Consider the following 72,089-nt stretch of genomic DNA (forward strand, 5'->3'; position numbering starts at 1 on the left):
TCTCTTCCAAACAAATAAATAGCAAAAAAAAAAAAAAAAAAATTAACCATCATTTGGTGAAAACTTTTTATAACACCTTGGACAAGTACTATGATGAAAACTTAAGTTTCATGTATAATCCATGCTAGTCTATTAGTTAAAAAATATTTTAAAATTATCAATTTGATTCAAATACAACTTCTTTTATGTAAATAAACAATTATATTTATTAAATTAATTCATTAACCTTTTCTTTCTTATAATTAATAAATATTTTTTACTTATTTGATTATCACATCTTTTTCATCTATTAATTAAATAAATATTTTAGATATATTTAGTTATTTCATTGGCCTCCTCTATTATTTAAATAAACAATTTATTTATTTTGTATTTTCTTACTCTCCCTTTCCTACTATTGATTGAATAAATACTTTTATTTAAAATAAATGAACCCTAATTTTCTAATTCAATCATTTTCTATCCACTCAACTAACCCTCATCCACTCACATGGATCAAATCTAAATCTGCAACCAAAAAAAAGGGCTAATATCACTTTTCTTCAATTTCTAAATTTAATTCTGATAAACTAGAAAAAATTCATATTTTCTCACTTTATCCTATCCCTTCATTTCCTTTAACCTCTAAATCTTCCTTATCTTCAATATTTCCTATCTATTCACTTCTCACCTACCACCTATTTTCAATATTTCCTGTCTATTCACTCCTTACCCACCCTATAATCGTAGCCACTCATTCTATTACCTCTAAATCCTAACCCTTTATTTTCATGAGGGTGTATTAAAACATCTCTCATTTGGAGAGAGATGCTTTTATTGAGAATTTATGCCACCCTATACAACCTATACAATCTTATGAGCCTATGCTAATGTCTTTGTAATTATACTTGGACTTTTTAAGAACTTATTCCCTTACATACTTATGTCTTTAAAAGCCCATAGCTATCATCTTGCCATTATCACTTCATATCATCAATATCACCACCCAATATTTTATAGTCTCTTGTACATGGACTAACAAATCTGAGAGCTTTAACATTTCCATTACAAGATCTTAATAGAAATGATGGCCTCGGGCATTTTATAAAGTCGGAGGTAATCTCTATGTTTTTATTATGTTTTTTTATGTTTTGCTACCAGTTAGGTAGAAGAAAAGCCTATTATGTCAAAGAATTTAATCCCACGTGTGAACATGCAACAAAGAATATTTAGGAGCCGAGATCAAAGCAAAGGCAAAAATCCTAATCGCTCAATCAAGATTTGGTTCCCATCATTTGAGATGTGAATCTAGTAGATGGAAGGTCCCTAAGGAAGAGTGGAGGACAAAATTTGTGGATTTTTTAATGAGGGTGTGGTGGAAATAGAGTGGCACTATCTAAAGGATTGTACAACATATTATTGTGAGGTTCTCACATCATCACCCCAAAAAAAATTGGGGACCCCCTTTTTCTTGATCGCCTTAGCAATTAAATTTTTTGGAGTTGTCCAAAAAAATTTAGATTTAGAAAAATTTATGCCTTGGACACCTTCAGGCCAAGAGGGAGGTGGCGAGATTTTTTTTTCACCCAATCTTAGCTTGATTTTCTAGAACTTGTAATTTTGTCCTTAGGTCAAACAAATTTCAAAGACAACATTTTTGATGGTTAGAACAATACTCGACAAGATAAATTTACAAATTTTTGGGACTTAGACGAATTTTGAAAATTGCATGTAATTATATAATCTCTACCATTTTCAAAATTAAAAAAAAAAATAGATTTAATTGTTTTTGAAAATTTTGAATTTTAGGGTGAAAAGAGAAAAAAAAATTGTGATAGTGAAGTCAAATTGAAAAAATCAATTTTGAACGCTAGAAAAAAAAGCTTATTTTTTGTTACAAAAATTAGAATTGCATTGCAAAATCGAAAATGGATTAAATTGCAAGAATTGGCATTAAATAGGTTAAATCTGCCTTGAAGATTTTAAAAATATTAAAAATAATAGGTCAATTAAAATTGAAAATTTGATTTTGGCTTGCCAAATCCAATTTTAAATGATATTTTAATTACCTAAAACGTTATTAGTGTTTAACATCTCTAAGGCTTTTTTAATTTTATTTTGCAATTTTGGCCTTAACTAGCAATTGAAAAATGCAAATTTCAATAAGGAAAAATTAATTTTTAGCTTGGAATTTAAATTTGGACCATAAATGGTGGCCTAATTTTTTTTTTTGTCTCTCCCAGGGCTAGTTGGCCAGCTTGGAGGAGTGTGTGAAGTTTGGTATAAGAGGGCTTCCCCCCTCTTCCGTTTCTCATTCCACCACAAGCATCTTCTCTACTCGGTGATTTTCTTAGCAAAGGGCAAATTTCACATCTGTTTGGCGATTTTTCCCATGGAAGAGCTCTCTCACTTGGCAATTTTTTCTCTTGAAAAGCAATTTCAAACTTGGTGATTTCTTCTACTTGGAGTAGATTTGTCATTATTTTGGCATCAATTTTCTTGCATATGGAGCTACGATTTTTGCCCTAGGCAATTCAAGGAAAATTTGAATCTTCTTCTTACTTAGCAATTTTTAAAGGTCTGATTTTCTTGCAATGGACTATGATTTTATACTAGATCTAGGCAATATTATTTGGTAGACAAAACACATGATCAAAAGTTTTATTTTTGGCAAGGTGTGGACAATATCAAGGGGATTAAAATTCTGATTTTGCAAGGAAGCTTGAAATTTTTTTAGAATCGAATCCGAACTTCAAAGAAGACACGGCTATTGGTAAAGGTAAATTCAATTCATTTTTAGAGATGAAGGTGGTTCTTAAGCAGATTCCACTCCTTGTTTGCTTTTGTTTCCTTTATGTTCTTCTTGTATCCATCATCCACCACTTCATCATCTCATCTATAGGATGAAGTTTGGAGAGATAAGTGTAGATTCTGTGATAGGACATTTGGTGAGGTAGAAATAAGTAGACCACCCTAGGAATGAAGTTGGGCGATATAAGTGTAGTCCATCCTAAGGTAACGAAGAGCTAGAAATAAGTGGTAGTCGCACCCCTAGGTTGAAGATTGGAGATTGATAAGTGTAGTGATAGGACTTGGCGAGGTAGAAATAAGTTAGAATCCATCGATAGAAAGAAGGTTGGAGATCCATAAGGGTAGTCCATATCACTTAGAATGAAGGGGTAGAAATAAGTGTTTAGGATGGTAGATGTTAGTGCAAGCAAGAACCCTAAGGGAACGAATACTAAGAAAGACAAAGAGAACATGATGCCTAAGACCACCTTCTTCTCAAAAGTGAAGCGAATAGGTGATACTCGGTATAGTGAACATAATCTAGTTATAGGACAAATTAAAAGAAGGGCAATCCCCCATGGCAAAGAAAATCTACAAAAGCAAAATTGTACACCCGATGGCCTTCCCTCCTACCTTGCCTTGTCCAGAATTGGTCATGGAGTGTGCATCCCAGTTTGATTTGGTTAATAAGTCCATTTATTATGAAGGGAAGAGAGTGTTAGCCAACATCGGTGGACAAGTGGTTGAAGAAGCATTTAATATCTCCCTGTACAAAGGCATGACAGTGGTAATGATGGATCAAGTGGCCATGTCATTTCAGGATAATCGGGAGGCTTTCTTCATTCACCTAAAGAAAAATTATTTACAAAAAGGAAAAAAGGGAGTTACCCGATCATTAAGGCTCACTGTGTCATATTTCACATCAGAGTACGGTGATCCCATTGTACTTCTCAGTCGGATCATGGGTTTACCTCAAGGTATGCAATTCAAGAACTGGATGTATTATTTTATTGATGGAATTGAAAATGGAAAAAGAAGATTTGATTGGGGTAGGATTATAAGCGAGAATTTATAATTGCAACTTAGGACTGTACAAAATCAAAAGTAATTCTGTATGGGGTCCTACCTCTTTTATTTGATTTAGAGGTGGTGAAAATTGAAGAGTGAATCTCAAGGGAGAGTGAATTTCAAGGAAGAGAAAATTTAGAGGAAGTTAATTGAAAATATTAGAGGCTAGAGACCAAAGGGATAATTCAAGTGGACAAGAGGAGAATGTCAATGAGACATAATTTGGATCGAGATTGGATGAGTTGGGGAAGGTTGCCATCAAGAAGAGACATTTGGGAACCCTTGCCTCCTTAATTCCTTTATTGGATACACAAAAGAATATGAGAAGGATCATGAGAAAACACTGCAAGCAGCGAGCACCATGATGAATTCAACTAAGCTCAAGATGAAACATACACTTTGCCCTCCCATGAAGGAAGTCAATGACAAGCTAGCCAAGCTCATTGCTTTGGCTAAAAAGATGAAAGGAAGGGGTAGAACTATATTAGAAGGTCATTTGATGTAAGCCCAATTGGAAAACCCTCCTTCTTCTTGGGTGGGATAGGTGTCTGATTCTAATTGGCTACCATTTTGGTGCCTTCTCATTGGTTGCCACTTTTTCTTTTTTTTTCATTGGTCCATTGATGAGGTGGCATCTTCTCATTGGTCGATGGGGTGGCAACCCTAATTAGGGTTTCTAGGATCCAATCTAGATCATTGGTTTTGCCTCTTAATCTCTACCATGGTTGTAATTTTGGCCTTTATATAAGGCCATTTTCTCTCATTTGTAAACGGTCGGAGAAAATTGTTGCTAAGCTAGTACCAAAATTGCCTCTCTTTATTATTGTTGTGACCTGCATGGTGATTAAGAACATTTGGTGTTATTGCATGGTCTCTACTTCCAAATAGTTAAAGTTAGATTTCCTTTGAAGTTGTTAAAGTAAATTTTATTTTGAGAAAGTTGCTAAGAGTAAGAGTAGATGAATAATTGCATAGTGATATTAGTGGATGTTTGATAGGGATCTATAAACTAGGCCACTAGCATCCTAGCGGTTGGTTAGGTAGCCTTGTGTGGTAATCTAGTCACTTTCCCTTGAATCATTGCATCTATGGAGGTAGAGATGTTGGTCAACTTTCATTAGATTTTATCCCTATCCATTTGCTAGTCTTTCCATTCATAGGATTAGAAGTAGAGTAGTGAGTAGCTTAGTATTTGAAGTTTTGAGGAAAGAAGTTAGGAGAAGCATCATTGGTAAACACACCCCCACCATCACCACCATCTACATTGTTTGACATTCATATATTTTACAAACCCATTATCATCACCACCATCCCATAACCCAAATTATCCTTGAATGAACAACGTAAGGCCGTCTACGTGATTACCAAAAAATCACATCGATAACTGAGTTAGTATCCATAAGCATAAGGAACATTGGAGTTTTTCTCATTTCAAGAGAGGAATTGAGTGTTTGATATCCCATATCAAGTGTTCAATTGCTATATGTTATGTAGTGGTACAAAACTGACATCAACATTATCTGGTGCTAGAAGGAGGGCCTGAAAGTTCCTTTTTAAGGACTTGTTCACATTTAACTATGAAGAAAAATGGTGCTTCTTAGATCAAATCAACTTAGAGAAACTTGGAGAACACTTTAGGACCATATTGTAGCCAGTTTGTGCTTAACTGCTTGGGAGGAAAGTGAGAACACTAGGTAGCATCTGGACACCATTAACATATTGAACCAAGAAGAAAGGAAAGTGTGAGCTATTGAAAGGAGAATTTAGAAGAGGTTGGAACGTCAAAGAGAACTAGAAAGGAAGGTTGAAAGAGAAAGGAAAGCACAAAGACAAGCTCAAGTTGTTCTTGAAGAAAATACAAATTAGGTTTGAATTGTAGTCAAGCTGGAAAGAAAAATTGGGTCTTTTCCCCCAAAAAGTTTGAGAAATTGCAATTAGATAGGAGGCAAAGGATACTGAGGTCTACACCACACTAAGAAGAGGATTTACTTGTGTTAGAATTTCATAAGAAATCAAGGAATCGTTGGGTACCTGATACTTCAAATTTGGCTAGCTCCTCAAGTAATCAACCAGGTCAAGCTCAAGTCAATCAAGCAACGATGGCTCAACCACCATGGATTCATAACAATTCCTCGCCCATTTCATTCCAACAATATCATAATCTACCAAAGAATCTGGTGGAATTCTACTCCAAGTTCTTTGTTAATGACCTCAATCGTATAGCAAAGGAGCTTATCAAAGTATTTGAAGATGCATTGTGCAATAGAAGGATTCAACATGAGGATGTAGTGTGTAAAATTTTCCCTTATTCATTGGGGGAAGACCCTTACTACTAGTTCATCAATCTACTAGTGTCATCTATAACAGGATGGGTTCAGCTCAAAGAAGCTTTTATTGCAAAATTTTGCATGCCCACCACACCATTGGAGTTGCATAGGATGTTTGTGGACATTAGGATACATGATAAAGAGTCAATAAGTTCCTTCAAAAATCATTTCCATAAGGCCTACACGAGATTGCAAGCCCCTTATACAATGAAGGAGGCAGGTGCTTTGGAGGCATATTACAGTGCCTTAGATAGTCAGATAGTTATGTTTACGAGGATGGAAAATCTTGCTCCCACAACATTGAATGAAGCTTACACTAAAGCAATTGAAATAGGGAAACAATTGGGCCAACAAGGAATAGAACCTCCAAGTGCTAGGCATCCAAATAATCCGGTTCCACAGCTTACATACCAGGCACCTAAAAATTAGTTGGTGGCACATCTGGGACTTCTATTGTCTCGGGCACTGTCGTCAATGCCAATTTATCTGCAAAGTGCAAGTTCATCCACAAGAAGAAAAGGATGAAATGAAGGAATTGATTAACCAAGTCAAGAAGCTATCTACAGAAGTTACTTATCTAAGAAATCAAAACAATCAACTCCAATCTTTCCAGAGGAACAATCAAGGAGGCAATCAAGGAAATAATTATCAAAATCAAGGTGGAAGTTATCAAGGACGGTATCAGAGAAATCATCAAGAAGGTGGATACCAAAGGAACTATCAGGACAAAGACTACCAAAGAAACAATCAAGGTGGTGGTTATTAAAGGAACTATCAAAATATTAATCATCAAGGTAACAGCTAGCCACAAGATCAAGGATATAACAATCAGTCTAACCAAAAGAGGACATGGAACATAGGCCCAAACAATGGAAATATGGTATTGCCACTGGATAATCAGGCCTCAACAAATGGTAGGACGGTGGATAGAATATTTCTAACTGAGTCTGCTATGTCTAAATATTGCAGATTTCATGAGACTGATCAACATTCAGAGTTAGGATATGTCGAGTTCAAGAGGACATCTAACTTGTTTCAAAACATAATAGATGAGCCAAACAACCAAGAAGATATTAAGGTCACAGGGTATGAGATTGTCCCATCCTTGGGATATGATCAATGCTTGACTTTTGAGGAGATTTCATTTCCACCAGAATTTGAAGCATATGAAGAACACTAGGCAAGGTAATAGATCAAAATGGGTATAACAATGGGTCGGATTCTTTCCCACCTTTGAGCAACGTTGTACTAGTTTAAAGAACAAGTGGGAACCAAACGTTTCAACAGTTGGCTAGCAATGCAAGGTTTTATCAGAGGAACAATAAGAAGAATGATGGACCCTTCACATCCTCCATACCTCCAAACAATTTCAATACACATCCAAATCCCAACCCAAGTGACGTACCAAATTCTTCAAGGGATGCACCCGAATACAGACATGGTAACAATAACAATGGAGGTGGAATATAGAGTCCTCAACAAAGTACACAATAGAACAATCAAGATGTCTAAGGATCACATAGTGTCCAATTAACACAAGAAGCAAATAGAGGAAGAATAGGAAACAATGTCATGAATAATGATGAGTTAAAAAGATTAGGGCAGAGTGTAATAGAGGAGATGAAGAAGATCGAAATCAATCTCCGTTTGTTTGAATTGTTGAAGATAGCGAAGATTAGAGATATGTTCCTTGATAGTTTGAAGGATAATAAATCACAAGGGTCGCACACTCAAAGTGCAATAACGCATACTCAAAGAAGGCCTCCTCCTAACTCAATGCATGTAATCCAAGACATTCGAGGAGGGAACATGACGAATTCATCTCAAGAGATTTCATATGGAGGGATAGAGAACTCTCCACAAGAGATTACATATGGCAACATGAACGGTTTCAATAGACAACTAGGACCTCAACTAGTTTATGTGGCTCACGAATCAACGCCAGCAGAACAACAGACTCAAAGGAGTCAAGACTCGATAAATAATAAGGAAATGGTGAAGAAAGAAGAAGCAGTTCAACCAATAGATTTTGGAGTGAAGCTAAAGCAAGTACATAAGACACCAGTGGTATATTATCAAGGGAAAGATGAGCCAGCACCAATCCTGCTCTTAGTGAGGATATTTGGGAAGCTTCTCCATAATTTTTTGATCGATTCAGGAGCATCGAGTGATGTCATGGCTTTAAATATTTGTAGAAGTTTGGGAATCACGCCTTTGGGATCAAACAAAAAGGTTACCCAATTGGATAAGACAGAAGTACTAGTGGTAGGTGAGCTACACAACATACACATGCAATTGGCATCTGATCTGAGGATGGAACACATGGTGGATATTTTAGTGGTAGATGTAGCTGATACCTATGGATTGATCCTAGGCAGAGATTAGGCCAGAAGTTTGAATGGATACATGGCAACTGACTTTTCTCATATGTGGCTCCCATGGAGAGGACTGACCAACCAAATTAGAATCGATAGCACCCCAAGGTTGAGATTGACAGTTACTGAATATGGGGAATCAAATGAAATATTGTTTGTAGAAACAGATATGAACACCTATAGACCAAAGAAGATAGAAGTGTTGACAATGAATATCATAAGTGAAGGAAAGGATTCCACTGAGATCCTAATAGAGTCAGATCCAGATACTTCATCTAAAGATGGTGAAGGCATGTTCAAGAATATTAAGAACTTTCTGATTAGAACCGTATAGTGAGGAGTAGAGTTGGGTAACCGAACATCAATAAGAGACTTATTATTGCCCTAGTGGTGCAGAATTCACAATGCTTTCTATTCAGAATTACCTTGCACCTTGTGTATAGCTACCTTAGAACAAGTAGAGAAGAGAATCACAGGGGCACTAAAACAAGATGATCAACATGGCAAACAGAGGGTTGAGACTTTACAAGTTGATGAAGAAGAAAATAGCATGATGGGTGAAACAAAGAACCAAACTACACCGCCTAAACTGGAAATGAAGAATAGTGATGAAACAAACAAGTCCAAGGGTTCCCAAAAGGATCGTCAAGAAAGTGATGGAGTATGAACTCTAAGGTTAGATGGTTCCAAGACTTAGCAAGGAGCTAGAGCCAAATTTGAGTTAGTCAGCTCAAAGGGGGCAACATATTTGGAGGCACATAGATTGCAATTCCCATGTGGCAACAATATGGCAGAATATGAGGCTTTGATTTTGGGCTTGTTGTGTGCTATCAAGAAAGGTGCCAAGATACTTTATGTACTTGGAGATTCATATTTAGTAATTGAGCAGATAAAGCAGAAGTTCGCTTGCCATGACAAGAGATTGAAGAGATATAGAAACAAAGTTTGGGATTTGATAGAGGACTTTGATGCCTTCAATATCAAGTTTAGCTATAGAGAAAATAATCAGGTGTCTAATGCCCTCACACAAACTGCAAGGTCACTAGAACCAATTAAGTTGGATGGCTTGAAGAAATTCAGAGTTGAGTTAGCATCGGTCCCATCAGTACCAGACAATGTCAAGAACTTCTAGGTGTTTGAAGATGATAGACATATCCTCAAATTCTTGACCAATTCAGATGTCTTCACAGCACAAATCATTGATGGTGAAGTGTATGAAGAAGCAGAGATCGACTTAGGAGTTATGAGCTTGAAGACAAATACTATTCCAAAGGGAATGATTGAGCTACAAAGAATATTCGACATGGACCAATTCAACAAGGTGCAATATCAACCCATTGGGGGTGATGAATGCGAAAAGGTAAATTTGGGAACAGAGGATTGTCCCAAAATAGTTGATATTGGGAAAGTTTGCACACCCAAGGAGAAGGCAGATATACTGAGTTTGATGAAGAAATTCCCAGATGTAATTTCTTGGGGATATGAAGATTTGAAAACATATGATCCTTCCATCATCACACATACAATTCCACTAAAGGAAGGGAGTAAGTTATTCAAGCAGCGACAAACGCTAGTCAATCCTTTGTTAGAACCATTGATATTCCAAGAAGTATAGAAACTGCTAAATGTGTGGATCATCTTCCCAGTGAGGCATTCAACGTGGGTTGCCAATCTTGTTCTAGTTAGGAAGAAAAACGAAGAAATAAGGTTATGTGTTGATTTCAGGAATTTGAACAGAGCATCAGAAAAGCATAATTATCCATTGCCATCACTAGATGAGGTCTTGCAAATTGTAAATGAAGCGCAGATGATGTCATTTATGGATGGATATTCGGGGTACAATCAAGTGATTGTTGAAGAAGATAGATTGAAGACAGCTTTCACGATGAAGTGGGGAACTTTTGCATATAGCAGGGTGCCTTTTGGCCTAATCAACATAGGTGCAACATTTCAAAGAGCCATGGATTATGCTTTCAAGGACTTAAAAGACAAGTGCATTATCATTTACATGGATGACATAACAGTATTTTCAAAGAATAGAGAAGATCACATTTAGGATTTGAGGAAAGTTTTCACGATATGTAAAAGGTTAGGAGTTTCTTTGAATCCGAAGAAATGTACATTTGGAGTTACCAAGGGAAAACTTTTGGGACATGTAATTTCAAAAAAGGGTATCATGATAGATCCAGAAAGAGTGGAGGCAATTTCCAAACTTGGCGTACTAGCTAGCAAGAAAGAACTTAAATCATTCTTTGGAAAGATCAACTTCATGAGAAAGTTCATATCCGCATTTGCTAAAATTGTAAAGCCGATGAATGACATGTTAAAGAAAGATGCAAAGATGGATTGGACTCCAACACCAAAGAAGGCATTTGAAGAAATAAAGCAAGCTATCATCAATGCACCCATTCTAGTGAGTCCGGATTATGAGAGGTCATTCAATATATATTCTTTTGCCTCTGATCACGCATGTACAGCCATTTTAACACAGAAGAATGAGGCAGGTGAAGAGCATTCGATAGCATTCATGAATGCACCTTTCAAGGAGGCTAAATTGAATTATCCAAATGTGGTCAAACAGGCTTATGCGTTGGTGAAGGCGGTGAAAAAATGCAGGCATTACATCTGAGAAGCAAAGTACATGCAATTGTGTTAGACATAGCAGTGAAGACTCTTTTAATGCAAAACGAACTTGGAGAAAGAAGGGGCAAGTGGGTCGCCACCATCCAGGAATATGACATAGAGATTCAACCAATGAAATTGGTCAAAGGACAACAGTTGGCACAGACCATGGCATCAGAGGGGCCTGGACTTGTGCAACAAGTTTAGGAATTGGAGGATGTGCACCCCAATGAATGGTATCAAGACATAATCAATTATTTGTTAAATCACAGGTGTCCTTCACATTTGAATCCAATACTAAAGCGAGCATTGAGATTCAAGAGAAAAAGGTACATGTTGCAAGGAGCAGTATTATACAAGCAAAATCATGAGGGGATATATTTGAGATGTGTTGGAAAAGAAGAAGCTAGAGACATTTTGGAACATTTTGGAACATTTTCATGATAAATGGTGAATAGGACATGGATCAGATGTGGCTACAGCACATTGGATACTAAGGGCTAGGTACTATTGGCCAACCTTGTTCAAAGACACTCATGAGCATGTAAAGACTTGTCATGTTTGCCAAACTTTGGCAAAGAGAGAAAGGAATCCAACAATGCCTTTGCGATCGATTATTGAGGTGAGACCTTTCACGATGTGGGGACTTGACTTCATTGGTCCTATCAATCCACCTTCCTTGGCACAACACAAGTATATTCTAATCGCAATTGACTACTATACTCGGTGGCCAGAAGCTCAAGCTTTCAAGAATTGCACTGCTGAATTGTCATCAAATTTTTAGAGGAAAGAATCACTACCAGGTTTGGGTGTCCTGCTTTTGTATGTGATAATGGTTCTACTTTCATTTCTTTGAAAATTCATACATGGGCATTCAACCACGGGATCATTTTAAAATTTTCATCAGGATACTATCCCCAGAGGAATGGCCTGGTAGAATCCACAAATAAGAACCTTTTGACTGTGATCAGAAAACTTTTAGATAGGAACCCAAGAGATTGGCACACACAGCTAAGATATGCTTTGTGGGCCTATAGAACAAGAGTTAAAGAGTCAATAGGAATCACTCCTTATCATTTGGTTTATGGACAATACCCTGTATTCTCGATTCAATTGAAAATCCCAACTTTAAGGTTCATGCAGGATTACTATGATGGGAACGAAGATAGAGTCCAAGTTAGGTTGGCTCAATTAATGCAGTTAGATGAAAAAAAAGACGAAGCCCTAAAAAAATTTGCAAAACATCAAGGGGTAGTAAAACGTTGGTTTGACAGAAAAGCATAAAACAAGGCCTTCAAGATCTTTGACTTGGTCTTATATTGGGACAAAGCCGATGAAAGGAAGGGACAACATGATAAATTTGACAAACTATGGAAGAGTCCTTTCCAGATTTCAGAAATCATCGGGGATAATGCATTTAGACTTAAGACACTCACTAGTCAAGATGTCTCATTGCCTATCAATGGGCAATTCCTCAAGCATTATTTCCAAGCCTAGGACTGCGTCCGGAGCTCTTTTTGTACATAGTTAGTTTAGGTTTGCTTTCGGTTAGTAGTTAGTTTGCTTTCCATTCTTAAGAGTGGAGTGTGTTTTGGACCAGTTGACCCAAGGGTTAGAGTAGTTTTCTTTCAGTTGTTTAGTTTAGGTGTTGCGAGGGAGCTTGAGTTTAATTTACATCAAGTCATTTGACTTGGGATCTTTTAGCTTCCCTCAGTTAGAGAGTAGTTTTGGTTTTGGGCCTTTGCAAGGGCAAAGGGGGTCCATGTTATCACTCGTGGGCGAAGTATGTAGATTTTACATTTTTGGTGACAAAATGAAGTTTGTCTTGTTCATTTCTTGAATATAATTGACAAGGTTCAGAGGTTAAACAATGTGTTTAGTCATTGGTCTATGATAGGACTTGTACTAAATTTCGGTCAACCTCGATGGAGGTTCTTAAGTTATCACTGACATGGTTACAACATTCTACTCACACTTAATTGCTCTGAGTTCTTGGTGTTTTGAAGTGAAATTGGGCTTAGTAAAAATCATACACCTGCTTCAGTGCCACTGTGGTTTTCCAAACCCTTTGCAAGCTTCATTGCCTGCAAACCAAACAAAAGATTGGAAAGGAAAATAAATATCATAAGAAAAGAAGCAAGAGAATTTATGCGAAAGGAAAAAGTGGTATCAAAGTGAAAGAAAGATAAAATTCGGTTCAAGGTTGTGCAATCATCTCTATTGGTACTATAAAAATAATCACTAAACATAGAATCGTGATTGTGGTGCCACAGCGATAACTCTGCCAGGGCTATAGACGCCTGACTGGTAGCGGGGCTCTATCCAAGTTGCTTCTGAAGTAAGGATATTTATAATAACTAAGTTTAACAGATCTGAGAGATTATCAAGTTCTTATCAAGCAGGGAATAAATCATTTGCACACACGTGAGTAACTTATGGTTAGAATGCTTAGGATCAACTTGAGAGTTCTTTCCCTTATTAAGTGTTTGTTCTTAAGTAAATTTGCAAATAGGCCATCCTAAGATTTTCTGTTCCAAGTTATTTTATTCTTGAAACATTGAGGAACATTTCACCCGTGGAGTTGCCAGATGTTGTGAGGTTCTCACATCATCGCTCCAAAAAAAAAATTAGGTACCCCCTTTTTCTTGATTGCCTTAGCAATTAAATTTTTCGAAGTTGTCCAAGTTTTTTTTTAGATTTAAAAAATTTTACGCATTGGACAACTTCGGGCCAAGAGGGAAGTGGTGAGATTTATTTTTTCACCCGGTCTTAGCTCAATTTTTTGGAACTAGTAATTTTGTCCTTAGGCCAAACAAATTTCAAAGACAACATTTTTTATGGTTAGAACAATACTCGACAAGATAAATTTACAAATTTTTGGGACTTAGACAAATTTTAAAAATTAGATGTAATTATATAATCTTTACCATTTTCAAAATAATAAAAAATTGAGAAAATTTTGAATTTTTGGGTGAAAAGAGGAAAAAAATTGTGATAGTGAAGTTAAATTGAAAAAAACAATTTTGAATGCTAGAAAAATGGTTTTTTTTGTAAGCAAATTAAAATTGCATTACAAAATCGAAAATGGGTTAAATTGCAAGAATTGGCATTAAATAGGTTAAATTTACCTTGAAGATTTTAAAATTATTAAAAATAATTGGTAAATTAAAATTGAAAAATTGAATTTGGTTTGCCAAATCCGATTTTAAATGATATTTCAATTACCTAAAACGTTATTAAATGAAGTGTTTAACATCTCTGAGGCTTTCTTAATTTTATTTTGCAATTTTGGTCTTAACTGGCAATTTAAAAAATGCAAATTTCACTAAGGCAAAATTATTTTTTAGCTTGGCATTTAAATTTGGACCATGAATGATGGCCTAATTTATTTTTTTGTCTCTCCCGGTGCTAGTCGGCCAGCTTGAAGGAGTGTATGAAGTTTGGTATAAGAGGGCTTCCCCCCTCTTCCATTTCTCATTCCACCACAAGCCTCTTCTCTACTTGGCGATTTTCTTAGCAAGGGGCAGATTTCACGTGTTTGTGGCGATTTTTCCCTTGGAAGAGCTCTCTCACTTGCCGATTTTTTCTCTTGAAAAGCAATTTCAGACTTGGCAATTTCTTCTCCTTGAAGTAGATTTGTCATTATTTTGGCATTGATTTTCTTGCATATGGAGCTACGATTTTTGCCCTAGGCAATTCAAGGTAGCTCTGAATCCTCTTCTTACTTGGTGATTTTAAAGGTCTAATTTTCTTGCAGTGGATTGCGATTTTATACTAGATCCGGGCATTATTATTTGATAGACGAAACACATGATCGGAAGTCTAATTTTTGGCAAGGTGTGGACAATATCAAGGGGATTAAAATTCTGATTTTGCAAGGAAGCTTGAATTTTTTTTAGAATCTAATCCAAACTTCAAAGAAGACCCGGCTATTGGTAAAGGTAAATTCAATTCATTTTCAAAGCGGAAGGTGGTTCTTAACTGGATTCCACTCCTTGTTTGGTTTTGTTTCCTTATGTTTTTCTTGCATTCATCATCCACCACTTCATCATCCCATCTATAGGATGAAGTTTGGAGAGATAAGTGTAGATTCCATGATATGACATTTGGCGAGGTAGAAATAAGCTAGACGACCCTAGAAATGAAGTTGGGAGATATAAGTGTAGTTCATCCTAATGTAACGAAGAGCCAGAAATAAGTGGTAGTCCCACCCCTAGGTTGAAGATTGGAGATTGATAAGTGTAGTGATAGGACTTGGCGAGGTAGAAATAAGTTAGAATCCATTGATAGAAAGGTGGTTGGAGATCGATAAGGGTAGTCCATATCACTTAGAACAAAAGGGCAAAAATAAGTGTTTAAGATGGTAGATGTTAGTGCAAACAAGAACCCTAAGGGAACGAATACTAAGAAAAACAAAGAGGACATGATGCCCAAGACCACCTTCTTCTCAAAAGTGAAGCAAATAGTGATACCAATATCGGTACAGTGAACATCATCCAGTTAAAGGAAAGCTTGAAAGAAGGTCAATCCCCCATGGCAGAGAAAATCTACAAAAGTGGAATTGTACACGCGACGGTCTTCCCTCCTACCTTGCCTTGTCCAGAATTGGTCATGGAGTATGCATCTCGATTTGATTTGGTTAGTAAGTTCATCATTTTTTATGAAGGGAAAAGAGTGTTAGCCAACATCGACAGACAAGTGGTCAAAAAAGCATTTAATATCCCCCAGTAGAAGACATGATAGTGGTAATGATGGATCAAGTGGCCAAGTCATTTCAGGATAATTAGGAGGCTTTCTTCATTCACCTAAAGCAAAACTGGGTACACGAAGGCAAAAAAGGAGTTACCAGATCATCAAGGCTCACCGTGTCAGATTTCAAATCAGAGTATGATGATCCCATTGTACTTCTGAGCCAGATCATAGGCTTAGCTCAAGGTATGCAATTCAAGAGTTGGATGTATTATTTTATTGGTGGAATTGAAAATGGAAAAAAAAAAAAAAAAAGATTTGATTGGGCTAGGATTATAAGCGAGAATTTAGAGTTGCAACTTATGACCGTGCAAAATCAAAAGCAATTATATATGGATTTCTACCTCTTTTATTTGATTTAGAGGCAGTGAAAATTGAAAAATGAATCTCAAGGGAGAGTGAGTTTCAAGAGCAAGCAAATTTGGAGGAAGTTAATTGAAAATATTTGAGGCTAGAGACCAAAGGGATAATTCAAGTGGACAAGAGGAGAACATCAATGAGACGGAATTTGGATCAAGATTGAATGAGTTGGGGAAGGTTGCCATCAAGAATAAACATTTGGGCACCCTTGCCTCCCTCGATGCCTTTATTGAATACGCAAAAGAATATGAGAAGGATCATGAGAAAACACTGCAAGCAGCGAGCAAACATGAAGACACTGCAAGCAGTGAGCAAACATGAAAACACTGCAAGCAGCCAACAACATGATAAATTCAGCTAAGCTCGAGATGAAACATACACTTTGCCCTCCCATGAAAGAAGTCAACGACAAGCTAGCCAAGCTCATTGCTTTGGCTAAAAAGATGAAAGAAAAAGGTAGAACCATATTATAAGATCATTTGACATAAGCCCTAGTGGCAAACTCTCCTTCTTAGGTAGGATAGGTGTCTGATTCTAATTAGCTACCATTGCAGTGCCTTCTCATTGGTTGCCACTTTCCCTTCTTTTTCTCATTGGTCCATTGATGAGGTGGCATCTTCTCATTAGCCGATGGGGTGGCAACCCTAATTAGGGTTTCTAAGATCCACTCTAAATCGTTAATTTCGCCTATGAATCTCTACCATTGGTTGTAATTCTAGCCTCTATATAAGGCCATTTGCTCTCATTTGTAAAAGGTCAAAGAAAATTGTTGCTAAGATAATACCAAAATTGCCTCTCTTTATCATTGTTGTGACTTGCATGGTGATTAAAAACATTTGGTGTTATTGCATGGTTTCTACTTCCAAATAGTTAAAGCTAGATTTCCTTTGACGTTGTTAAAATAGATTTTATTTTGAGAGAGTTGCTAAGTAAGAGTAAGGGTAGATGGATAATTGCATGGTGATATTAGTGAATGTTTGATAGAGATCTATAAACTAAGCCAGCATCCTAATGGCTGGTTAGGAAGCTTTATGTGGTAATCTAGTCACTTTCACTTGAATCATTGCATCTATGGAGGTAAAGCCGCTGGTCAACTTTCATTAGATTCGATCCTCATCAATTTGTTAATCTTTTCATTCATAGGAGTAGGAGTAGAGTAGTGAGTAGCTTAGTATTTGGAGTTTTGAGAAAAGAAGTCAAGAGAAGCATCATTAGTAAACACACCCCCACCATCACCACCATCTACATTATCTGGAATTCAAATATTTTACAAACCCATTATCATCACCATCATCCCAAAACCCAAGTTATCCTTGAATGAACAACATAAGGCCGCCTACGTGATTACTAGCAACTCACATCGATAACTGGGTTAGTATCCACAAGCCAAAGGAACACTGGAGTTTTTCTCATTTCAAGAGAGGAATTAAGTGTTTGATATTCCATATCAAGTGTTCAATTGTTATATGTTATATAGTGGTACAAAACTGACCTCAACACATACGAATACCTTCGTAGCCAATACGAAGAAACGTTAAAAGTGAACAACATAAAAGACCTTTTTGAAGGACCAAGACTCCTCAAGGGGGCCATTTTACTTATGCAGATTCACAACAAAAGAGACAGGATGGAAAAATCACATCAAACTGACTAGTAGTTTTTGTGGGTCCCTAAGGCTTATGTCCTCGTTGATGTCATTAAAAATCTTTCTTTCACATCAAAAGAGACGAGCTAGAAAAATCACATCAGACTGACTACGAGTTTTTGTGGGTCCCTTAGGCTTATGGCCTCGTGGACGTCATTAAAAATCTTTCTTTCATTCATTAATTGATAGTGTTTGTTGGTTTTGGTAATCTAGGACTTCTGATTGGACATAATCAGATTCTCAAATAGGCTGTTGTATAATTTCCATCATCCTCGCATACAACAAAACAAGATGGCAAAAATTATATTTAACTAAATTTGTTAGTCTTTCTTTTAAGTTCGATCATTATTTCAATTCCATCACTTAAATTTTGTTGAAGAACCCAAATAACAAACTAATATCAAAAACAACCAAAAACTGTGATTCGACATGAACGTCATACAATAATCAGTGACAGTACATTGAACAGCAACAAAAGTATAGCATTTTGAAGATGAGGATTTTTTAGTGCGACGTTGGTTGGTATTCTAATCGCAACATACAAACCGACATTGCGCGCAAGCCAGATTTGAATTTAAGATGGAAAAAGCATACCAAGCTTTCCATTTTGTGAGACTTGGGAGGGCTTTTAATCGAGACGATTCTTTTGACTAGGCCAGATATGCGTAAGTGCTTAACATGCTATATCACAGACTCGGGCTTTTCGTTGGCAAAGAAAACAGAATCAATTCGGAAACACACTAAACCGGGCACCATGAACAAGCGGACATCATTGGAAGGCATCCAAAAATCGAGCACTTCAGAATAATGTCACTATAAACCAGGTTAATTGCTAGGAAATATTTTCACTTAGATGAGACTATACTGCAGTATCCAACAGAATACAAGGCATAGATAAACCAAACAAGCATAATATATTAGACACACCAAACCAAAACATCCTATTGTTACTTAAAACATAAGGATCAGGTATCAGAATTTTATAGATGCCTCCAAACCTATGAATATACAAGATTCCATATTTCCATATAAACATTTGAACGGATGAACAATAATAAAATTTAAACGGGTGAACAATATTCTACACCCTACGCCACAAATTTGTCAGACATGCAATAATTGATAACAGGTACCTGCTGCTTTCTACCCATGATCAGAGGTCCATTACTAAGATGGTCACTTCCTAAATTTCCTTCACAATTCTAAATTTGCAATTACAAACAGCTCTTGCACTTTCAGACCAAATAAAACAAATTGGTTTTACCTCTATAGCTATCATTATGCAAATCTCATGTAGAAAATATCTTCAACCATCTATTGCAACTAAAGGAGGCGCCCATCCATGAACCAATGAACCCAATCGAGACAGTTCAAAGTCCATCATATTTATGAATATTTTTGCACAAAATAAGAATGACCCAAATCGGAGTCAACCGCTGTACATATATTCTCTTCAAAAGCTAGTAAGACATTTCCCTGCTTCATATGATCCACTCACAATGCTGCTTGTTCTTTCCATCTTAAACAACAGTTTAGGTGTACTCAGATGAGAGAATCGAGATAAGAGTATTCATGCCGTCTTCTATATTCAAGTAAGCTGCCATATGTCCGATCAGCCACACCAATAAATAGAGATTCGGCATCTGGACTAAATGACACTCCTGCAATTTCGCCAAAGAAATCTATTTCCTGACTCTTATCATAGTTCTGCTTTGTGTCGTATACATGAACAAAGTCAGCTGGCTCAGCCATTGCCATAAATTGACCATCTGAGGAAAATCTTATAGACCGTATGGCACCTAGATGGCCCTTAAGAACTGCAAATGAGGTTGAAAGATTTCTAACATCCCAAAGCCTGCATGTCATGTCTTGATTCCCTGTAGCAAATATTCGCCCATCTGGATGCCACGCAGAAGCAAAGGAGAAATCCAAATGACCTCTAAGAGAAGCAACAGTCTGCAAACAGTAACCTGAATATTATCATATCTATTTGGAGTCTGGACCCTAGTTACAAAGCAGATATGCAATTCTTTGTCAATTGCACTTGGATCATGATGCTTATGATAGCATCTTACATACCTTCCCTGTTTGACAGTCTGAAAGAAGGCCCACAGCATCATCCCCTACAACAACAAGTAGCTTTTTATCTGGACTGACAGATGTGTGCTGCAAGGCATATAGAACATGTCTTAGAAAACAAAGTAAACTTCAGGAGAATAATTTTGAATAACAAGCAATGATCTTTGAACTTCAAGTGCCATTACATAGCACTTACATTTACAGCCCAAGGCAATGAGAAGTGTTTCATCAATGCAAATCTTTCAACATCAAATGTCCGTACACCACAGTCATTACTTGAAGTCATAAACTGAGTTGCTCCACTGTAGATTAAGGAAAAAACCCAAAAAAAAAGATTGGGAGTTGGTCAGAAAGAGCACATGCAATTGCTATAAAAATACCTTACAATAGCATGATGATTATGTTATCTGTGATAATGACATTGAAGATTAGAATGCACTAAACCACAAGAATGAAAAGATTGGAATGCACTGCTCTAACTGCTGACCAGACCACATACCTAGCACTCTGGTAGATTTCTACTGCATTTGTGATTGCGTTCTCATCGTAGGTTATCCTTCCACAGTAACTGACACCTGGTCGATCCAAATACTACATCACAACGCCACAACAAACACAATATGTGATTAGCAAAGATAATAGAACCAATTATATAATGTAAACACTTGAAGTCCATTCCTCAGCAGCAGTACCTTACAAATTAGTTCTCCCTGAAACCCACCCGCAACTAGTAAATTCTCCTTCACAGCCATTGTACTAATCTGCACTTGGGACAGACCTTGTCTTAAAGCTCCTTGATGTCCCTGTTTTACAAGTCAGACATAAAGCATCTCCAGAGTTAATTTTGAACCAGCAGAATTTAACTCTACCATCACAAACTTGAAATATAACTGAAGTTATAAAAGATATGCCAACACCAAATTTTACATTGCTTATGCATTAAGCAAACCATAAAGATATGTTGAAGGTTAGAAAAGTACCTCTGATGGTACAATGGAACCAGCAACATTCAGAAACTCTGTTTCTTTGCGAGTTAAAGGAGACCAGTGTACAATTGAATAATTTGATAGGACATATACATCATGCTTCGATGTTGCCCACACTAAATTCCTCAGCTGAAATGTACCAATGTATATCATAATCAGTTGACGAATTCAATCGTGTAACCCTATATCTTGAAAATCAAGAACAAGACACCTGGCATCTCTACATGTAAAACCAATCTATAATTATTTTAATTCCCTTTTTCGAAATCAACAACAAAATACTTTGTTTGTCTAAATATAAAACTGATCAATATTTATTACAAACCCCCATTCTGTTACAGGTATTAGTTATTAGTTAATATTATTATTGGGTGCTACTTTGTAACCACCCATATGGTAAATTTCTAATTCACTAAATTAGAAGTATCTATCTCACATGCATGAGCTAGTAATAGTTTTCTCTGGCAAGACACTTTATATTGTAATAACTTACAAAGAGAGAGGTATCTGGAATAATTGAACTGTAATGTACACTATATTGGGGCTGCAAAAATAATATAAATCACCTTGTTGCAATCTTTTCTGCATGTCCATGTGCATTATCTTTATTTCTTTTGCAAATTTCCTTATTGATGGTATCAGAGCTCTTTTCAAGGCCATTTTCTTCAACATTATAAGTTTAAGGCATTTTTGCAACTGTCCACTTCATACTCTCAAGTTCTCAACTTACCCTCTTAAGATCTTGGTGATCAAAAAGTAGCTACAGAAGTAGTAGCACTAAATCTCAACTGCAACTTTACTATTTTTTTCCCTCCTTGCAAGTAGTTTTCTTTCTTTTCATTTCTTTTCTTTTTTAATAGGAAACCTAATAGGTGCAGTCTATCCTCCATCATTGGTGCACTAAAATATTGGAATAACCCTATTTACAAATTAGTTTATAAATTTACAAGCTCACGGACCAGACACACTCAACAGTATATGCAAGTCTTCTCTCTTCCACCTTATCCTCTGCAATTAGATTGGGCTTTGGCACTCAGAATTTGAGACAATTGGGAAATTTTATGATATTAAATCAATGTAACAGCATGCCAAAATGCTACAAAACTGGTGGCCCTGAGGGAGAAGCTATAGCAAGTTCAAGTCATATAAAGTCAAGTTTTTGAAGCTCTGAAGCCAAGTTCTCTCAACCCAATAACTATTACAATAATAGATAAGACGTCTATTATTAGTTAATGGTTATCTTGTAAATATCTTTAGCTTTAGTTTGCTTTCGTTTTTTGCTTTCTCTGGAATAGAATGTTTCTATTCTTTACGATCGTTTCATAAGGAAACATCATCTCTTCCTTTTGTATAAATTGACCTTTCGGTCTCTGTTATTAATAAGCAAGTATTTACCAATTACCTTGTAATATGGTATCAGAGCTAAATACTTATAGATTTTTTCGGAAAAATTTATAATTTCTTGAAATTATTTGTTTAAATTTTTCCAAAATTATTTCAGCTAATTTCTCCAAAACCCACCTAGGGTTTTTCTGCTTGGAGAAATTCCCGAATTACGGGTCTGCAAATCGCGTGGAAATCGTGGCCATTTTTTGAAGACTCGCGTTTTTGGGGTGAAAATCTGCATGTTTCTGTATCAAATCTTCATGCTCTTAGCCGTCTCAGTCTGTCATCGTGCTCTGGGAAGCAGATTCGACCATTTTTCATCAAGAAATCTGAAGTTTTTTCAAGCTTTTTTCAGCTAGGGCCGTTTTTTTTCGAAACCCTAATTTTTGGGGTCGAAAATTTTTTTTGTTTGCAGATTCTTGGTGGGTTTTTCGAGAGCTCAACTGGGTTGTCGTCCGTTTTTTTTTGGTGCCTCGATTTTTGTGCCTCGATTTCCGAGCCAGCGGATTCAAAAAACGACAGCAGATTCCTTCTGGGTTTTTCGAGCTCTCTTTTGGGTCATTCTCTGATTTTTCTGGGTCTTCCATATTTTTGCCTCGAAGAACGTGCCTTCACAGATTTTCACAGTTTTTCATTGAAAAACGTGCCATGGCATCTCTGACAAATATTCTGCTCGAGCATAATTCCAAATTCAATGGTCGCAATTATGGAACCTGGAAGCAGCGCATCATCGCAATCTTCGAATATCGAAACACCGATCAACTTGTTCTGGGTGTTAAGCAGCGTCCGACTTCTCCAGGTCCTGATCAAGATACATGGGATCTGAACAATCGAGAGGCAGTAATGCTTCTCAAACTCTCCGTAGCAGATGACCAGCTTTCTCAGATTCCATCCGGCAAGACAGCGGCCGAAATCTGGACACATCTAAAAGGTCTTCATGAGACTTCCGACAAGAGCAGAGCCTTCTTTCTGAAAAACACTCTGTTTTCTATTGTCATGGATGAGCGCACCTCGCTCCAGGCACACCTGAATCGAATTCAGGAAATCCGTGATCAGTTACTTGCCATTGGTCGCAAGATGGAGGAAGAGGATATTGTGGTAATCACTCTTCGGAGTTTACCAAATTCCTATGAGCATTTTATCGAGACTCTCAACATCACATCTACTGGTGTTGATCTAAAGTTCACTGATCTCTGCACCCTGCTACTTCAGCAAGATCGGTGGAAACAACAGTTCGGTAGCAGCTCCAGTTCCACCTCCACTGAGCAAGCCTTTGCTGCGAAATCCTTTCAGAAGGATAAGGGCAAGTTTCAGCAACCATCTCAGCAGAAGTCTTCTGCTCCAGCATCCGATGGTACCAAAAAGAAGAACATTCAATGCAACTATTGCCACAAGTATGGTCACATGAAGGTTGCATGTCGGAAACGCTTAGCTGCCCAGTCTAAGCAATCAGGTTCGCAACCCAAAGCGAACAATGCAAAGCACACTGAGCAGGTGGAATCTGCCTTTTATGCCTTCATGGCTAAAAGACCTGCAGATCATGTACAGTCATCTGCCTGGTACATTGATTCAGGTGCCTCTCGACATTTCACTCACCGCAGAGACTGGTTTACTGACTACCAGCCTTATTTAGATTTTGTTATCTTTGGTGGTGGAGAAGAGTACACGGTTGTTGGTAAAGGCAACATTCAAATTCAGTCTGTTGGGAGGAAGCTCATATTCCTTGATGTGTACTACGTTCCAGGGACGGAACTAAATCTACTCTCGGTCAGTCAGTTGCTGCGACATTCTCCACACTTGGCAGTCACCTTCAGTTCACATCAGTGCACCATCACTGATCGGGCGACTAAGTCTACTATTGCAGTTGGTCTTGAGGATCATGGTCTTTTCAGACTTACTGATTCTGGTGATTCTCAGGACTTAGCTATGGCTGCTCGGCGATCTTCCATCAGCTCACTTTGGCATCAGCGATATGGGCACTTAAATGTGCATTATCTCTCACAACTTGCTCGGGATGAGCTTGTTCTTGGTTTGCTAGAGATTCAAACCCAACACCTTGGAGTTTGTGACGCATGTCAGGCTGGGAAGCAACATCGCACACCTTTCCCCAGTGGCGATTCTTGGCGAGCTTCTCAAGTACTTCAGCTTGTTCATGCTGATATTTGCGGCCCTATGGCCACTTCTTCTATTCTTGGGTACAAGTATTTTTTGTTGTTTGTAGATGATTTCAGTAGAAAAATGTGGGTGTATTTCCTTAAAAAGAAATCTGATGCATTTATTGTATTTCAGAAATTTAAACCCTTAGTTGAAAAAGAGTCTGGGAAATCTATTATTACTCTTAGATCAGACAATGGGGGGGAATTTTGTTCTAATGTTTTCTCCAGCTTCTTGGATACACATGGCATCCAACGCCAGTTCACCACACCCCACACGCCACAACAGAACAGTGTAGTTGAACGTCGGAACAGGACAATCACCGAGATGGCTCGTTCCATGCTCGAACACAGACATGTTCTGAAGCGTTTTTGGGCAGAAGCAGTTAACACTGCAGTTTATCTGTTGAACCGGTCACCCACAGTGGCGGTCAAAGGTAAAACTCCGGAAGAGGCCTGGTCAGGTCGCAAGCCCAGAATTAGTCACCTGAAGGTTTTTGGCTCTCTTGCTTTTGTTTGGATCCCTGATGCTTCACGCACCAAGTTGGATGCCAAGAGTCAGAAACTGATGCTTGCTGGATATAGCAGTCTTCACAAAGCCTACCGCCTTATTGATGTTGAGACATCTCGTCTCATATACAGCCGCGATGTAGTCTTTGATGAGCAGCGAGAACCATTCATGCCTGTTTCTCCTGTTCCTGATCCAGCAGACCAGCCTATGCAGGTTCATGATTTGGGAGTTTGGCTTCCATTAGGTCCACCTGATGGGAGGGCTCCAGTAGCTCCTACAGCTCCAGTCCTGCCAGTGATACCTGTACAGCCACCTCCGGCTTCTCCTGCAGGATCACCTCGTTTTGAAGATGCTTCACCTGAGTTTGATCCAAATTCTTCTGATCAGGATCCTGCTGATCAAGCATCTCCTAGTACTACTGTTGGTCATTCTCCTCTCCGGCCTAAGTGGTGGGCTAAGACACTTGCTGATCTTCATGATGATGAGCTCATTGATGGGAGAACTACTCGAAAAAAGAGCAAAACTATAGATTCTGTTAACTTTGCTCTTATGGCGAACATTCACAGTGTGTTTGAACCTCAAACATATTCCGAGGCTAAAGGAATTCCAGAGTGGGAACAGGCCATGCAATCTGAACACCAGAGCCTGCTGAAGAACAACACTTGGGTCCTTTCTGATCTTCCCCCAGGGAAGAAACCCATTAGCTGCAAATGGGTCTACAAAATCAAATACAAATCAGATGGTACTTTGGATAAGTACAAAGCTCGTTTAGTGGCAAAGGGCTTTTCTCAGCGTCAGGGCATTGATTATGAGGAGACCTTTGCTCCTACTGCAAAGATGAGCACCATCAGATTAGTCCTAGCCATGGCAGCACAGTTTGGCTGGAAGGTCCATCAGATGGACGTAAAGAGTGCTTTCCTGAATGGTGATCTCCATGAAGAGGTCTACATGACGCAGCCTCCTGGTTTCAAGGTTGCTGGTAAAGACCATCAGGTTCTCAGATTGGTAAAAGCTCTCTATGGTTTGAAGCAGGCCCCTCGGGCATGGTACATCAAGATTGATACGTACCTCAGTGATCAAGGCTTCAAGAGGAGTTCTTCAGACTCAAATCTGTACATCAAGACTACTGACAGTGACATCATCCTTCTGATTATCTATGTGGATGATCTGATCATCACTGGCAGTTCGGCATCTTTGATTCAGGGAATCAAACAACACTTATGCCAGTCTTTTGATATGACTGACCTTGGGCTCATGCATTATTGCTTAAGTGTTGAAGTTTGGCAACAGTGTTCTGGTATATTCATCTCTCAGTCCAAATATGCTAGAGCCTTGTTAGACAAATTCCGAATGCAGGATTGCAAACCTGCATCTACACCTATGGAGAAAGGTCTCAAGTTATCAGCCAAGTCTGATTCTCCTTCCGTTGATGATACTACGTATAGGCAACTAGTAGGCAGCCTCATCTACCTATCTGCTACTAGGCCTGATATCAGCTTCGCAGTCAGCTATATTTCACGCTTTATGACAGCTCCTAAGGCTGATCATTGGATGGCAGCAAAGCGTGTGCTTCGTTATGTGAAAGGCACTTCTGATTATGGACTTCTGTATTCTCGGAGTTCTAATCCTAAACTCAGTGGGTTCACAGATTCAGATTGGGCAGGCTCTATTGACGATAAAAAGTCAACATCTGGATATGTGTTCAGTTTGGGATCCGGTGCAGTCACATGGACCAGCAAGAAGCAGCAGGTAGTTTCTCTCTCTTCTACAGAGGCTGAATATAGAGGGAGTGTTAAGGCAGGATGTGAAGCTGTCTGGCTTCGTCGGATGCTTGGGGATATGCAGATGTCACCAGCAGGACCGACTACTCTGTTTGTTGATAACGAAGGCGTTATCAAGTTAGCACGGAATCCAGTCTTCCATGAACGAACCAAGCATGTGGATGTTCATTGTCATTACATACGACAGCTGGTTGAAGACGGGACTATAGATCTGCAGTATGTTCCTACCTCAGATCAGACTGCAGACATTCTCACCAAGCCTCTTGGTCCTGATAAGTTTGTCAAATTCAGAGGACAGCTTGGTGTGTTAGATAGATTAACCATTAAGGGAGGGTATTACAATAATAGATAAGACGTCTATTATTAGTTAATGGTTATCTTGTAAATATCTTTAGCTTTAGTTTGCTTTCGTTTTTTGCTTTCTCTGGAATAGAATGTTTCTATTCTTTACGATCGTTTCCTAAGGAAACATCATCTCTTCCTTTTGTATAAATTGACCTTTCGGTCTCTGTTATTAATAAGCAAGTATTTACCAATTACCTTGTAATAATAACAATTCAAGCAATCTAGCTGCAAATTCCACCTACATGGTAGTAAAATTCAGACACCATTAAGTATCAAATCAAAAACCAAATAAGAACAATTTTTGGGCCATACTGTCTCATCCAAGCAATTTTCCCATTGTGATCCTTTCTCTGACCTTATTGCTTTGGAATATAACTCGGGTACCCTTTCTTGCACCAGCCCACCATTTACCTTTCAAGCACCTTACCCATTGTGATTGTCTCATTGTTCCCCATCATTTTGCCATATAGCTCTGACTGTGACAACCCTTCTATTAACTCTAGATACCCACTAGAGCTGGTGGGAATCCCTCAATCATAGGAGTCCACCAACCGCAATTTGATTAGGATACCTACCTCTCCAAAAGGTGGGACATCTTAACATTTTAGTTGATCTGAGAGTAGGTTGAAAGCTTCCAATTGCATGTATATGTCCGTCACCAACATACTTCAAGTTGGTGGGGTTGAATACTTGCATACTAACAGGGATCAATACTATAACACTAAGGGTTTTTCCAATTCTAGAACTACAGTAGGCTCCCGCCTATTCTAGATTTCCAAATGATGTAAAAGAACCTACCAAGTGACAAAGAAGAGCAATACTTTACAATCCATCAAATTCCAACTAATCAAAAGCTCTCTATAATATCTTTACAGAATGAGGCTAATCAATCGTTTCAATGGTTTGAAATATCTCAATTGTTTCTCAAATGATAAGACTTTCATAAGGCGATCATCAACCATTTTTCGTCGCACTGCATATGAAAACTTGACAGGAGTGTCCTCACTAAATTGTGCCAAACACATTCAATTCAGGAAGAGCAAATTTGAAAAATTACCAAATCAAACAAGTGACCTTGATTAACAATTTTTTTAAACTATTTTACCAATGATTTAAAGAAGATATCTCAAATAAAGTTTAAATATATAAACTGCCCATATTTTGGAATACTCGTAGTTTTAGCCATCTTAAAGGATAAATATGCAACAAATAAATAAGATATAGGACCCTCTTCTCCATCCTTCAGGTTAATAAAAAATTTGACAGACCAAGACAATAAAGCCGTCATGATTCACAAGTCATCAAAAAAAACAGTTCACTCCTCCAAATGTTAGGCCCTATAGATTGTTAGAATGATTAGAATAACTGAGAGGGGGCGTGAATAACTTATCCTCAGGTCCAGATGTACCAATTCAACTTTTAACAAATTCAAACAACTTAATCAAACTTATAAACTTAATTGGCCAATATTCATCATCGATTGAACTTATTCATCCAACACTTAGTTCTCTATCTAGTATATGTTGAATAACAGAAATAAACAACAATAAATAGCATGCCCCGTGAAAACAGCATTCAACAATTATAACACTTGGATTTAATGTCAAAACCTATTTTGGGAAAAACCACCAAGTAACATGCTACCGCTTTTTACAATTTTGAAGTGAGCTCAGTTAAGAGTCAACCTTTGCAAATTCAGATCTCCATTCAGCTCATTTATGGTTCACTCACTGGACTTCATCATATTCTCTATCTCTCATTCACTTGGCAACCCTTCAATCAATCACTCTTCACCAACTTCTCACTTTTCCTCAGCTACTCTGTTCTTGATAAGTAGGAGATGATTTCCACAGCTAGTCAAATTGTGATGTGAATATCAGGATTTAACTGTGTGATTTTTGAGTCAAACTCGATGACCCATGTTTCATGAGTAGTGATTCAACATGAATCCATCTCTCATGAGAATAAATGGAACACTTAGCACTCATTGGATCTAGGTGATGCTCACAGGGGTGAAGCACCGGGACTTCCCGGGAGGTCACCCATCCCAGTACTACTCCAGCCTGAGCGCGCTTAACTACGGAGTTTCCTCCACAGTTAAACCCAAAGCTTGCAACCCCATTTGCAAAACCTTCACCAAGTGTTGTGCCTTATGAACCATTCATTAGAAAGCCCCTTAAGCTCATCAATTGATAAGTAGGAGATGATTTCCACAGCTAGTCAAATTGTGATGTGAATATCAAGATTTAACTGTGTGATTTTTGAGTCAAACTCGATGACCCATGTTTCATGAGTAGTGATTCAACATGAATCCATCTCTCATGAGAATAAATGGAACACTTAGCACTCATTGGATCTAGGTGATGCTCACAGGGGTGAAGCACCGGGACTTCCCGGGAGGTCACCCATCCCAGTACTACTCCAGCCTAAGCGCGCTTAACTACGGAGTTTCCTCCACAGTTAAACCCAAAGCTTGCAACCCCATTTGCAAAACCTTCACCAAGTGTTGTGCCTTATGAACCATTCATTAGAAAGCCCCTTAAGCTCATCAATTGATAAAACATCAAAGCATAAAACCCAGTTAAACCCAAAGCTCACCAAGTGTTCTTCACAAATTCTTCACAAATTCACCAATCAACAACCATAAAACATCTCTTGTGCCCCCTCAAATAGGTAGCTTTGATTTTTTGCCACTTAAACATCACCGTAGATCTTAGGGTTTGATATGATTCAATGAATTTGTCCATCATTTTGTCCTTTTTCTCCTTCTTGAAACTTATGGAAAGCTCTCATTAAATCCTTGCCTTAGATCGCTCAACAAACTCAATTCATGCATTAAATACGCCAACTCGTCAATCCTTATTATTTACGCATTTTGACTCATCTGTAAATTCAACTGTGTCGGCCTCAAATCTTGATTCTTTCACAAACTGTTAAAATGCTGACACTCAATCATCATTGTGTTCTTCAGCTCGGTCATCAATGTGTAACTCAATCTCTATTGTATGTCTCACTCGGCTTACACTAGCTCGCTTGGCCTTCACTACACTCAGCGCTACTACAGCTTTCTCTTTCATCTCGCTCGACCATTACCTCCACTCGGTTAACATTTTTATGCTCGGCTATAACTTAAGTTCATTAATCTTCTACTCCAACTTCTTCATTCACCTAGTGGGCTGTCACTCGGTCAAGCTCTGTGTTTTACTCAACTTCTTGTCATTCATCAAGCATCTCTTCTACACTTCAACTTAATTGTCTTCTTCACATAATATAATGATCAAACAACTCATTATCTTGTCAAATAGTAATTGATCAAGTGCCCATTTAATTCCATCATACATACTCCTCTTTAGTCAACAACTCTACTAGTTCACCTTGTTATCTCCTCTTTTCAAAATGCTCTTCATCAATCAACTGATATGGCACTCTACACTGTTAGCAAATGTCTTACCAATAAGGTTTGACATTAATGACAACTTAACAATTGTTCCAATTGTAGTTGCCAACAATCTCCCTCTTTGGCATTGATGGCAACACCTTTAGTTACCATGCAAATGCAAAAGTGTTCACTTGATTTGTCACTAACTATAATGTCTACCCCTAGTTTACTTTTCATGTTATATTGCCAAATTCTTTTAGGCCAACTTTATGGTTATGTTTTATGATTTAGTGGTGTACTCGGTTACCTGATTTGATTGGATATTATTCATGTTGAGTTATATATTTGATGAGTTACTTGATATTCGATTGTTTCAGGTGTTTATTTTATTCTTTCAATGATGAGGTTTCGTATGTTCATATAGTGATTTCAGTTATTTCATGATGATAGTTAGATGGATGATTTATATACAGCTTCTATGGATACTTACCCCATACTTGCGCGTGTATGGTGTACATATATGTTTTACTTTATGTTTGACGTTTCTAATGTGCTTGAGGGAGGGAGTTGTAGTCACCTGCTAGTCAGGATCAACATGATGCACCACTCCCCACCATTGCATGTTTAGTGTAGAATTATATGTATCTATACATACTCGGATTTTACGCAGATTGCAAGTACTGGGCATCAGCTTCCTTAAATTGCCAAGATGAGGATGCCCTATCGCAATATCTCAATGGTAAAGCAGGGAGATAGTTCTTGAGTCCAAATCCTAACCCGAATCAATTGTCCTAGAAAATAGGACAAGTCTCTAAGTTATTTACCCTTCCGAATTCGTCAAGTGACGTGAATTCGAGATTTTGAACCTTGAGTTTGATTTAGTACTATCTTTATGATGGGTTTTCTTATTTGGATTTGTGGGTCTGTTGTGATTTTCAGTTATAATTAAATTTAAATGATTTAATTTAACAAAAATTTAATAAAGAGAGATCAATTTTTTATTGTATTTAATTAATTGAGAAATTAATTAAATAAAAAAATTAAATTTAAAAGATTTAATTATAATTATAATTTTGGCGTAATCATATTTATTTAATTTAATTATTATTATTTATTTAGGAGTTTTATTTTAATAATAAACTCTAAATATTATTATTAGTTAAATTAATAAATATACTACTAAAGACATCTTGTGATTTAATAAAAAAAAGAGAATAAACTTAATTAAGTTTATTTTAATAAAAAACGCAAAAAGTTGCATGAAATTAAAATAATAAATCAAAGGGGTTTGCGTTTTGCAAAATTGAAACCCTAAAGGAGAAAGCTCTTTATTAAAAAGTTAGAGCTCATTTCTCCATACAGAAATTTGGAGGAGCAAATTTCAAGAAAAAGAGTTTTCAAGAAGACCGGAATTTTCTTGCGAGCTTTGAGCATTCATCTCCCTTTCTTCTCTGTGTTTGTTATGGATCTGTTTCAAAATTTTAATTCGGGTTGAAACCCTTGTTTGAGAAAAGTTGTTTTTCGTTATTGGATTGTCTGTAAGAAAAATCAATCAAAAATTCTTATTGGAAATCGAATTTTTTAGAAAATTAAAATCGGGATGGGGATTTGGGAAAAAATACCAGAAATTTAAATTAACAAATTTGATAGTTCTTAATTGTTTCCCTATTAGTTTTATACTAGATTTTGTTTTCAAAAAATATCTCATATAAAATTACCACAATAAATAAATTACTATGGTAATATTTATAATGAAACAGCAAATTTACTATACCTGGAAAAAAAAGTGTTTTTTTAATCCGTTTGGAGGGAGGCTGCATTTATTTCCGTCTCACGTTTTATATTTAAAAAAAAATCTGAAAATATAAATTTGAAAAGGGGAATCGGGGGCCATTACCTCCCCCGTCCCCGAGCTACGTATTCGAACCAAATGATTTATGAAACTTGAACCTTGTTTGTAAACCGCACATGTATGTTTTAGAACCAAATGATTTATGAAACTACTTTTAGTGTAATGCATGGTTTATTTTACTAGAGTTTGGGTTTGACTTAGTACGTTGACCAGTTAGGATGTTTACCAAAGGCTTGGAGGATTTTGTTCTATGATGATGTTATATGAAATGTCATGGTTTATGATTTGATCTTTGAGATATGAATCAGTTTTTATTATTTGGTCATGATCTTTTATACCTGACCATTGTAATGTATTATGGTATTTCTATGATGAGTTTTAATCAGTTGCTTGTTAGTGCTTTCTAGTCACTTGTATAGAACTGAGGTGAATGGTGTGATTTTCCTGGTATAACCTCTTTCGATCAGGTACCTTTTCGTGCTTTACAGTTGCTTGTATAGGATTAAGGTGAATATTGTGATTTATCTTTAGGTACTTTCTAGTAACTTGTATAGGACTGAAGTGAAAATTGTGATTTTCTGAGTCATTTTTCATGAGCTAAAGAGTAGGTAATCTATGTGTATGTTGGGAAGTGGGCCTGCAATGGAGGCCAGAACCCTAAAGAGGTTGCCTGGGTAACTCATTGTAAGTTGTTTTAATAGGTGATAACATTTCATTAAATGGGTTTGAAATGAATTAATAAGAGTCAATGTTTTTCCTCACCCATGCCTTGAGTGCTAGTTCAGGCTAGGATGGGAGTAGAGGGGATGCTTGGTTGCGACCTTGCCTCATTAATATGCCTTGTCTGTACAAGAGGATATGGATGCCACATAGAGTCACTAGGGGGCCTAAGTCCAAAGAGGCTACCAGGGTAACCTTAGAGTTGACTCATGCGATGACACTTGCCCACTTACATAGTAGATTTCCTACATGTCTTTGTTGCCTCTGGATTTAGATGTTATTTGTGTCTTGGTACCTTTTGAGATAGATTGCTATCAGGATTTCCTTGACCTGGACGATAGTTATGACTATTGGAGTTGTTATCCATTTGGGACTTGAGATTATCTCCTTTGCACGGTAGGAGTGGGCCATTTAGGTTCCACGAAGTTGGGTGGTAGTGTTTCTTATACCATTAAGATCCGACAGTTGGATGTCGTTGCTGAATGTACTTGTGCAATTGTTCCTTTCCTTCTGATCTTGTGTTTCTCATGTATGATAATATTTTGTTATATTGTCCTTGATTATCTGGAGATCTTATGAGATGATTGTAATTTATTTATGATGTATATTCTTTGAGCTTTCCATACCCTGTGACTTGTATAGCGAATGATTATGCATTCTAGTTATGCCAAGTGGCATCTTATGTAATTGTGTAGTATTTAATTGGATTCGTACTTGTGGTTATTGTATGATGTGGATTTGTTATGTATCAAACTTAGTATTAATAAAACTTATGTATGTGATTCAACGTCATGGAACCCTTAAGAGATGTAACTGTTAATGTATTGCTTTGTATGAATGTGAGTTATTGCTTCCGCTATGTTATCTCTTGTTGTTTTAATCTTTCAAAAAAAAAATGTTTGGCAAACTTAGTGAAACGTTACACAACAAATCATGTCCTCCAAATATGATATCAATCAACAAAAATTTCGGCTAGCAATATCTTATTTTCAGATTCACTTTTCAAGTACAAATTGTCATTGTCATTAGTTCTTGCAAAACCAATTGTCACCAAATATGTATGCAACCTTTTATACCATGTTTTAGGGGTTTGTTTCAAACTATACAATGCTTTGTGCAACTTACATACCATGCTCTTCTTGCTAAGATCAACAAATCCTTCAGGTTGTTCAATGTAGACTTCTTATTCCAAGATTTCATTCAAAAATGCAAATTTGACATCCATTTTAAAATACCTTGAATCCTTTGTAAGCAGCATATGCAAATAATGCTCTTACTCGTTCCAACCTTGCAACTACGGCAAATGTCTCTCCATAATCAATTCCTTCTTCTTGTGCATATCCCTCACAAACCAATCTTGCTCTGTTCCTTGTGACTTCACCTTTCTCATTCAACTTGTTTCTGAATACCCACTTGGTTCCAATTACATTCTTATCCTTTGGCCTTGGTACCAATGTCCATGTCTTGTTCTTCTCTATTTAATCAATCTCCTTATTCATTGTTTTGACCCAATCTTCATTCTCCAATACATCTTAACTGTTCTTGGTTGATACTCGCATAGTAAACATGTATCATTCTTCAATTTGTTTCTTGTCATGACTCTTGAATCTTTATCTCTAATGATTTGATCTAATGTGTGGTGTCCTCTCACATATTTAGCTAAGACAGGTTCAGATCTTCTTTCTCCTTGTGGTAATTCACTTGATTCAGCTTGCTCATTTTGTCCAAGTATCTTCTGTTGTAACTCGACTTCCTCTGTCTGGTGTTCGATCACCTCTCTTTCTAACTCGGCTCCTATAGCTTGATGCTCGACAGAGCTTGTATGTTGATGGTCGTCAGTGCCAATTTGCTCATGCCTTGCTCTTACTGGAATATCCTATGAATATACCTTCATCACTCTTTGCAACAAGTTTTCTTTTTCTCCCATCTTTCAATATATAACAATTGCTTCCAAAAAATTTGAAATATTTGACATTAGGTGCATGATCATACCATAGTTCAAAAGGGGTTTTATTCGTACCTTCCTTGACTTGAACTCGGTTCGGTGAATAGACAACAATACTTACAGCTTCTCTCCAATAATTTTGTGAAACATTCTTCTCCGTCATCAGTGTTCTTGCACAGTCCATGATTGATCTATTCCTTCTTTCAACAATCCCATTTTGTGGTGGAGTCCTTGGTGCTGACATTTGTCTTTTGATTCCTCTCTCATTGCAAAAAGTATTGAACTCCTCAAATATGAATTCTCCTCCTCTATCTGATCTCAAGCACTTCAAACTCTTTCTTGTTTCCTTTTCAACTCTAGCCAATACCACTTAAACATTTAAAAAGCATCAAATTTTTCTTTAAGAAACATCACAGTCATCATTCTAGAGAAGTCGTCAACAAATAGGATATAGTATTTGTCACTTTAATAACTTTGCACTCCAATAGGACCACATAAATCAGTATGAACCAACTCCAAAATATCATCAGAAGAATAGGTCTTGCTCTTGAAACTAGACTTCGTCATTTTTCCCATTTGACATTGTTTGCACATCACTTCATCAAGTTTTCTCAATCTTGATAATCCTCTTTCTCTTTCTATCCTACTAATGCTTACCAAATTATCAAAATTCACATAACATATGTTACATCCCAAATTTTGACCTAATTTAAAATATTGCCGTTGAGGTTCACATGAAGTCAGTTGACAATTAAATTTGTTATAATTCTGCGAAATGGTAAATTGGTTAGTCGTTATAATTATTTATCACGAATTCATGAAATTGAATAAGCGGTTAGCCATTATGATTATTTATAACTTTTTATGATAATATGATTTAATTACAGAGAATTTCCTTGCAGGAAACACGTCGAAGGGGTGGAAGCATTGTCAAAATAGAATTAGGCACAAGAGCATCACCATCATTGAACAGACGGGTTGAGGACCTAGCAACTTGAAACAGGATACATCTGTGGAACCCACATGAACTATTTAAATAATTGGTTTAAAATATATGATCTTTCACCTTATTATTATAATAGATATATCAATATACGTACATATGGATATAAAAATGAGATGGCACCATTATATTATAATAATTTAATAAAATGATGTCACCCCATTAATGTTTACATGTACGTATATAAATATAAGATTATAATAATACTCCAAATATAATAACATTCGAATTATTATAATATTTGAATTATAATCTTCCAACTCTATTCTTTTCTTTTTAATATTCTTGCTTTTAACCGATTAACATTTGGCATGATAAATTGGTAATTATCAAATTATTATCTTTCCAACTTTATCTTCCAACCATTTAAGTTTTCTTTTCCTCTTCTTTGTTTTAATCAATTTATTACTTGGAATTGTGAATCGGCTATAATTTTTTTAAACTGACGGAAGCCAAGGAGTCATGATCGCTCTCCATATATGGAAGCCGCGAGGGAGAGACGGTAGGACCCTTTTCCTCAGTGCTGGTCTTCTTCCTAGCTTGCTATGTTTTTCAAATTTCCTCGTCTCAATAACCAAATCAACCCTGCATTATTACATTAGCATCTTGCATTTGACACACCAGCAATCTGCAATTAAAACGTCTGCAAATTGCCATTGATACACCCGCAATCTGCCATTGAAACATGTTCAATCTGCCATTGATTCATCTGTAACTTACCTTTGATAAAAACCTTGTTTGGTTTGTATGATTCCAACATAGACGTGTGAGTAATTCTGGCTAAGAATTAGAGGCTGTGAGCACTGAAAGTGACATCTCAAGCAACTGAAGAGAATTGAACAGAGTTCAAGATCATCCAAGCATTACCAAATTCTTATCAGGTCATAAGTTACCATTCCAATATGTTTATTTTTCTATAGCAGCCGGCTAGACATGGAAATCTCTTATCTTTTGCTTGTGATCATGCTATTTCCTTTACTGGATGAGTAATCCCTGTAAATTATGACAAACTTTCTTCTTAACTCTCATGGTTTCCAGAATCATAATAAAAAGTGTTGAATAGTATCTCTTAAAGAAGGGTTTCTTAAGTGTAATAAAACCTGAATGAAATATTATGTTTGGAAATCAGAATTCGTTAATATTTTCAACTGGTTTCAAAAACATAATCTTCTGGTCACAATTGTGATAAGCATACTAAGCAGCGATTCTATGCATAGAGCGGATTTCAGCAAGTTTCAATATTTATCATGATGATATCTTGTTTGAATTTACAGCTTGAACTTCTTTAATTAGCCTTGTTCATGTAGGTGATAACCAAGTAACCATAGTATTGATCCTTATGCCAATGGATATTAAAATTAAACAAACAATTATGAAATCTTTAAAGAATATAATCTCACAAATCATAGATTGTGATAAGCTCGAATATATGTTAATTATGAAACAGTTGAGAATCAACAGGAAGAACCGATTGTTCTGAGAATTCCAAACACCTGGGACTCACCCGGCTGTGTAGCCAAGGAAATGGGTGATCAGGTGAGAGAAAGGAATCTACAATAACATGAAACAATATCAGTTATGACATAACAATGTTTATCATTTTTAAAAAGGAAACATTTAATAGCTCATGCATGACCCTGTTATTGTAACTCCTGCTGTCGAGTCGAGTGGTATGGTTAAATACCAGGATGCTCAGTAGATGACAGATGTTCCAAGTCCAATTCTGGGTAGGGAGGGCCTTTCTCGTTGGAGATTGTGTGGGGAATAAGTTATGGTCCGAGGTTGGATGGTTAAGCCCCTGACAATGTTTCACCTCTCTCCAAGATGTCGGACATGCGTCAAACAGAGATAAGCTATGCATTCAATTCATTGTCGAAAACAAGTATTTTTACTTTTATGAATTATAGGCAAGAAGAAGGTAAGATTAATTGAGTTTTATCATCATTACAGTTTTTTTACATTTAGTTGCGCGAGAAAGATTTCTCTGATGGATTGTTATATCAATCTTCCATTTATATAAATAATAAATATGAGCATATCTTTTAATCTTAGTTTACTGCCACAGTTAAGAAATCAGAAGGAAAGGAATGATACAGTGGTATCTAAAGCCCTGATTGATTCAGTAATATCTGGAGCCCTAAATGACACAATGGTATCTGAAGCCCTAAATGATCCAATGGTAATCGATGCCCTAATTGATACAGTGGTATGTGATGCCCTAATTTTATATAATGGTATTTAATGGTAATCGTCATTTGATTTCGATACAGTGGTATTGGATGGTAGTTGTTATTTCATATTGTTATAAAAGTATTTGTGGACTAATCTGGGTGATTACAAAAGCATCCCTACAAAGATTTCCTGGTTCAAATTCCATGGTATGTGGATTTTAATTTCTATAGTAAATTCATTGATGGTGTTTTAAGTTCTTAGTTAAGAAATTTTGTTTAACTGATTTTAACCGTCAATCTCATTCACATAAACATGACTGACATAACTATCTTCCTATGAAAATGAAGTAATATCTGTAATTCTTGGATGTGTTAATTGTTAATTTAAGACCCAGGAAAACTGGTTGTTACAACATAGCCTCTTATTCCATAACCAAACATCTTCAATTTGTGCAAATAGACATGTATCTTCAGATGGACCTAGATAGAACAAGTTTCATCTTGTTTGCTCCCCACTTCCAATTAGTTCACTAATAGCATCATAGATTTTTGCCTTCTTGTTTTCGAACTCAACTCGGTAACCTGAACTATTCAACTGTGCTACACTCAACAGATTATATTTGAACCTATCAACCCAATATGCATTGTCACATCTGATCTTGTTATTCAATATAATTAATCCTTTACCTTTCACATAACATGGTGCATCATTACCAAACTTAACACAACTACCATTATAATGTTCTAGTTTTTCAAACTTAGATGTATCACCAGTCATATGATGTGAGCAACCACTATCAATTATCCATTTCTCATTCTTACTCACATGTGAGATTAGAGCAGTTTTCTCAGGTTTTTCATCTTCATCAGATTCATCTTTCATTGCAACATAAACAAATTCATCATGTTCAACATAATCACTATCAAAACCATCTTCTTTAGCAATGTAACAAGATTTCTTACATTTTCCTTTGTAGTCTTTGTTACCTTGGCTGTCTCTGTTGTCTGTCCTTCCTCGGTATTTGTTGTCTTTCCTTTCCTCCTCATCTTTGTCAGGACATCTTGTAACAATATGACCAGCTTTGTTACATATAAAACAAATAATACGAAGTTTACCTTTGTATTTGTCTTTTCCTCTTGGTAGCCTTCTTGCAGAGAATACTTCTAGACCATCAAGGTCATCATCTGATTCATGTTTGCAAGCTTGTTCTTTGAGCTTTTCTTTCTTTTACATTTATCAAGGGTTAGTTGAGACTTAAAAGCACATTCAACACTAGAAGGTCTATAATTATCAAAATTTGACAATTCAAATATAGTGAGTCTACCAATTAGACTATCCAAGGTTAGATCATTACTAGGTGTACATCTTAGTTCTTGTATTGTAGATACTCTAATTGCATAGATGGGAAGTAAAGTCCTCAATACCTTGCTTATCACAATCTCATCAGATATGTCTGCTCCAGCTCCTCTAATTGCATTCACAACCTCTTTGATCCGGCCACAATACTATGCAATAGTTTCTTCTTCCATTCCCATGTCATCAAACTTGCCTCTCAAACATTTTGTTGTAGCCCAACACATTTTTGTCTCCTCCATGGATTTGTGCCAACTTGTCCCACATATGCTTTGTAGTAGTGCAATCCTTCACATCATAAAATTCAGCATAACTTAGGGAAGATGTCAGATCTATCATCATTTGATTGTGCTACTGCTTCTCTTTGATTTGCTAAATAGTCATGGGTCTAGGCACTTTAATGTATTCATTGTCCAAGTAGTATAGTGCAAAGACTCCAACTCCATATAGATGCAATCTCATCAAACATTGTCATATTAGGAAGTTCTCTCTATTTACCTTGGGTACCTCTCTCTTGTACATCTTGATCTTTAGCTTTAAGCCCCTTCAAACTTTCTTTACAAGCACCAAATTGATCTGATACCAACTGTTAGAATGATTAGAATAACTGGGGGGTGAATCAGTTATCCTCTGGTCCCGATGTACCAATTCAACTTTTAACAGCTTCAAACAACTTAATCAAACTCATAAACTCACTCGGCCAATATAGCAACTCATCAACAATTCAACTTATTCATCCAACAATTAGTTCTTTGTGTAGTATATACCAAATAACAGAAATAAACAACAGTAAATAGCATGCATCATGAAAACAACAATCACACAATTATAACACCAGGATTTAACATGGAAACCCAATTTGGGAAAAACTACTAAGTAACATGCTACCGCTTTTCACTCTTCAAAAGTGAGCTCGGTTAAGAGCCAACCTTTGCAACTTTAGATCTCCATTTGACTCATTCCCGGTTCATTGACTAAACTTCATCATATTCTCTATAGACTAAACCCAATTTGGGAAAAACTACTAAGTAATATGCTACCACTTTTCACTCTTCAAAAGTAAGCTCGGTTAAGAGCCAACCTTTGCAGCTTTAGATCTCCATTCGGCTCATTCCTAGTTCATTGACTGGACTTCATCATATTCTCTATCTCTAATTCGCTTGGCAACCCTTCAAGCAATCACTCTTCACCAACTTCTCATTTTTCCTCTGCTACTCTGTTCTTCATAGGTTCTTCACAAATTCGACAATCAACAACCATAAAACATCTCTTGTACCTCCTTAAATAGGTAGCTTTGATCTTTTGCAGCTTAAATAGGTAGTTTAGTAATTTGCAAACATTTACAATTAGCTAACATATAAGCTAACATAGTATTGTTTGTTAGCAATATTTTTTTTTCCTCGAGTACAAATAAGTTGCTACATAGACAGTGCCCTAATATGGCACTCCACATTGTTAGCAAATGTCTTACCAGTAAAAATGCTGACACTCAATCATCACTATGTTTTGACTCAAAATCATGATTCTTTCATAAACTCTTAAAATGTTGACACTCGATCATCATTATGCTCTTTAGCTCGATCATCACTATGTAGTTTGGTCTCTAATGTTTTGTCTCGCTCCACTTACACTAGCTTGCTTGGCCTTCACTGCGCTCAGTAGCTACTACAGCGTTCTCTTTCATCTTGCTTGGCCATTACCTCCACTCGGTTAACACTGTTCTACTCGACAATAACTTAAGTTGCTTCAACTTCTTCATTGACCTAGTGGACTGTCACTCAATCAAACTTAGTGTTTTACTCAAATTCTTGTCATTCATCAAGCATCTCTTCTACACTTCAACTCAATTGTCTTCTTCACATAATATAACGATCAAACAACTCATTATCTTGTCAAATGCTAACTGATCAAGTGCCCATTGTAATTTCATCATACTTACTCCTCTTTACTCAACAACCCTACTAGCTCACCTTGTTATCTCCTCTTTTCAAATCCTCTTCATCAATCAACTAAAAGAGCAGTGCTGTCTACACAGCAACTTATTTGCACCTTAGTAAAAAACATATTGCTAATAAACAATACTATGTTAGCTAATTGTATTAATATGTGTTTAGTATTTTGCAAACATTTACAATTAGCTAACATATACATAGTATTGTTTGTTAGCAATATGTTTTTTACTAAGGTGCAAAGAAGTTGCTGCATGGATAGTGCCCTAGTATGGCACACTACATTGTTAGCAAATGTCTTACCAGTAAAAATGCTGACAATAGATCATCACTATGTTTTGACAAATCCGTAAATTCTACTATGTTAGCCTCAAATCTTGACTCTTTCACAAATTGTTAAAATGCTAACACTCGATCATCACTATGTTCTTCAGCTCAGTCATCAATGTGTAGCTCGGTCTCTATTGTTCTGTCTCGCTCGGCTTACACTAGCTCGCTCGGCCTTCACTGCGCTTGGTCGCTACTACAGCTTTCTATTTCATCTTGCTTGGCCATTACCTTCCCTAAGTTAACACTGTTCTGCTCGGCTATAACTTAAGTTCCTTAATATTCTACTTCAACTTCTTCATTGACCTGGTGGACTATCACTCGGTCAAACTTAGTGTTTTACTCAACTTCTTGTCATTGATCAAGCATCTCTTCTACACTTCAACTCAACTGTCTTCTTCACATAATATAACGATCAAACAACTCATTATCTTGTCAAATACTAACTGATCAAGTGCCAATTGTAATTCAATCATACTTGCTCCTCTTTACTCAACTACTCTACTAGTTCACCTTGTTATCTTCTCTTTTCAAATCCTCTTCATCAATCAACTAATATGGCACTCTACATTGTTAGCAAATGTCTTACCACTCAGGTTTGACATCAATGAACATAACAATTGTTCCGATTGTAGTTTTCAACATAGATGCTGTTTTAAACAACATAACAAAGTTAAATAGATGATTAACGAGCTACAAGAGGCGAGTCTCATCTAAACAATTACCAATCCCTATGGTCATAATTCTCATGACAAAGAATCGATGGCAGATAAATTCCCTAAATTCTAACTCAAGAACATGTTTCCTATTCTAATCATTGATAATTTGTTGGATGAGCTTTTTAGAGCTAATTTTACTACGAAATTGGATCTTCACTCTAGCAATCACCAAATTTATGTCGCGGAGGAGGATATAACACAAAAACATCAAAACTCATCAAGGCAATTGTGACTTCTTGATCTACCCTTTCATTTCGTTAATGTTCAAAGTTCAATGAATAAGATTGTTTGAAAGCTACCTTCACAAATTTGCCTTGCTCTTATTTGATGGCATTCTAATTTAGGGTCCAGCTCATGCTAATCATCTAAGGCATGTAGAGATAGCCCTCGCTATATTAAAGGATCATTCCCTATTGACCCAAGTACTCTTAAATTGACCAAATTGTCTTGCAGGAGGCAATACAAGTTGATCCCAATAAGATTGAAACAATGCAAACGAGGCCTAAACCCAAATCCGTCAAAATTTTGTGGGATTACAAGCTATTATGGCAAATCTTTTCGAGACTATGGTAAACCGTAAAACCATAAGTTGTCGATTCGGATTCATAGACGGATTCGGGTTCAGGGTTCATGCAAAAAAAAAATTCCCATTTGGGTTCGTGAGTATATATATATATATATATATATATAAAGAAAAATATATATATGCATTATGTATACAAAAAAATAAGGGACTTCAAAGTAACTTAGGATATTTGTGTTGGAGCTTCAAAGTACTGGTGAGGAAAATACAAAAGCCATAACTTATTCCAGTATAATCAATAATGGATTTGGTTTAGAACATGATTCTCAGTGCATTGTAGAGTTTGATGTGAAGGTGCCTGGATTACTTGATGGTCCACTAAGTATATTAACATATCTTTGCCATCTTTGATCTTTGCGACTACCATAAACTTCTTCATAAACAATGTCCTACAGATAATGAAGAGAAAACAACTAGAAGGAAACATTTGAAAGGTTTGACTTGTATTGATGATTCAAAGCTTGAGGAGTTTTTTGCTAAAATTGCACTCCAAGAAGTTCATAATACATCCAAATCAAGATCTATGCAATCTGATCCTTTTGGATCTATATGCATCCCTTTATCACAACACAAAATAGATATTTTATCTATTGCAAGTTCCCCATCTCCTAGATTCACCATGGGTCCGTTTGGATTCGCTATTGTTCCGAGTAGGGTCCTTCATTTGGACTGTGGGTCCGTCCGGGTTCGCGTTGCAAGTTTGGGCAAGGTCCTTCATTTTGACTGTGGGTTCACTTGGGTTTGCACCACCCACAGTCCAAATAAAGGACCCTGCCTGAACCCACAACAAATCTGGACCCAGATCCGAGCAGCAGGGTCCGAACCCAGTAATTTAGGTAAAACCATTAGGCCCTTGATGGTACAGTCGAAAATGAATTCTTTTGTCTAACGAAAGAAACTAATTTGGGATTCTTTGCACTCGAAGCCACCATGTTCAACTCCAATTTGGTCCTTGTCAAATTTTCTAGTTGAAAATGAAATCTTGTCTAACAAAAGAAACCAATTTGGGATTTCTTGCACTCAAAGCCACCATGTTCAACTCCAATTTGGTCCATGTCAAATTTTCTTGAGCCCTTTGTTCTTAAACGTGATGCAAGAAGGTGACCCACTAACCTTCAAGAAAAGAAACTAACAAGGTGTGATCTAGACAAATCTACATATGAAGAAGAACAATTGCTCATCATAGCTTGAAATAATTTTTGTAACAAAGTAAGTCCTCCAACGAACAACACAAGTAGATCACTAAAATGCTAGGTTATGATTATGAGAATGGAAAAGAAATTGTGGTGGTAGATGCACCCACACAAAATATGAAAATGAAGAGTTCTTGTTTTCTCTTCCAATGTCAATACCTACGTAAATGGAAGAAATTAGTCAAGAATAAGAAGCTAATCCAAAAAATCCAATCTATCATCCATTGGTTAGAACTCGATCCTCAAATTGTGTAAGTGTTTCAATGGAAGGGACAAGTGCTGAAATAGCATGACCAAATTTATTTATTTCTGCACTCCTCGCTCAAGCCTCAATCGCTTAAGGAACTTGATTTCTCTCCTATTGCAAGTTGCTTAGGTTTTTTGACAACATAGGAACATGTTATTGGCAATGTCGTTAAGATGGTTGTAAAATACCTTTGTGGCAAAATACAATGTGTCAATGGACTTCTAAGGGTTTCTCTTCACTGCATGGTGTGGGTACATATCCCTGTAGATTCTGTTCTTGGTCTAGCAAAGCAACAAGTGAATAAGTCAATTTGGTCAATATTGACCATTTGACCAAGCACGCTCCATTTTTTTAACCTTGCCTCACCCTTAAACAGCCACTACTGTAGATCAACTCTTCTTGGGCTTAGTCTCCAAGCATCATGTTATACCCTCTGCCATCATTAGTGATTGTGATCCTACTTTCACCAACAACTAGCAGCAAGAATTGTCTACGTTGCAAGCTACTCGATTGACCATGAACTCAGTTTATTGCCTTTAGAGTGACGACCAAATTTAAGCTGCCAACAAATGCCTCCGAATGTACCTAAGTTATTTTATGCCTAGGCAAAAAGACCAAAGGGCTAGGTGGTTGCCTCTCACTGAATGGTTGCATAGCACCACTTTCATAATGCCTCAAAGATGACTCCATATGAGGCTCTCTATGGGCGTCCCCTACCTTCCTTGGCTACACGTTCTTCTAAGTTTGAAGTAGTAGACAATTCCCCTACCAAACATGAGGAAATTCTCAGCACCCTAAAGGTAAATATGGTACAAGAAGGTCTTACCACTTTCATTATGCCTCAAAGATGACCCCATATGAGGCCTCTCTATAAGCGTCCCCTACCTTCTTTGGCTACAAGTTCTTCGAAGTTTGAAGTAGTAGACCATTCCCCTGCCAAACATGAGGAAATTCTCAGCACCCCAAAGGTAAATTTGGTACAAGGTCTTAGTTCAGAGATCAATCTTGAATAGCTAGAGATTAATCATCAAGCCAACAGAGCCACATGAAACAGCAGGCGAATTAGTATAGGAAAAAGCATACCTTTGCAAATGTTGACTGGGTATTTTATGGTCTACATCCTTCAATGACAATATTAGTCATAAGTGGAGTCCAAAATTTTATGGCCCTTGTTAAACAGTGCAACACATCAGTGAGGTAGGAAACAAACTAAAGAAAATAAGATTTGATAACGAAATTCTTAATTTTTTCAAAAAAAAAAATTCCAAGCTCTAATACCATGTTACATAGGCCAGATGATATTGTTGTATTAAACAAAGGAATGAACATTCCTTATATAGATTTTTCAAAGACATTATTTCTAAAAGAAACAAACGTTGGCAGAGGACAAAATAGGAAACTTCCCCAAACAAACTAAAGACGGCTAGATGATCATTAAAGAAACATTATATCTCAGAAGATATTAAAGATGTTAACCTAAAAGCACTCCCATCCTCTTCCAAATTCACTTAGTTTTTCCTGTTTCTTGCCTCAAGAAAGTGATTGAGCATGCTACAAGAGTGCCAACAAACTTACCCTCATTCAATGAGGATGAGGAAGTGATGTAGTAAGGCTTTGGGTGTCCTTCCAAACTCCAACAATGGGTTTGGTAGGGCTATCTCAATCCTCCAAGGATTGGTTGGGTAGGATCTTCCAAAGACTCCTCCCTTGGTTCTCTCTCTCCTAGAGACAAGAACTTATCAAATTATCCCCCACCTCAATCTAGTCTATAGGGCTCTCCAAGATACCCTAATGTCTCACCAACACCCCCACACCTCTACTACAAGATCTTTACTATTCAAGGTGTCCAACACCTTCCACAAACATCAAAGTACTTGTTTCTCCATTATCCAACTTGGGTTTCACTCTTTTCCCTATTCTTGCTCAACAATTATAAGCTTTACCCAAAACAAACCTAGTAGAATTAGCCCTCCTAATCAGGGATTTTGCAAATTGCACAAATTTGACCTGAATAAGGTCCCAAACAAATTTGACATTTGGATACCCTTTTGGAAGAACTATCAAATTCAAAGAATCCCATCTTGGTTCCATACAGAAGTGCCCTAATGACGAAACCCTCCTTTTTAGGCTTAAATCTAGGGTTTTAACTTGGTCCACTTTGTTTCATGGTAAGAACTCTTCACAAAACTTCCAAACCAGGCTCAAATCTTCCATACTAGTCTATATTGTTCATTTAAGGTACCAAACCTTGTATCTCAACTCACAAGGTTACTGCAGGCATGTTTTTCCTTCTTATAATGGCTCAAAACTACACTTGTTCAACCATGAACTCACCATTTCGGCATCACAACCAAGGGGGAAAGGTTGGAGCACTTGTTTACAACCATTTTATCCTCATACCTAGCCATCCACAAAGCCATAGCTAGTTAGAGGCCATGAATTGCTAGGAATGCATTAGAAGCTTCAAACCCTAGTTGCTAAGAAAGCACAAAAATGAAAGAAAATGAGTGCAATCTATTGTTCTAATCTACTATGCTGATTCAAATCAATGCCTTGAACATGTGAAAGCAATCCAAGGACTGGAAATGAGTGCAATCTATTGCTCTGATCTACTATGCTGATTCAAATCAATGCCTTCAACATGTGAAAGCAATCCAAGGATTGGATTCAATCAGTTCATCACACAAACCAAAAAAATTGCATTGGAAAAGTGCGGATCAGCACTCTAGAAAGCACAAAAAATTGCTCCAAAAATTGTCTTCTTGATTCCAACCCAAAAATTTGGTGATCATCAACACATATACCCTCTTCCAAGTCATTTGGAAGTTTCCCAACTAACTTTTGCACTTGGTCATGCAATCTTGACAACTTTTGCAAGAAAGTTGCAAAAATTGCACTTGCAACATTTTAGCAACTTTTTGCACTATTATGCAATTCGACTCCAACTAGGTATGAAATGATCCCAAATCATGTCTAAAGACCAAGGATGATCAAAAATGATCAAATCCAACCTTGAGTCAACCTAAGCCCAAGGATTACCAAAAATGATCAAATCCAACCTTGGGTCAACCATTGACCAAATGTTGACTATGTTTTGACCACCTAGACAATCAAACACTAGGTGATCTTTTGGCCTCCAAATGAGTCCACCAACCTATCAAACTTTACCACTAAGGTCTCTAGGCTCAACCTATCCAAGTTTGTTGCCCTTAGAGTTTATTACACAACAATAATTGATACACCAACTAGACCCCTTGTCTACCTTGTGCTCCTGCACCAAGGATGAGGAAGGATCCTTTTTTTTTTAACCAGAGACTATATTGGACAAACACGGTAAGCTATTGCACACTTGCTTTATTGACAAGGTTTAATCCAACTTGACTTGTAAATTATATAAGCATGGATAAAGCACAAAAAAAGAAAACCAAACTGTGCTGTCACAGTAAGTAAACTTGACTTGTAATTATAAAAGAATGGATAAAGCACAAGAAAACGACACTGCTGTCACAGTAAGTAAATAGTTTGTGGTAAACTCTACAAAGGATAATGCAGAACAGAAGCTATATAGTCTATACCAACAATAAAACTGGCAAATAAACAGATTAGGAATAAGCATGATCATCAAGAATTATGCTCCCAATAAAATGCATTCCCCAATGAAACTTACTAGAGATGGGTAGTAACATTTTGCCTTTGGCCAACTTAGATGCCACTTTCTGTAGGCCAAAATGTGCTGTCACAGTAAGTACATAATTTGCAGTGAATTCTATGAGGGTAAAGGCCAAATGTTGAAAGAGAACTATATAGTTGATGACTAAATAGCAATAGAAAATACAACAAATACACTATGCAGAAATATGCATGATCATCAAGAATTATGCACCCAATTATTATAATTCTCAATTGTAACTTACAATGTAAATATGGCTAAGGCTTGGCCTTTGACAAACATTGATACCATTTTCTGATAAGTTGGAAACAAATCAAATATAACTAGAAAGACTGCAAAGAATAAAGCTTAAAATAGGTGCTTCAATCCATAAAAGCAAAAGATCTGCAAAAAATCGGGCCTGATTGCGATAAATCAGGAAACAGGCCCACCGCCAATTTACTCCCTGAAAATCATGGAAGTAATTGTTGACCTCTTTTTCTGAATTATTTTTGCCCAATTAATACATTATTAATCGTGAATAGATCAATTAAAAACGTGATATAAAAATTTTTGAATCCAAAACTCCCACTAAAATGGTAAAACCATAAAATGCACAAAAAATGCACAAAAGGACTGCATATGCACTAAATCTAGTTAGTGGGGGGCAGAAAATTAATCAGATGCAGGTTTCTTGTCTCGAGCAGCTGAAAGGAGTTTTCTGGTCCCATGACTTCATTATAATATGTTTGACCTCTTAAAGCAGCAGTTCCTCTATGAATAGCAACCTCTTAAAGCATCAAATATCATTCTAACAAGCAGTGATAAATAAAGGTTGTGTTAAAAAAGTTAAATAAGTGGTTGACAAAATTGTTATGATAATGATATTATTCATTTATATAAATTTAAGTTGGCAATAGAACATATGACTACTATAAGATGGCGATACAATAGTTTCAAACCAAAGATTAGTAAAGTCACTGATGACTACCTTCTTTAATTTGAACAAAAGAAAACAATTTTGGTAAATTAGAATATTATAGATAAAGAACTGCACAGGGTTAGAATAGAAGTTAACAGCCGCTTGTTTTCATATACTGAAGAGTTATAAGATATTGGAACATAAGAAAAAGCTTCCCTTTTCTGTCGGCTAGAATTTTCAACTTGTCATTGTTCTTCCTATATGTAATATGTACGATAATAACTATTTTAGGTGAAAGCTTTACATTTTAGTAAGTCATGTTTCTTTCAACGTATATTTTAGTTGCTCTTAGTATATCTATGTTATGGAAATGCCCCTTCATTTTTTTCACAAAAAATGTAGTTTTTTCTGCCCCTTGATTTTTTTCACAAAAATGTAGTTTTTTCTTCAATTTTTTTATTTCTTTGGTAAATCTATTTTTTTCCCATTTTTTTCAAAAAATATAACACTTTTGGTTTCCCAATTTACTCCAAAAATGACTCATGCTCCTATGCTTCAATCTATAAAAAGATCCATCATTGACAAGTAACAAAGTCATTGTGTTTATTGATATACTCTAGGTTTCAGGTCCTTGTAAAACCTAGCAGTGCTTAATGCTGATCTTTTGCTTTTGTTAAAGGGTTTCAACAAAACCTGTTTTTACCTTAATCTAAAACAAAGTCACTGAATGTTCGGTCAATTCATATGTCATTACTATAGTAACAAATGAGTATATTTAAGACTTACAAAAATCTTTATAGTGATGAATTTTTGTCACGCTATCACTTATATGCTAATGGAAGGCATAATTGCCATTAGCATTTTGGTAATCACTGACAAATTAAAAACGTTTATTAGCACTATAACTATACTAAGAAAAAAATTTGATCCAAAAAGAAAGTAAATATTGCAATGCCAGATTTTTATGCATTGTTATCAACTGCAAATTGGCTTTGGATTTAACAAATATTGCCCTAAAATTTAGCTAGAAAGCAATATTTATATGCTACATAGAAACAAGCAATGCTCTGACCTCTATAAACTCATTTGCATTTTTCAGATTTTCAAAGAAAAAATGCCAGAACTCTATATTTATGTAGACCTGAAGTAATAATTATAACATTAAACAAATCAGGGCCCGTTCAGGGGCTTAGGAGGGTTGATCCTTCAGCAGATATTAGGTCTTGTTGCTGGTTTCCTCCTGAGATAGGATGGGTTGAAGCAAATTTTGATGGGGCCCTCTTCATGTTTAGAGATAGCAATGGTATTCCTTGGCAATAGGGGCCAAGAGCTTGCTGGATGGAACTAATCATGAGGCAGAAATGCAAGCAGCTCTATTAGCAATAGAGAAGGAAAAAATGCTAGAGTAAAGAAGTTGCATCTCAAAGGGGACTCTGCTAATGATAATGGTTTCGACCAAGGGCAAATCTTAGGTTTGGTATCTAAATAAGTATGTTAAGATTATCAGGTCATTATTAGGAGGTTTTAAAGATTACAGATTATCACACGTAAAGCGAGAAGGCAATATGGAAGCATACAAAATGTCAAATATTGGGGTGAATTCAATAGAACTGGGTCATGGGGAGGTCATAGAAGAATTTGTCTCTCTTAAGGAAAATGACTAGGAAAGGTACTAGGTGACACCTATATTTCAATCTATATTATGGATGAAAGAGGAATTAATTTTAAATTTATTAAATTTTGAGATCAATGGCTGATTTAAAACTCAACTTTAAGAGCAATGTGCGATGCCACGTAATAACAATGACAGTAATAGGCAGCTGGTACTTGGCTATGCTGGCATATATGACTCTCAAGTCTTGTGTAAGACTACAGATCTAATAATGAAGTGAGAAAAGGCCGAATTCTCTGGAATAGTAGAATGCTATTAATTGCCTCAAAAAAGCTTTAAAAAATATCATCTTCCTCTCTAGCTAGAATGCTTGGCGGGCATCTGTAATGGAAGCAATTTTTTCTCTCAAAACCCAGCACTTTCGGAGGGCTTTTTGTGGCAATATCTCATGGCATAGGATGAAAGGGATTTTCCAGTACAAGGATAATCAACTGATGCAAATATTGGAGGAAATGTTGGGTGCAGAATTTCTGGAAGGTGACTGTTGCTACAGGGCCAAAGTAGACATTTCCAAAGAGATTATGGCGTGTGCAATGCAGTTAGGAACAAGGGAAGAGACAATGTGACTGATGCAGTCACTAATTAAACCAGAATGGATCGGCTGCAGATCCAAATCCTCACCTATGCGGTACTGGGAGTGGGGTTTGGGGTGCAGAAGGATGCATGGAGGCAAGCTTTTGGTGCTAACGATGCAATCCAACCAATCTTGATCTGGAGTATGTCAACCTGCAAAGAGGAGCATAGATTGCTCGTGTGATGTAAGGGTGAGTGCTGTTGAAAGAATTTATTCAAAAGAAAGAAGATGCTGAGGCCAAGTGAGCCAAGAAGTGTGCAATGGGCAAACCAAAAGCGAGGAAAGCTGTGGGAGGGATGCTCCCCCTAAGCATAGGGCACAAAAGTGGACAACAGGTGGAGTTCTTCTTCTAGAAGGCTCAACACTGGCTACAGAGACAAGACGTCAAAGAGGCCTAGTGCCTGTGAGGTGGATATGACTGGTTTTGTTTAAATCTGTTACGGCTATGGGGAATTTTGGTTTCTCTGCTTTACATAGTGGCGTATAGGTGCCAGAATAAGATTCTTGGCTTGAAATCTGCTATCGACTTCAATTTTGTAGGTGTAAAGTTTTTGTATTAATTTTGACATGGATATTAAGCTGTGATAGTCTGTTTTGAAGCTGACTGTGGTTGTGTGGAGATATTTCCCCCATTGCTGCAATTAAGATGTATATTCTGATAAAGATAGAGAGGGCAATGGAAAGAGTGCTAGTATGGAAGGAATGTATGACGGGTTATAGGTTTTGTTTCAGATGCAAGTAGCCTCAGAGGCATAAAAATCATGTATTTAGTATTTACCAATCAAAACAAAACATTACACAAATCAGTCATTAGATATATGCATCATTTAGATTTTGAGTACTGACCTGAAAGTGAATGATTGTACACTTTACATTTCTTGTGTTAAGGAAAAAGTCATAGAAATTCCCTCCTTTCTCAGCATGTTTACATACCTATAAAAAAAGATGCAATAATAAAAAATGTCAACAAAACAACTGAATAAATATAATGTTGTTCAAATTTATAAAAAACTTTTCATTAAAAATAGCATGCCAACTGCCAGAACATGCCTACCTCCTGTGTCTCATCATGAGGTTGAACATTTTCATTGTTCCTGTACTGTTCCAAGCGAGTTACTCTGTATTTTTCTCGTGTAAAGTTCAGCCTGTCCCAGGGTATACCCTGAATATCTCTTCCTCTTCGGGCATCTGCTGCGCTCGTGTCTTTGGGTCTAGTTATCTGAATGACAAATTCAGTCCTAAATATTTAAAAATATTTAAATATAAATACTGCTAACTGAAAAGAACATTTAAAGGAAGACCATCATCTAACGAAATGGTAACTATCACACAACATGGAATTTCTTAAGCAAACAAAACTGAAACATAAAACTAGTAACAAACAGACTAGCAGAGAATGCATGCAAATTTAAGTATAAATTATATTTTGATCATCACAATTAAAACACAGAAACATGTAGAGCCATCTGAACTTACTGCCTCATAATCATTGTCTGAGTCTGAATCCACATCACCTCTACCTTGATTTTGATATTCATCTTCTAACTCATCAACATCAGTCATTTCATGATCATCCATCATGTACTCATATTCATCTGCCTGATGGCGTGCCATCAGTCTCTTCACAGTATCAAAACCCCTGCAATATATCATCTCACTATATTAGAAAAAATAAACAATTCAAAACGCCACCCAAAGCGATTCGTGTGTGTGGGCATACTTCAGCCATAGATATGATGAACAAAAAATGTAAAGCTTGTAGAGTGACACTGCAACAAAAGGATCAAAATAAACTCATCTCATGTTGCAGTACAATACAGAGTCTGCAAGTGCATTCTGAAGAGAAGGTGAGTATTTCAAGTATACAACACTGACCAACCTCTTCAAGTTAACAATAACAGGACAGGTAATGATTTCCTTATTTAAATGGATGACAATGGACAAAGATGTTAATCTAGTGGACTTCAGCCATTGCCTAATGGATTTGAGCCATTCACAAAGGTGCATCCAGAGATGCAACCATAGCATAATTAAAAAAGTATCATCACGATGAATTAAATGAAGCTAAATAGAGAGATATAAGTAAGCAGTGTTCATCCTATAAATCACATTAAAACAGAGCATCTAATAAGCCCTAGTTTCTAAAGTGTGTCTTCTCCAAACATAGAATTATGGGACTATAGAATTTTAAAACTCAATTAAAGACAATTTCTCAGAGAGTTAAGCATCAACATTAGACTTTTCCAGTCCATTTTGGTGGATTCTTTAAGCATATTAGAGGAAACTCTATATTAGTTTTATACATCATTGCAAATCATACTCTGTGGTCCATCATCACTGTGAATTAAGGCAAAAAATTCAGGACCATTGAATAATCCAATTTTCTTGGGGATTTCACTTCACCAGAAAGCTTGAATAATCCAAATTTTCAGGAATTTGGGCATAGAGAAGCAGGAGGGTTGAAGCAAACCAACTTAAGAAATGAAAACAGAAAATCTGTGTAATTCACTTAAGACTCTAGACTGGAACATTTTGACCAGAAATTAAAGGAATACTCACTTGTATATGGTACAAGCAGAGCCTTAGAACACCTCTCGTTTACAATTCTAAAAATTATCTATGATTATGCCAATAGTTCGAACAGAAAATATTATATAGACCATACTGTTCCCTCCAAAACCCCAGCATGGGTAATCCAAACCAACCAACTCTCACTGTGCTGTAGAAGAATTGCACTATTTCGGGAGTATGTTATGCCCACAGCTTGGAAAAGTTGAAATAGAAAATTAGTCAGTGGTTCTGAGGATTTGGAACGTGTCTCCCTCAACAAGAGCACTCATATCCTATACTTGTGGACCTATGCTATTGTTTACAATTAAAGTGAAAATTATTTCGGGTTTATTTCTCTCAAGATAGACAGTTTTTCCAATCTATGGCAATTTGCTGCTGAATGTATCACAATTATATGAACAAAACAGTTGGCATTTTCCAGAATGTCAATGATTTGAATGATGAATGATAAGAATCTGAAGGGACTTGCTTGTCCCAATCACAGTTCTCAATTTTCCAGGGTTCTCACTTGATTTGAGGCAGAAAGGAACTCTGTCATATCATTGATTCTCATTCTTCCTCTCAGCATAAGATGGTATTACCACAAACATGAATTCCAGGTATATGTAGCATCCAACAGAGCAGACCATTCTGAGTACAATGAGAAAAAAACTCTTCTCTTCCCTGGGACCTTCACACATTCAAATCAGTGTTGAAAGAACAATCCATGAAACAAATACTCCATCTACCGCCACATAGGAAATAAAAATGTGCTTATGCAGGTAACTCAACACCTTTCCAAAATTTTGTTGAGCTACAGCTCATATGAACAACCTACAACTAAGACCTTCCGTTGTCTGCTGGAGGGCTCTATTCTAATTGAGCTACATATATGTAGCATAGAGCAGAGTGTATCATCCTGAGTACAATGATAAAATATCTCTTATCTTCCTTGAGACCTTACGCACATCCAAATCAGTACTGAATGAACAATCCATCAAACAGATACTCCATCTACTACCAAATAAGAAACAAAATATGGTGAGGTAATTGAGCTCCTTTCCATAATACTATTGAGCTACAGGCTACAGCTCGTATAGACAAGCTGGGACTAAGACCTTCCATTTGCTGCTACAGTGCACTATACCAAGCTACAGGCCCAATTTGACCATCAGATTGTTAGTCCAGGTGTTGCGTATTTCCAACACCCGATTGTTGGTTCGGGTGTGGCGTATTTCCAACACCCGAAGCCACACTGCAGGTGCTTGGGGCTCCTAGCGTAGCTCTGATGCCACATGTTGAGCTACGGTTGATGTGAACAGCGGTGCGGCATATTTCTAAGACCCCCAAGTCACACTGGAGGTGCTTGGGGTTCCCAGCCTAGCTATGATACCACATGCTGAGTTACGGCTTGGACTTGATTCCGGTACCTTCAATTTGATACCGGAGTGCTCTACCGCTCTACCGAGCTTCTTTTGGCTAGTAGCCATCAGATGTGGCTTATTTCCAACAAATTTCACTATCTATTAATAACACGAATCCTTCTAAATTCCATCCGGAAACCCACGTCTCCTCTAGAATAAAAATACTCCAAATTCTTCAATTACGATGACAGGACTATCTCCCGACAAATGCCACTCAAACCCTAACTCTTATGAAAATGTTATAAAACCTGTAACATATGTAAATATCACGTAGCCCCCAACTAAAAATCATCACCCCGCTGGAACACACACGGCCTATTAAACAAGTCACAGTATGTCACATACTCAATGACCTAAAATTACGTATCAGTTTGGAAGGGTCATTTCATTCAGACAGCCTGCTGCTATCGCCTAAATGAAGACCGCCTATTATAAGTGTCTCTTACCAACAGAACACGATCAATAGTATTAGTAATGTAATGGACAGAATCCCACAAGGGTCCCCATAAGGAGCTGTCATATATTCATCTTCTTCACTTATTTTGTATTTCATTTTGAATTTCCATATGATTTTTCAGACATTAAACACATAATATTTTGCCATGTGCCCCATCTCGTTTCACAGATAAATTTTGTGAAACCTCGGCACTTTTTTCTTGAATTTTTTTTTAAGAACACAAACCCATTTCGTTTACCATACAAAGCCCCAATTTCGTTTGCCATAATTTCACACATACCCATTTCACCTACAATTATTTCTTATGTACCCATTTAATACAAACGACACTTACCCTCCCATAACATAACTATAAATCAAAGGAAACCCAACAAAAATCAGGCGATTGTTGCAGCAAACAACAGATTTAATCATTATTTCCATACATGCTCTGCACTCCATTCATGAAAAACATTCAAAGTTCTTGCTGGATTTCTTTGAATGAAAATATACTCAGTGAACGCACGCACTTACCAGCAGCTCTTTATGCGGTTTGCCTACGTAAATTCTTCAGAGAAGTCCTGTAAGAGAATATACATAGTTTATATACGAGGGAAGATGACTATTCTAGAAGACCAGGGCACCTAACACATGTTCACCAATGCGAAGTTACACGTATCGAATTGAATTTAAGCCGGCGACTTTGTCTGTATCCCTATCAGTAAATTACACTCAACAAGCTATCTTCTTAAATTAAATATAAAGTTTGTTGTACACTTCAAAGAAATGAATCTCACTTTATATTTACAGTAAACTTGGAATAGTTGCACGTTGAATACAGAATAGCTAGAATTTTGCACGTTTTACTGGTAGTCGGCGTGGTATAATCTAATTTATAATTTATAATCTATTATGAGGTAATCTATCCACGGTTATGTTCATAGTAAAGTATATTTTGACGGAGGCCGCTATCCTCTCTACAAACTTTACAATTGACCAATTTTCAAAAAATTGAAAATATCATGGATTTTTCTAAAAATTTAAACATTTGATCTTCATGGTCTGCATAGATTGTAGTCGAAAACAACAAAAAATTGGAAAAAAAATCACTAAGTTTTTGTGAATATGGAAAGAAAAAGTTTAGGAGGCCTACCACCCTACATTTCCTCCTTCTCCCTCAACATCCAGGGGTATGAATGCAGAGGGCCTCTGCATGCACACCCGTGGATGTTGAGGGCTCCTCTTCCTCCTACTCTTCAGAGGCCAAGTGGTTTGCTAGGGATTCAGGGATCCAACTGTGACTTTGTTTTGTCTTTAGTGCATTTTGTGTGGAGATTAGTCTATCCTTGTTTTGAATGATATATTGAGGAGTACAAATTGTAAATCTAAAAATTGAAGAATATAAAATTTGAAGTTACAAAAAAAATTTACAATGCAAATTGATTTTAGTTTATGTAAACAATTAACTTAAGAAATTGTTTACATACAACATAATTTTGGTTGATGGCTAAAGCATTTTCAATAGTGGAGGATGCCATAAACTCTCTAATTCAATAGCAAATTTTAAATTTATATGAAACAAAATGAATATAATACAAACGATAGTGTTCAATGTCCCAAAAGTCTCTAATTCAATAGTGAAGGATATTATATATTGTTTGGGAGATTTTTCTTGATGATTGTAATGCTATGTTAGTATTGATGTGATGAGTTCACTAATTGATTAAGGACAGTAATTAAAGAGTCTTATTTGCTTGATGAGGACAGTGGCTCATTGGAATGTTGAACTAATGTATGTATGTAGGGTTATGATGATATGATTCCAAAGTATGAAAGGTTTACTTGTGGGTAAATGTGAATAGGGATAAGGAATATCTAAATGGTAATGTCGTGTTATGAGACTAAAGTTGTGTGCAAGGTATGTAGAGCTTGGATGTGAAAGGACATAGGACAAGAATCGTGGATTGGCAAATGTGTTTTGAGATGAATAAGGATTTAAAGCCTTCAATGATAAGAATGGAAGTTTGTTTGGCAAGAACATGTGAAGGTAAGATGCATTGTTAATCGAGTTTGATGATATATTGAATTAACATATTCTTTGGAAGGATTGAAGTACAATGAAGGATGATCTTGTGAGTCTTGGTGAATATGATGATTGAACCTAATCGAACAAAGGAACCTAACGAGGAATTGGTTGAGTAATGCTACTCATAAATAACCTTGAATGGTCATTAATAAATTAATTTTTGGATTGATGGAATATGAAGGTTGAAAGTCTCTTTTTGAATCAGGTTAATCAATGTTGAGAATTAGGTTGTTTTTTGAAAGGGGACATTTTGATGTATCTCAAAACCAATTGGAAGAGTCTGTCCTTAATGTTTAAGGCACTAGATGTTACTATTTTACTATGTTAAATTATGTTGAATTTTAAATGGTTTTGGTTCATTTTGCAAGTTTTCTATGTTTAAATATTTCAATTTTGTATATTATATTGAAAATTCATTTCATAACTAACATTTCAAGTTGTATATAACTAGTTATGAGAATATTTATGTACTTGTGACATTGTTTTTCTTGGTTTGTGAAGTTTTCATGGCATGTTTTTTTTGCCTCTAAAGAAAGATTATGTCAGATAATATCTAGGAAGAACAAAATAAGGAGACAAATGCTACATTGTGGTCTAGATTGAAAAGAAAAAGGTGATAGAAAATGTTTTTGTCTCTACACAAATTGCAAAGGTTTAAAGACTAGAAGACTTTTAATCATAATAATTGAGAAACCTTGTAGGCAACGTGGTCATATTGAAAGGGGGCATGATTGTCAGTCTTTGGTAAGTTGTTTTTTATATCCTCTTAACAATTTATATACATAAGAATGTGCTTGATGATGAGATCATGGTCATGGTTTATTTATGTTTATCATTTTTATGTAAGTGGAGTGCCCTAGGGAACATGATATGAACCGTAACCACAACTTGGAGATTGTGGTTTTCCAAGTAGAGGTACATGAAAGTATGAATATCAAAGTTGAAGACAATGATGTTATGAAAGAAGAAAATTATGCACCAAAGAGCACAATAGAAGATGGTGGTGCAAATACATCGATCCATGACACATTCAGTTTGGGTGATCAAGATGACTTTGATATTGTTCATGATTTACCTCTACTTGAGAAGGCATGAAAGCCTCTTTACAAAGCCTCTCAAACAAATCTTCCCTCTATTGCATTATTACTAGTGAGTTTGAAGGTTATGAATGATTTATCAAACATAATAATCTTAGGTAAGTTAAGGTATGTCATATATGTCATCTATTGTCATCTATTTTTCTTATTATTTCATCATAGTTAATAAAGGGTGAAACATGTATCGTTAATATTCTTTAATTAACAAATTATTATTTTCATTATAAATTGATTGGTGAGTTTTTGTTACCACCCTCAAATATTCTACCTCATTCATATTGAGAATTATATGGCATTATGAAAGAGATTGGAATGGAGTATCAGACAATAGATACATGTCTGAACGATCATATTATATATCATAAAGAACATAAATTTACAAAAGAATTCCCTAAATGTCATATCAATAGATATTGAATAGGTCAACTAACAAAAATAGTGTCACACAAGGTTTTTCATTATATTCTCGTTATTCCACATTTGCAACAATTATTCAAATGCAAAGAAATGACACAATTTATAGATTACCATGCATGCGATAAAAGTCAAAATGACATTATTTAAATGCATGTGGATGGTTTTGAATTTATGGGCATAGACGAAAAGATGGCCACACTTCAAAGAAGAACCTCATAACCCCGAGCTTTCATTAGTAGCAGACAATGTCAATCCATTTGGAGAGTTGAAATCTATTTACTTAGTGCAACCTATTTTTATTTCGAAGAATAACATTCTTCCATGGATGTTGATAAAGAAGGAGCACATAATGTTGGAAATGATTGTTTCGAGTATTTTCTTTCATTTAAAAGTCATCTACGTTAAATTATAAATATTATAGTAAAATAGTTAATGATTATAAGATAATGTTTTTGTTCATTCAATTAGATAAGGACAAAGTTAAAGATATGAATGTATATATTGAGCCACTTATAGACAAGTTGTTACAATTATAGAGTGGTATTACTATGTATGACATCTCTAGATCAATAGGATAAAGACAATTTCAATTCCATGCAATGTGTGTATGAATAATTCATGATGCCCTCGGGCTAACACATTTTTGTGGTGCATTATAACGTTTAACCTGTAGATAATTATTATTATTAAAATTAACATATTTAATCCAACTATACTTGATCTTGTAGATATTCAAACAAAGGAAAAAATTTCATGTCTAATTTTTGGTCCAAAGATGAAATCTTGTCATTCAAAAGTTCAGTAAAGCAGGTGTTTAATGAGTATAGGCACTTCGTTTACAAAAATCATAAGTGTTGAAATGCTATAAAAAAAAATCAATGTGAAAGAAGAGACTACATCAAAACCACAAAGAATGACACCTCACCTATAGAAGTTGGAATATAATAGAATTAATCATCAAGGTAATGTCATTGTAGTTTGTTTACTCATGATGTAATTGATAATGATTTTTGTTTTAACTTTTTAAATTTTCATGTTATAGTAAGGTTGTGAAGGTATTAATGAGAACTCTCTGAAGGGACTAAAATGTTACCTCAAACAATTTAGTAGGTTGTCCTACTATGACCAGCTATAAATTTTGTAATTATTTGATACAATGTATATTTGAAATAATATAATAGAGACGTTTTGGGAAATTTTGGATGAAAGGCGTAACAAAGAAAAAATAATCAAAATTTGTAGTGGTGTCCAGGAATCCAATCATGCAATTACAAATGACATTTAATTAAATAGCAATGGAGACCAACTTAATACAAGTGTCCGTTGTTAGTTATTAACAGAGCAACAAAGCAATGCTATAAAAGAAGTCATATAAAGAATTCAATTTTCTACAAAATTTGTTGTGAACATAAACAATCTCATAAAAAAATGAATTTGGGTCAAGGATGAAAATGTGTGATTAGCATGCCTTCATTAAGGTACCTCGTGCTTGAATATTTACAATATATTTTTATACTGCATGTACTTTTTATTGTGCTATGTTTACTATAAAAGAATGAAATGTTATTTTATAATTGTTGTAGTATGTTCTACCTCTATCTCTATCACACCACTTTGACAATAATGTTAAGAAGTTATATATGATTTTGGAAAATACATGAGGTAAGTAGTGATATTTGTATGATTTGTTATATTATATTTGAATTTCTTTACTTACTATGTAATATATCGTATATTCTTTGTGAAGTCTTGTTAATATATTTGTATATTGAATCACTTGTAGGTGGTTGAGATCTAAAGAAATTCATCAAGAAGATATTAAATATTGGAAGTGTGCGGGTAGAAATGTGAATCAAGGATAAGAGCTTGAGTTCATCACATAACCCCGTACATATACATATGCATATATACAATGGAAGGAGGGGAATCAAGGAGATGAATCCTTTCAATCCTGATTCTAAAGAACTAGGTCTAGAGAGATTAGTGCTAACCAACCAAGTAAGGAGCACTAATGCAAATTAGGTTTAGGAAGAACAAGGGAAAAGATATCCAAGTCCTTGAAAACCCTAAATGAAATAAGAAATTAGAGCTAGGTATAAGTAAATATGTTGAAAGGATAAAGAAGGTAGAGAACGTGCCTTTAGAAGCTATTTTTAAGTTGGTTGTGTTGATTGGAATGAATAGAAATCGTCAGATCTAAGTCTGAAACTATGCAATAGACAAAACTTAAAAATCTTTCAACAACCTATCAAGGGTGAACCAGATCTTCAAGGGTGAAATGGATCATTAGGGGTACATTACACCCCTAATTGATTATGCGCAAAGTTGATTTTGATTTTGCAATTATGGAGAAACTTGAAAAGGCTACATAGATTTGCAACCTATTCCTCAATTCAGTATTTGCGACTTGCAATAAAAATAGGGTTTTTATTGTTGATGGAGGTTTGCTTTGGTCAAACCCCAATTTAGGAATTAATCTTGAATTGAAATAGTTGAAATAGCATGAATGTAAATTAAATGTATGAATTCACCTTACAATAGCTAGATCTCTTGAATCAAATGCAATGTGCTTACTTTACCAATTGATTTGGATCAAGAAGATGAAGATGAAGATGAATGAATGTAGAATATACATCAAAGGATCTTTAATGGATTGAAGAAGATCTTGAAGATAAAATCCTTCAATTTCTTAAATCCTTAATCTTCAATGGAGGAATGCTTGAAGACTTGAAAATTTGTATGCTTGAGAATTTGAGTGCTTGATCGCTTGATGATAGAATTCTTGATATGATATGAATCATTAATTGTGGATAATAAATGGAGCAAATGGAAGAGATTATATAGAACTCAAAATGAAGAGCTTATATAGAACTCAAAATTGACTAACTCCCACAAGCCGACTTTCCTAGGAATTAACACCTCAAAGGTACCTGAACATGAGACCCAAAATAGGTCCCAATTAGGGGCACATTGCACCCTTTATTGGTCAAGGGTACACTATTCCCTTGACAACTAGGTCCTATAACCTCCAAGATCCCTTTGGGATCCAAAAATAGGTCTCAAATCTCCAAAATCATGTGCAGAGTTTGAGATATAGTCATTACAATGCAAAGAGCAGATTTCAAGTGAATAGATATGTTAGAAAGTAAATCTCACCAAGATAATTAAGAGGGGCGTGAATCAATTATACAATCAAAACAACTTTTATTATCCCTATTAAATCTAAAACATGTAATTAACAAGTGTAGTAACCATAAAAAGATAACCATACACAATAACACTAGATTTGTTAACTAGGGAAACCCTTAATGAGAGGAAAAACACCAATGGGGATGGTAGCCACAAATGATGTACTAATATATAAATTTCTTGCAAAAGGATGGACTCTATTAGGAGTCGATGAAATACATTTAATATATATTAGTCCCTATTAGGAGACTTTGAATCCCTCTGAGGAGATTCCAACCCTGTTACGAGTTATGGAAGGCAAAAGGACCCATTTTCCTAATGACTTCAGGGGCAAGAACACCGAACTCACTGTCTAATTGGCCTTTATATTATTCCTTTTTGAATAATAGCAAATGATCAACTATCCACTAGCACTCTCTGCTAAATATAATCACTACACTAATTCACTGTGCCTTTGTTGTACCAAATACTTCTCAGATCTCAATACCAAATTTGAAAACTTGCATCACAATAATCCCTTAGATTGCTTACTCACATGTAACTCATACATAAAATTCACTTTCTATTTAAAAAACATCTCATGCTCCTTGTTTCAATCACAAGGAAAATTAATTTCCTTTATATCAAGTCTTTAAATTAATTCATTAAGTTAGTCTTAAGGCTTTCCCAATTTACAATTACAATAGGACCTCATTAAGATAAAACAATACATGTTATATTACATCTTTTTATAATTACATAACACTGTCTACTCGCAGTTGTTACAAATATTTCACACGCACAACCTCTAACTTCTTGTACTTACTGACCTCATCATCAAGATGTCTTCTACCTCTTCCTAATTGTACATAACCAAATTCTATCCCTATTAGGAGATATAATCTAATTACTAGGAACCACTTCTCAGGAACTCTGTCTATACATTATCTTCGGTAAATCCTCAATAACTGTTAGCAATCTTTGAATTTTTGCATATGCTCTTAATCATAGCATCAAGACACTCTATAGAACATGTCTTAAGTTGTGCTTGACCTCATCTTCAATCCTCGAATCATATGGTATCAATATTTGTCTACTACTTTGTCAATCTTCAGTATGTTGACATTAATGACAAACACTATCATGAATGAAACATATGATCACACAAACACTCTCCCAAATGCGGCCAGGATACTCCCCCACAGGAATACCATCAGTATTCATGCTAACAATCTCCCCCTTTGGCATTTTTGACAACATAGATGAAAACATCTAAGTTCCAAGAATACCAAACATAACACCATGTTGTAATTACTCCACTCTCGTAGTCATCTTCTTTACAAATCCTCTTCATCAATCAAATATGAATATCTTAGGAACAACTCTTCATCAGTACTATTTCTCCCCCATTGACAAACTCCCCCATATCTAGAAGATGTTTCTCATGCACTCTCTCCCTCATTCTCAAAAAATACCTCTCTCCCCCATTCTCGGGAGATTTTTTTCATGCCTTCTCTCCCTCATTGACATCAATGAAAAAGGCATTGTTATGTCAATCTACTACAAAAATAACTTCATCAAGCTCAAGTGTCCAAAGACATTGTTTAATACCAACTATCAAGAATCCTTCATGACTCAGCTCAGACACAGATACTCCCCCATAGAGGAAGCATCAACATCAGTCCAGATAAACAATAGTGCTCTATACCACTAGACTAATGCAATCTCTGCATCATCTTCTCTGAAGTAAGTAGAGGCATAACCCTAAGCATACCTCTTAAATACTCAAATATATCCTTCAGTAAAGGCATTGTAAATATATTTTCTATCTACTCCTTTGTACTAACATACTCTAGTTTGATTTCTTTCTCTACAACCTTCTCTCTCAAAACATGATCCTTAATAGTTATGTGCTTTGTCTTAGAATGTAATACAAGATTCTTAGTCATACTTATAACACTTGTGTTATCATAATGTATGGCAATATGCTCTGCAAACTCAACTCCAATATCCTTCAACATCTGCTTCATAGAGGAAGCATCAACATCAGTCCACATAAACAATAGTGCTTTGTACGACTGGACTAATACAATCTCTACATCATCTACTCTGAAGTAGGCAGAGGCATAACCCTAGGCATACCTCTCAAATACTCAAATATATCCTTCAGTAAATGCATTGTAAATATATTTTCTATTTGCTCCTTTGTACTAACATACTCTAGTTTGATTTCTTTCTCTACAACCTTCTCTCTCAAAACATGATCCTTGATATGTGCTTTGTCTTAGAATGTAGTACAAGAATCTTAGTCATACTTATAGCACTTGTATTATCATAATGTATGGCAATATGCTTTGCAAACTCAACTCCAATATCCTTCAACATCTACTTCATTCACATAATCTGATTGTATTTGTCTATTTTTGATACATACTCTACTTCTGTTGTACTTTTCTTATCATCCATACAACCTACCCAATCCACATCATTATATGCACATAGAGTAAATTAATTTTATTTGTCATACCACAACCCAAAATTATGTGTACCCTTCAAGTATCTAAAAATTTTCTTTATTGCTACATAATATGCTTCTTTAGGATCAACTTGAAATCTGACAATAATGCCAACTACATTAGCTATGTTTGGTCTTGTATGTGTCAAATATTGCAAACCTCCAATCATGGGTATGTACTTCTTTTTCTCAACAATAGGTGTATTATTTTTTCTAGATAACTTATGACCAATTACTACAGTTGTACCAACAGGTTTACAATTTTCTAAACCAAATCTTTTCAACAAATCTTTCAAGTATTTTTTTTGTGATAAGAAAATACCTTCACATTTCTATACAACCTGCAAACCCAAGACATACTTCATCTCATCAATCATGCTCATCTCAAACTCACTCTTCATTTCACTAGCAATACTTCACTTGCTTCATTATCTCCTCCAAAAATTATATCATCCACAAATGCTTCAATCATCAACAAACTATTCTCATTTTCTTTCAAATACAAGTTACTATTTGTAGAACCTTTAGCAAATCCTAGTTTTGCCAAATATTTATCCAACCTCAGATACTATGTTGTAGGTGCTTATTTCAATTCATACAATGCTTTCTTCAACTTGCTAACTATACCTCCTTCTTTTGTCAAAGGAAATCCTTCAGGATGCTCAATCTAAACTTATTCTTCAAGTTCTCCATTTAGAAATGTTGACTTCACATCCATCTAATACACTTTGAATTTTTTGTTAGCTATGCAAGCCAGAAACATTCTAACTACGTCTATTCTAGCAACAAGTGCAAATGTTTCTTCATAATCAATAAAATTCATCACTTCTTGCATCAAAATTACCAATGTCATCTTCTCTCTTAATGTAACACTTACTTCCAAAGATTCTAAAATTATTAACTGATGGTGCATGTCCAAACCAAAGTTCATAAGGATTCTTACAAGTACCTTGTCTGATCTGTGCTCTATTCATTGTATATATTGCTTCTCTCCAAAATGTCTTCGAGACGTCATTATCAAACATCATAGCTCTAGTTGATTTTATCATTGATTTGTTTCTCCATTCTGCTCAAGTTTCTTAGGTGTTGAAAGTGGCCTTTTGATGCCATTTACTTCACAAAAACTATTAAACTCATTCGAGGTAAACTCTCTAGCTCAGTCATATTGTAAACACTTAATATTTAATCCAGATTCACTTTCAACTATGTTCTTAAACACCTTAATCTTCTCAAATGCTTTAGATTTCTCTCTAAAAAATGCTAACCACATCATCCTAGTAAAATCATCAACAAGAATCATAAAATACCTTTCACCATAGAATGCTCTTGTTTTTGTAGGACCACTCAAATCTCTATGTTTTGTCTCCAACTTTGTTGATGTTGTGAACTTCTTTCCTAGAAAAGAACATTTCTTATGCTTTTTCGTAACATATTACTTACATACCATGTTAGTAGGCTTCAAAATCTTAGGTAGATCTCTAATGCAAGTGTACTGCTCACTTTCACAATGTTATTAAATTTTGTATAACAAAACCTTTTATGCCACAACCAACTATTATCAACTTTATCGACCAAGCATGTCATCTCTGTAGGATTTAGCTAAAAAACATTGTGCCAGTACCAATCATCTTACCATTCTTATCCTTGATGTTACATATATTTTTTGTGAATTGTCAACCAACTGTCCAACACTTAGAAGATTATGTTTCAATCCATCAAAAAAATAAACATCATCAGTAGTAGTTTTACCATCAAGAGTAATAGATCCTATTCCTTTAATATGACAAGCCACATTGTTCCCAACTCTAACAACTCCTCCATCACAGCTATTGAACTCCACAAATTTATTCATATCATCACTCATGTGATGTGAACAACCATTGTGTATGATCCAATCAGATTTCTTCTTTTCAGCTTGTGACACCAATGCCTTTTCTTCTCCAACTTCTTCCTTTTCAGGACTTTCTTCTTTACTTATAACAAATCCTAGTTCATCACTATCATTGTTAGTTTCACTCAAGAATATTTCCACACTATCTTCCAGATCTTCATCATTTACATAAAAATATTCTCTAGATCTCCTAGACTTGAAGTAGTCTTATACTTCTTTACTCTCTTCGAACATTTAGAAGCATAATGAACAAATTCATTAAAAGTCCAACATTTAGAGATTTTCTTTCTTTCAGTTTCCCTTTTCTCAAGTAAAGTAATACCTTCTTAAATTTATCTATCTTCTTTAGTTCTCCCTCTATTATTACTAGGATAATCTCCACTAGTACTCGCACTTCTACACAAGGTAGGTATAACACTCAATGCGCTTAATACAGTCTCAATTCTAGGCAAATCTCCACTCTGTCTCAGACTTATCTTTGTTGCTTCCAGACTTCCAAGAAGAGTCTCTCTTGTAAAATTTTCTAAGCATGGTATAACTTGTTCAATCATCTGTGCCATCTACTTATATGTAGGTGTCAGAGTTTTCAAGATATTCCACACAATTTCATCTTCATCCTTCTTCCCATCGCATGCCTTAATTCCTACAACAATCTCTGATATCCCACCAAAATAACTTCTTATAGATTCATCTTCCATCATTTTAGCTTCTTGAAACAAACATATCCAATTATATAATCTAACATTCTTATCATGCTTATCACCTTCATAAGTAGATTACAAAGCTTTCAAATCTCATTTGACAATTTAATAGACTTTACCTGACTGTATTCATTTTTAGGAAGGGCTAACAAAAGTGCTTCCCTAGAAAGCATATTACACATGGACAACTCTCTCTATCTTTCAGTACAATCTTCAAGCTTGTCTTCATCAATGTAGTTCCTCTCATGTTTGCAGTTTGTACCTTGTTTATTTTGATCTAAGAGATACTTGTTACTCGTGTTATATTTTGCATTTGAGATGACTTGAGGGTTAGATGTTATACTTTGATTTTAGTATCATAGATGTTAGATTACTATGTTGTTTAGTTTATCATATTTGCATGATGATGCCATTTTGAGATGACAATATGTTTTATGATGATATATGGTTATTCAGTATTTGGACATATCTTTGATCATGTTTATGTGTTGGATTTTGTGCTATGGTTATGTACTTCATTCTTGCTTTGTTATGTTTTATGCGAATGTGAGTGTTGTAAATGGATTATTTCATTATATTCGAATAAATGGTTAAATTAGGTTTTTAATGCATTTATTTCTTTGGCTATGCTATTACATGCAATTGCACTTGATTATGTGTTTTAGTGTGCAAGATTTATATCCCTGGTAGTGGCAGATGGAGTTAGTGATTTAATTATTCATATTTAACCAATGTCATCCTTGTATGATCGACATATCTTATTTAAGTGTTTAATTTAAACCTTCCAATTATTTGATTAAATCCAGACTCATTTGGATTATGTGATTAGACCTGTGAATGTGTCTGTGCATTTAAAGGTTTGCATTGTCACGAAAGTAATTAAATATTTTTTGTGATTTTGGGTCTTCGAGATTTGTTTTAATTGATTTGAATTTTTGATAAATTTTCCATAAATAAATTCCAATTACTTAGAATAGCCTATTTTCATTTGGGTTGATTCAAGTTTTAACTTGGTTACCTAGTTATTTGCCCTAATCAATTATTCACTCAAAAAGTGGATAAGTATCTAAAGAGGAAATTAATTCCTCACTTCTCACTTTTGGAAATTAAGAATTTGAGAGCTTTTTATAAAATCCTCTTCTAGATGATTGTGTTTTTGTTCATTGTGAGAACTACGGGCATGGGATCTTCGTGAGATCGATCTCGTTGGATCCAACTCGGGGAGACCTTGTTTTGTTGTGACTTTTAGCAGCTTCGACAAGTTATTTATTTTATTGTGTTGATTCTTGTTTCTACCTTTTTGGCTATCAGGTAAGGCTCTCCCATTTTTGTATTTTAGCTCCATTACTACTTTTGTTTCTAGTAGATGTATGTTAGGAGGCTAAGAGCTAGTGTTCTCCTCCATTTTTGATTGTTGGTTTCGCCTAGTTGGTCGAGTATGAACATTTTCCTATTTTTCGAGAAGGCGGTTTAGGGTTTCTCACCATTATACTGGCCATTTTGGCATACAGTGTCCAAACTTAAATTTTATTAGATATTCATGGCTTTTGTGACTTAAGACAAAATGGATTTTTATTTCAAAGTTTTTGAGTTTTGGGGTTTTTACCTCAATTTGTGTGCCACTTAGTTTTCTCAGGCTTTCTTGGCATGATGGTTGTCATGGACCTAGATCATCCATAGGATGTTAGTTAGACCATTATTGCACTTTTATGTTGCATTGGGGTGCATGCCACATCGGTCCTCCCAAGCTTGTATTCAATTTAGTGTTATTTTTGCCACACGATATATAGCTTGGGCTTTTTGATGTCAAGCAACTCTCCATGCAACGAGTCCCTACATAGTTACCCATTGAGTGTCTGACCAGGACCTGTAGTACTTGCATTGTCTCATGATCTTGGTTTCAATCATCTTTACTGTCTGGCATGAGTGTTAGCCATGGATGTTTTCTTTTTGTGTGTTTTTGGTTGGGTCATTATCTCCATCAGCATGACAGGAGTGGACCTACAGGTTTCATGTGTTTGGGAGGCATAGCTACCTATACCACTGCTAGCAACTACTGTATAGAGATGGTCTATTTTTCTAGTGTGACTGGTTCTTGATGTTTACTTGGTATTTTGGTTTATTCGAAGTATGTTTCCTTATGATTTATGCTTCCATTGGAATTCTTGGATATCATGTTTAGATGATGTTAGTTTATTTGACACATTCTTGTATTATGATGTTTAGCATATATTTAGATGATGTGTTTTGATTAGTTGAAATATCTATTGCTTTACTTGTTAGCATGTTAGATTTCCTTGTTCTTATGATGTTATTATGCTTTAGTAGTGATGCCCTCATAAGATAACTTCAACTATCTAGTTGGCAGTTTGAGATGTTACACGTGGGGGGATGGCTAGGACCTTAGAGGTCTTATGATGCTATTATGGTTGGGAGGAACCGCGCATGAGTTTTGTAATGTTCATTCATTGCAATGTTGCTTTCAATACATTTCTTTTATTGCTATGTTTCAGATGGTTAGATACAATTTAAATCATGCAGTTAGTGTGTTTGACTGTCTAAGCCTCGATTTGTGGATCTGGTTCTGCCTGTTGCGGAGGAATTGTTTTCCTATCTTCTCTCTTCTGTTTACCTTGGTTGTTGTTGTGAATCCTTGTGTGAGATTGTATTCTCTTCTGTGCAAGATTGTACACTCTCCTACATGAGACTTGGTGTTTCCTCACCCACAAGCTTGTATTTCTTTGTGTGCTTGCTTGTACTTCCTCATACAAGCCTCGACATCAATGCACTGATTTTTGGTTACTGGACCAAATAGTTCTTTGCATGAAAGGGTAGTTTCTCACATGACATGTGGTACTATCTCGCGTGAAACTTTTAGTTGTAATTTCCTCACACGAAAAATAGGGGTCATCTTTGCTATTTTTAGGAAACACATTTTGGCAATTTGAGTACCTTTTTGAGTTTCTTGTATTTCATTCTTTGACAAATCTTTAATTTCATGTTATGTTGTCATCTTTGGATTTCATCTTTTGTTTGAGTGTGTTAGTTTGGTAGTGGTGTTTGAAGATTCATTAGATTATGGGATTATTGGTTAAGTCTTCCGTTGCAATCTTATTGATCCTCGTATGTTGATTATCATGTGCATCCATACTTGTTTTAAAAAATATATATCTTGGCTTGTATTGAGTCCTTGTTCCAAGGATCTCTGGGTGGGGCATTACAAACAATAACCTCTTTCTTTCCTTAGTAATCAACCAATATTCTACACCCATTCATAGAAAACGTGTCTTCATCTTCTCTTTCCAACTGTCATAGTTGGTTCCATCAAACTTCAAACTATTCTTTCTAAAATGACTTTCCATATATCTCCCTAAGCTGTTAAGCTTTTCCTTCAAGGACCTGATGCTTTGATACCAATTGTTATAAAGGGGGTTGAATCATTTATACAATCAAAACAACTTTTTCTTATCCTTATTGAACCTGAAACATGTAATCAACAAGTGAAAATAACCATAACAAGATTACCATACACGATAACACCATATTTGTTAACTAGGGAAACCCTTAATTAGAGGGAAAACCCTAGTGGAGATGATTCCCACAAAATTATGTGCTAATATATCATTTCTTTGCAAAATGATGGACTATGTTAAGCGCCAATGAAATACATTTAGTACACATAAGTCATTGTTAGGAGACTTTGAATCCCTGTGAGGAGATTCCAACCTTGTTAGGAGTTATGGAAGGCAGAAGGACCCACTGTCAAAGCATCTTCAAGGACAAGGCCACTGAACTCACTGTCCAATTGGCCTATGTATTATTCTTTTCAGAACAATAACAAATGATCAACTGTCCACTAGCAATCTCTGCCAAATATAATCATTGTGCTCATTCATTGTGCTTCTGCTACACCAAATATTTCTTAGATCACAATACCAAATCCACAAACTCACATTACATTAATCACTTAGATTGCTTACTTATATGTAACTCATACTTACAATTTTCTTTCTATTTCAAAAGCATCTCATGTTGCTTTTTTAATCACAAATAAAATAACTTTCCTTTATACCAAGTCATCAAATTAATTCATTGAGTTGGCCTTATGACTTTTTTAGTTTACAATTACAATAAGACCTCATTAAGATAAAATAATACATGTTACATTACATCTTTTCATAATTACATATCACTGTCGGCTCACTACCTTTATAAATCTTTCACACGTAAAACCTCTGAATTTGCACACTCACTAATGTCCTCATCAGGATGTCTTCTACCTTTGTCTAATTTCCCATAACTAGACTCTATACTAGCTAGGATATATAATCTGATTACAAGGAACCACTTCTTAGGAACTTTTCTTGTATAATGTCTTTTGTAAATCTT

At 35.9% G+C, this 72,089-nt stretch overlaps 1 protein-coding gene across 1 annotated transcript; it reads right to left on the bottom strand.

Annotated features, from left to right (window-relative positions):
* Positions 1-19,279: 19,279 nt before the first annotated feature.
* LOC149580344 (putative WD repeat-containing protein C2A9.03) lies at positions 19,280-56,402 on the bottom strand. The gene is made up of 10 exons (XM_089790353.1): positions 56,360-56,402; positions 52,892-53,054; positions 52,470-52,634; positions 52,262-52,348; positions 20,975-21,109; positions 20,687-20,797; positions 20,494-20,585; positions 20,191-20,296; positions 19,995-20,081; positions 19,280-19,871 (listed from the first exon to the last, which is right to left on the bottom strand). Exons 2-10 carry the CDS (start codon positions 53,027-53,029, stop codon positions 19,458-19,460), a joined length of 1,335 nt encoding a protein of 444 aa, XP_089646479.1. The 5' UTR covers positions 53,030-53,054; positions 56,360-56,402; the 3' UTR covers positions 19,280-19,457.
* Between the last annotated feature and the right edge of the window lie 15,687 nt (positions 56,403-72,089).

This window comes from Cupressus sempervirens, chromosome 1 (genome assembly GCF_028749045.1).
Source record: "Cupressus sempervirens isolate cs-2001-9-10 chromosome 1, ASM2874904v1, whole genome shotgun sequence".
NCBI classification, from domain to species: domain Eukaryota; kingdom Viridiplantae; phylum Streptophyta; class Pinopsida; order Cupressales; family Cupressaceae; genus Cupressus; species Cupressus sempervirens.

Excerpts from the sequence above, each read along its gene's own strand:
- LOC149580344 (XM_089790353.1), bottom strand. The coding sequence starts at position 53,029 with ATGGCACGCCATCAGGCAGATGAATATGAGTACATGATGGATGATCAT. Across the intron at positions 52,349-52,469 it reads CTCATGATGAGACACAGGAG|GTATGTAAACATGCTGAGAA; the intron begins GTAGGCATGTTC and ends CTTTTTTTATAG. Across the intron at positions 20,297-20,493 it reads GAAATCTACCAGAGTGCTAG|TGGAGCAACTCAGTTTATGA; the intron begins GTATGTGGTCTG and ends CTTAATCTACAG.